The sequence below is a fragment of the Oryx dammah genome, unplaced genomic scaffold (assembly GCF_014754425.2).
Source record: "Oryx dammah isolate SB20612 unplaced genomic scaffold, SCBI_Odam_1.1 HiC_scaffold_26, whole genome shotgun sequence".
NCBI classification, from domain to species: Eukaryota; Metazoa; Chordata; class Mammalia; order Artiodactyla; family Bovidae; genus Oryx; species Oryx dammah.
Genome location: NW_024070210.1, coordinates 44,501,522 through 44,572,720, shown reverse-complemented (window position 1 = coordinate 44,572,720; position 71,199 = coordinate 44,501,522). Strand labels below are relative to the sequence as shown.

At 43.6% G+C, this 71,199-nt stretch overlaps 2 protein-coding genes and 1 non-coding gene across 4 annotated transcripts in view; all 3 read left to right on the top strand.

Moving 5' to 3' along the window:
- The window catches only part of MYO5C (myosin VC), a 100,742-nt gene extending 75,436 nt beyond the window's left edge, over positions 1 to 25,306 (top strand). The window contains exons 34-41 of the mRNA XM_040227605.1: positions 1,144 to 1,242; positions 2,523 to 2,677; positions 5,235 to 5,324; positions 7,917 to 8,067; positions 9,111 to 9,393; positions 21,968 to 22,142; positions 22,654 to 22,734; positions 23,934 to 25,306. Coding sequence (XP_040083539.1) covers positions 1,144 to 1,242; positions 2,523 to 2,677; positions 5,235 to 5,324; positions 7,917 to 8,067; positions 9,111 to 9,393; positions 21,968 to 22,142; positions 22,654 to 22,734; positions 23,934 to 24,086 — 1,187 coding nt within the window. The 3' untranslated portion in view covers positions 24,087 to 25,306. The remainder of the gene's footprint in view (positions 1 to 1,143; positions 1,243 to 2,522; positions 2,678 to 5,234; positions 5,325 to 7,916; positions 8,068 to 9,110; positions 9,394 to 21,967; positions 22,143 to 22,653; positions 22,735 to 23,933) is intronic.
- Positions 14,912 to 14,983, top strand: TRNAY-AUA. Its single transcript has one exon. It is a non-coding gene; the product is annotated as a tRNA-Tyr (tRNA).
- An 11,371-nt stretch (positions 25,307 to 36,677) lies between the features above and the next one.
- On the top strand, positions 36,678 to 70,606 carry GNB5 (G protein subunit beta 5). 2 transcript variants are annotated; one of them, XM_040226538.1, is made up of 11 exons: positions 36,678 to 36,917; positions 48,297 to 48,433; positions 52,293 to 52,334; positions 54,311 to 54,387; positions 58,012 to 58,144; positions 61,388 to 61,531; positions 63,330 to 63,421; positions 65,736 to 65,784; positions 67,430 to 67,526; positions 68,418 to 68,584; positions 69,778 to 70,606. In XM_040226538.1, the coding sequence occupies exons 1-11, from the start codon at positions 36,806 to 36,808 to the stop codon at positions 69,787 to 69,789; spliced, it is 1,062 nt and encodes a 353-aa protein (XP_040082472.1). In that variant the 5' UTR covers positions 36,678 to 36,805; the 3' UTR covers positions 69,790 to 70,606. The 2 variants fall into 2 exon arrangements, with proteins under 2 accessions (XP_040082472.1, XP_040082473.1); XM_040226539.1 differs by lacking the exons at positions 67,430 to 67,526; positions 68,418 to 68,584; positions 69,778 to 70,606 and adding an exon at positions 67,216 to 67,423 and having other exon boundaries at positions 36,690 to 36,917.
- The last annotated feature ends 593 nt before the right edge of the window (positions 70,607 to 71,199 follow it).

Genomic DNA, 71,199 nt, shown 5'->3' with positions numbered 1-71,199 from the left:
AGAGGGCAGACTGTGGCCCACCCAAAGATGTCCAGATCCCAATCCCCAGAACCTATGAGTATGTGACTCTACATGGCAGAGGGGTTTTGTATATGCGAGTATGTGAAAGACCTTTTTTTTAAAAAAGAAAAAAATTATTTGCTTGGCTGCCTCAGGTCTTAACTGTGGCAAGCAGGATCTCACTGCATCATCTTTGTTGTGGTGCACTGACCCTCTAGTTGTGGACACAGGCTCCAGAGCACATGGGCTCAGTAGCTGTGGTACACAGGCTTAGTTACTCCATGGTATGTGGAATCTTAGTACCCCAACCAGGAATTGAACCCATGTCCCCTGCATTGAAGGTGGATTCTTAACCACTGGACTACCAAGGGGAGTCCCTACGTGAAGGATCTTGAGATGAGGAGAGTATCCTGGATCATCCAGTTACATCCAACATAATCACAAGAGACTTGGTAAGAGAGAGACAGGAATGACAGAGTGAGGGAAGGTGACGTAGCAGGGGAAGCAGAGAGAGAGAAAGAAGTTATGATAGAAGCAGAGGTCAGAGTGATGTGGCCGGAGCCAAAGACTGTGGTCAGCTGCTAGAAACGGGAAGAGGCAAGAAATGGATTCTCCACTAGAGCCTCCAGAAGAAAAGCAGCCCTGCTGACACTTTGATTTTTGTACTGTAAGATCTGTTTTAGTCTATGAACTCCAGAACTGTAAGATTTTTTAAAGTGTAGTTTAAAAAATTTTTGTTTTATGCCACTGTTACAGTGGCATAAAATAGGAAACTAGTCCAGCCACCTTGGGATCATGCGGTTTGGTGATTGCACACTACATGTTTTGTGAATCTCATTTTTTTAAACTGTAATAAGGCAGGAGCAACATCCTAGATTGCTTTCGTATCCCTACTGTACTCATTATATACCAGGTGACAATGAGAATATACATTGGCAGCTATACTCATGGATATACTCACAGATAAGAATTGCTACCAGAAGAAATTCTTCAGGATTCAATAAAGTTTGCATTTATTGGAAAGCCAGAGAATTTCATGAGCAAATCAGCCAGAATGGGATGGAAAGAGGTGGAGTAGTCTCATTATAATGCTGGTGGAAGTTGTTATTGTGTATTTAGCTGATTATTTGCCTCTGCCTACAGCCAATGACGTGCACCTGTCCTCAGGACCCAAGGAGTACCTTGGAATGCTGGAATACAAGATAGAAGATGAGGCCAAGCTCATTCAAAACCTCATTCTTGGTAGTGAAACCTGGAACTGAATTTTTGCTTGATTTTTGAGAACATGAGCGTTAGTCATTGCCACGGTCTTGGGCAGGGATGATGGTTCCTCTTTTTCCTCCACTGCTTCTTCCCCTAGCACAGAGCTTCTCAGCCTCACCATTTTTGACCATGTGATTCTTTGTTTCGGGTGACTAGGGGCTTTGTATTGTAGGATATTGAGCAGTATCATTGACTTCGATTCTCTAGAAGCCAGTGGCAACCCCTAATCATGACAATAAAAAAAAAAATGCCTCCAGACATTGCCACATACCCTCTGGCATCTGCTACCTTGCCTTCAGCTGAGATGCACTACCCTAACCTCTTCCCAAGTCTCATCACGTGGTCAGGGTAGAAGGCATATCTCCTCATCATTGTGTCTTAGCACAGGAGCCATGGAGAAGTAACTGTGGCTCCCTTGTTCCATTTGCCTTCTGCTGAGAAATTTGTTTGCAGGTAATATGGCAGGGCCTTCTCAGTCATGGCTATTACAGGAATCTCCCGATGGGCATGCTCTGTGGTTGGCAGTCTTAGAAACAGTCCTCCTAGCCTGCCTGTCTTCACCATGGAAACCACATAGTCTTCTAGGGAGAAGGAGAAAAACTGCCTCCCTATCAGCTGGTCCCAAGATCTCAAAACAGAAAGCCCATGTATAGCCTTACTCCTCTTCTCCTAAGTGATCCTGCTCAGAGCACAGGAGCCGCCTACCCATTTTTTCCACCCCGCACTGGTACACAGCTGAGGGGCCTCTTTGTTCCCCTGTCCTAATGCAGACATGGGGAGGTCTTTGTTTGCTTTTCTTAACTTGTTCTAGAAAGTTTCTCTCTACATCCCTACTCTGACTTCCAGCCATTCTCTTCTCCTCAAGGCGAACTGATCCTGCTCTGCAGGACTGTTGTATACCTGTTTTCTCTATTCATGGCAGATGCATGTGATTGCTGAGATCATTCCATCCTCATCATAGAGGCTGAAGTGGGGGTGCATGGACTGGGGTTCCTCCCTTACCTTAGAGATAGGAAATTCTGTCTTTTATTCAACCTTGGAAAAGAGAAAGTACTTTGCAAATGAGAAGTAAGAGAAGCAGGTGGCACCTGCATGTATATTTTTGCTAAGAAAAAACGCCAGCTTTAATTCCTCAAAGGGAAAAAACATCTCTCGGTATTCAGGCACTGCATCAAGTGCAGAAAAGCAGACGTCCCCACCCATCATCATAGGTTTCTTATCAGGAGCGCTGTAATCCTCACTGACTCTCTCTGCTCCAGACCTGAAGCCCCGCGGTGTGGTGGTGAACATGATCCCCGGGCTGCCAGCTCACATCCTGTTCATGTGTGTGCGCTACGCAGACTCTCTAAATGACGCGGACATGCTCAAGTCCCTCATGAACAGCACCATTAGTGGCATCAAGCAGGTGGTTAAGGTAGGAGCTACTTTTTTGACATTGGACCTTGGTATTATGGCTACTTTAGGAACATTTGTGGAAATGACCAGATGCCCAGACTTTTCCCATCCTACATCTCCAGTGTTTGGTCACCCACATGCTTCTTCAGACCAGTCAGGGGCCCAGTCAGTGAAAGACGCCAAGCTATTAGGAAAAGACAACTTAGGTCAGACAGCCCTAAGGGTGGGACACTGCCAGTCACACCTCAAGTCCTTACCTGTAAGACTACAACCTGATGGCCACCACCCCATCACGTCTGTCCCCTCAGGTGTGAGATTCTTGACTGTAGGGAGTATGTGTCTATCCACGTAACCAGTTTGAATGCCAGGGAATAGGAATAGCCGCAAAATTACTCATCTCTTCCCTTGGCACTTATATAATTCTCCCTTATAAAACCACAGTATATACTTCTATTCTTAGCCCAGACATGAAGATAAGGTATATGTAAGGGACCAGTAAAATATAGATCCATTATCCTTTATTCCCCTTCCAAATAAGAAGTAAGGTTTGATTATGAGATATATTTAAAATGTTTAGTTGGGAAAGTCCTATCTCACTTTTAGTAAAATATGTGTTCTAGAAAAGTCATGAGCACTCAAACCCTATCTTAAATACGCTTGGGAAAAAGAAGAAATAAAAACAGTGAGTGCATCAAGAAATGGGTAATTATTCCACCATCCAGCCTGCCCAATTTTATACTAAGAATTCAGTATTCATCAAGAGTTAGGAGTAGAAAACTAACATTGATTTGGTGCTTTACAGTCAGTCTTCATGGGAGCCACCGATGTGTTCTTAGAAGAGACTGCCATAAATTCATGTTTTTCCTCTTCCTATTTTCATAAATTGGGTTTTCTCCAGACACACTTGCTTTATGTTCCAGGCAAATGCTGTGTGTTGTAGGCACACAGCATTTGCCCCTTCTTGCTACTCTGGAATGTTTAAATACTTTGAAAGTAAAAGAACATAAGGAGTATAAATCCTTTCTTGTGAGCATCTTCTATCTCAGCTTCTTCAGCAGCTCCATGCTCCTCCCACTCCAGTGCACAGCACATTAAAGCAACCCTCACTTGTTCCACACACCCCCTTGACCACTGGGCCTTTTTCTCACACACCCACTCCTGGCTGTCAAAGCACTTAAAATAGTTGTCTCCACCAATTATTTTTCACTCCTTGCAGTTTGGCTTCTACCCACATTACTCCACAGAAAGATCACCAGTAATTCCTCTTGCTAAATCCAATGGTATTTTATTAACTTATTCTCTTTAAGTAGATTAAACAGTAGCAGCACCTCTTTGAAACTCTCTGACATTGTTTTTTAAAACCCAGGGCTCTCCCAGTTTCCTTCTTATCTCTCTGGTCTTCATTACCTCTGACTCCTTTGCTCATTCCTCTCCTTCCTGTCCCATAAGTTGGAATGTTCTTGCCAGCAGAGTCTTTGATCCTGAGCTCTTGTCTGACCACCCTTTTCCTTCAAGGAGGATATCCTTCTGCCTCTCTCCTGTGGTTTTCTCAGCTGCCCTGGTTCCCCATCATTTCTGCGTCCTCTGAGTTTTTGCAGCACAGCCTATGCCTGTCATGTAAGCTGTCAGCCACCTATTTCACTGTGTCCTATATATGTCATGTCTGTCTTCCCAGTCAGAATGTGACATTTGGAGGCCAAGGACTGAGACATTTCTCAGGCATTCCTACAGTGCCTGCTTCAAGTGTCATAACAGATGATATAACCTGTACAGAAGTACTTTGCAAACCATAACCTGCTAAATAAATATGACTTTATTTTCATGTTGTTGTTGTTCAGTTGCTCAGTCATGTCTCTTTGCAACCCCATGAACTGCAGCACGCCAGGCTTCCCTGTCCTTCACTATCTCCCAGAGCTTGCTCAAACTCATGTCCGTTGAGTCGGTGATGCCATCCAACCATCTCAGCCTCTGTTGTCCCCTTCTCCTCCTGCCTTCAATCTTTCCCAGCACCAGGAGGTCTTTTCCAATGAATTTCTCTTCATATCAGGTGCCCAAGTATTAGAGCTTCAGCTTCAGCATCAGTCCTTCCAATGAATATTCAGGGTTGATTTCCTTTAGGATTGACTGATTTGATCTCCTTGCAGTCCAAGGGACTCTCAAGAGTCTTCTCTAGCACTGCAGTTCAAAAGCTTTGGCACTCAGCCTGTTTTATTGTCCAGCTCTCACATCCATACATGACTAGTGGAAAAACCATAGTTTTGACTATATGGACCTTTGTAGGCAAAGTATTGTCTCTGCTTTTTAATATGCTGTCTAGATTTGTCATTGGTTTTTTTTCCAAGGAGCAAGTGTCTGTATTTTAATTTCATGGCTACAGTTACCATCCTCAGTGATTTTGAAGCCCAGGAAAATAAAATTCTTTTTATAGTATAAATTTAATAAAGTCTTTAATGAATAAAAGAAGAATTATTTTGGTCAAAAGCCACCAGCTAGAAAAACAAGTAAGATATGTCTGTTCTTGGCTCAGAACAATAACAAAATCCATCTTTGTCTTTTTTTTTTTTTTTTTTTTTAAGGAACATTTAGAAGACTTTGAGATGCTGTCCTTTTGGCTTTCCAATACCTGTCATTTCCTCAATTGCCTGAAGCAGTACAGTGGAGAAGAGGTAGGGATGCCTGCCTGCTCTGTGTTCTGTACTGCCCACCAGTCTGCAACCCCCTCGTGGGCCTGAGTTCACTGGAGGAATTAGGAATCAGATTGCCCAGCCCAGGGACATGCTCTGCTCCAACTGGTCTCCTGGCTTCCTTCTTACCCAGGAGACCAGCTTCACGTCACCAGCTGAATGGAGGTCACAGGCAAACTTCCAGAAGGAGGTTTAGACCTCGGGCATGATACTAAGCCTCAGTGTCCTTGACTTCCAAATTACATGAGGTGGATTCTTCCCTGGTGGTCCACTGGTTGAGACTTCATCTTTCAAGGAGAGGGCATGGGTTCAATCCCTGGTTGGGGAGCTGAGATCCCACATGTCTTGCAGTCAAAAAATAACAAAACATAAAACAGAAGTAATGTTCTAACCAGTTCAATAAAGACTTTTTAAATGGTTCACATCAAAAAATCTTTTTAAAAAATTCATGAGATAGATTCAGTGATTTTTTATTTTCCTTCTGGCTATACAATTCTGAAGTTGTTAATGTTATCACTCCAAAACACAGCCTTTAGTTCAAGCTGCCTACTTTTTCATAGCTGTTATCACTACAAGATTTTGGTTATTCCTCCATCATCTGTAAATCCTTTGCCATTCTGACTCTGCTTTCAAGGGGCTGACATTATAATGAAGTTCTTCACCATCAAGTACTCACAGAGCGTTATTTCATTGACCTAAAAGAACAAAAATGACTGGGATTTTCAATGCCTATCAGTAGTATATAGAGTTCTGGTATCTCATACCTTTACAAACACTACGTATTGACAGATATTTTATTATTTATCAGTCTCATGGGTATAAGATGATACTCTGTTGACTTAAATTGTAATTGCTTGATCACTAGCAAGGTCAAGCATCATTTCATATGCTTACTCATCAGTTGGATTGTTTTTTAAATTGCCTAGTCACATCCATTTTCCGTTTTTCTTAGGGGTGATTCTTTTTTCTTATTGATTTGTAGGAGGTCTTTACATAGATTGTGGCCTATCACTGACTTTTGTTTATGGAGTCGTTTGTCATCCACAAGTTTTGAATTTTGATGTACTTAAATCTATCTGTCCTGTTCTTTTATGATACATGGTTCAATGTCCTGTTCAAGAACTTCTTCCCTACCCTGAGATCATGAAGTTCTTTTTTCTTCTAAACTTATAATTCAAATTTAGAGCTCATAATTATGCTTTTATCCATATTGGTGTGATTATTTATCCCAAATTGACATGTGAAGTAATGATCATATATCTTCTTTCAGGAGAGAAAATAAAATATGAGTAATCCTACTAGTGTTATAGAACAAAAGGAGAAATAAGTAAAGAAAATCCAACTTCTAACCAAAAGGAACACTGGGGCAGAGAGGGGCACAGACCAGTCCTTTAAAGATAAGCTGGCATCTGTGTGGCTTTAACGGGAGGCATATCATCACCATTTTTAAAAATTTATTTATTTTTTAATTGCATCACCATTTTTAAAATCCTTTCTTTACGCACTTTAACCATGTGTACAATGTTTTTTCCTTGTCTGAAGATTCTTTAATTACTATATTTTTATTTCTAAAATTCCAATGATTCTTTTTTACCTCTGCCTTTTACAATGTCCTATTCTTATCTTAAAATTTTTTTAAAATGTTACTTCTTTGAACATTGTAAATGTATTACCATGTTCAGGCTGGGATGCTATAACAGAATACCACAGACTAGGTGGCCTAAACAACAGAAGTTTATTTTCTCACAGCTCTGGTGAATGGAAATCTGAGATCAGGGTGCAGGCATAACTGGTGAAAGTTCACTTCTTGAATTGAAGATAGCCCCCTTCTCCCTATGTACTCACATGGCCTTTCCTCAGTGCATGGGATAGAAAGAGAGATTGATCTCTCTAGTGTCTCCTTTTATAAGAACACTAATCCTATCAGATCAGGACTCCCACCCTTGTGACCTTGTTTAACGTTAATAACATGGAGACAGAGACCCCATCTCCAAATCTAGCCACAATGGAGGTTATGGCTTCAAGATATAAATTTGAGGGGGAAACAAATACTCAGTACATAACACTCATTAAAGCATTTCAGATTGGCCTATACTCTGTAACTGTAAAGTTATGAATCTCATTTATTATATCTATCAACCTCTTACAGCAGTTTATTTCCTTGGATGCTTCGCTGTTTTTCCTATGAGCTTCCATGGGGGTTGTTTTCCAGTGTAGCCTAATTCTGGAGGCACATATTTGTTGAAAAGTTAAACAGAACAGTAGTATTTACAGATTCTTAGATTCAATCAACTGTAGATCATGGAGTACTATATAATACATAACTTAGTGGAAAAGGTCCACATGTAAGCAGACCTATGTAGTTCAAACACATAGCATTTAAGGGTCAAGTGTAGTTAGTTATAGAAAATAAATGCTATCCTAAACATTAAGAATTCATCTGATACAGATCAGACATTAAATGTAGGAGTTATAGTAGAAACTTATTGTAATATCATTAGATACAGAGAGAGTATTTTAATTTCCTATGTGTCTACATTATTCTAATATTTATATGTTCAAAATTACTTTCAGGAATTCATGAAGCATAATAGTCCACATCAGAATAAGAATTGCTTGAACAATTTTGACCTTTCAGAATACAGACAGATTCTCAGTGATGTGGCTATACGAATATATCATCAGTTCATTATTGTAATGGAAAATAACATTCAACCAATAATAGGTAAGAAAAGAACCGATGACTAAGAAATATTTATGATATTGAGACCTTAAAAAAATGAATCTGCGTGGAATGTGTAATTGAAAAGCACATAATTTTTTTAAGCCAATAGTAAAATAATTTATTGGTTTAGTCTTATCCTTTTCTGTCCCATCCTTCCCCCAAAGAAAGCAACTAAGTCATGTTGACATAGGTGGTATTCGTCAGTAGGGTGATACTTAGTACTCATAGTAGCAGAAAAGGCCAGTGTGGTGTTGACAATCCAAATTGTGATTTGGTCATGTTTCCCGTGGTATAAGCAAATGTTCACACAAAAACGTCTACATCTCCCGAAAACAAGCATTAATTTTCAGAGGTGGTACAGCCATGATACTCAGAAGGAAAAGAACCATTTTTTCCTCAAGTAATAGTATTTTTAGAGATTTTTCCTAACCACAATGCAAATAAGAGATTCACAATATCACCTACATAAGTATGCTTCTCTACTGTAGCTTCAAAGAACATAATTTTAAAAGAAGAAACTTTATAAATGCCCACTATTTAATTCTCTGATTGCCTAAAGTGATTACATATATAAAAGTACATGGGTCATAGTTTCCTTTCTATAAGCGGGATCCATCCTGTAGGGAAAGGTTTGGGAAAACTGCTGCTAGTTATGTGGCTAATCCTGATTCTGAGCCAAGTATTTTTGAAATCCTAGAGCTCCACTCAAATTCTTGTATACTTTCTTTAGTTTTCTGAAGTTTAAATACTGTTGGCTTTAAGTAGTTCCAGACCGTGAGTTGTCACGCTAACCAGCTCTCTCTCCTGTCAAGCTGAAAGAAGAGGAACTGTTCCCCTGCTGTAGATGGTGGTTCATTCCCATCCACCGCTTACACCCCTGTGTTCCCCAGCCCTCCGTCCGTCCGCTGTCTCTGCTGCAGCCGTATCCACACTAACTCCTGTGAACGTTGTCCTACTCCTGAAACAGACGCATGAGCGCAGGGGAAATAGCTTCTGGGTGCCCCCACTGCGTGCGCAAGAAAAGCTTCCATTTTTCTCTGCAGTGCCAGGCATGCTGGAGTACGAGAGTCTGCAGGGCATTTCTGGCCTGAAACCCACAGGCTTCCGGAAGCGGTCCTCCAGCGTAGATGACACGGATGCCTACACGATGACCTCCGTCCTGCAGCAACTGAGCTACTTCTACAGCACCATGTGCCAGAATGGCCTGGACCCTGAGATCGTGAGGCAGGCAGTGAAGCAGCTCTTCTTCCTGATTGGGGCGGTCACCCTGAACAGCCTCTTCCTGCGCAAGGACATGTGCTCCTGTAGAAAAGGGATGCAGATAAGGTAAGACCCATGGGCCAGCACTAACCCTGGAGAGCCTGGCTGGAAAGGATGCTCCTAAAGTCCGAGACTGCACACTCTGCCCGCCCGCCCTCCTCAAGAGCGGCACTGCTGGAGGGTGTGCAAAATGACTCTTAGAGCCATGGAGATGTCAGCCATCTGATCCCAGACCCTCCTCCCATCACTCTACCTATGCTAACTTGACACTCTAGCAGAGTGGCTTCAACTAAGAACTAATAACTGTGTATTTTAAATTCTGGCCCTCTGTGGTTATCATATATGCAGCCAGTATTTGTTGACCGCCACCTCTGTGACTAGCACTGCTGGTGGGGGACACAGGAAATAAAGGAAATGGTGATTTGATCCCTGCCGTTGAGAAGCTAAATGATGATCCAAGACCACTATAATGAAGTCATAAATAAGTGGTACAGGAAGTGCTTCAGAGAGGAGAGATGATCATGGCCAGAAAAGTTAAAGAAGCCTGAAGACTGTCTGTGAGTGATCAAAAATGGAAGAACATTCCAGGCAAGGGAATGAGTGGGCAAAGCCATAGTGGTAGGACTGAGTGAGGACCCCTCCTCAGGCAGCAGTAAATATTAATAGCTCTATCTAGATTAAGAGCAGAGAAGGAAATGGCAACCCACTCCAGTACTCTTGCCTGGAAACTCCCATGGACAGAGGAGCCTGGTAGGCTGCAGTCCATGGAGTCGCTAAGGGTCGGACACAACTAAGCAACTTCACTTTTACTTTTCACTTTCATGCATTGGAGAAGGAAATGGCAACCCACCCCAGCGTTCTTGCCTGGAGAATCCCAGGGACGGGGGAGCCTGGTGGGCTGCCGTCTATGGGGTCACACAGAGTCGGACATGACTGAAGTGACTTAGCAGCAGCAGCAGCAACAGCTAAATTAAGTGAAGGCTTATGTCAGGATCTATAGCACTGCAGTAGAGTGGTAAGCTGGACCTAGATTGGGAGGGCGTAAAATGCCAAGCCAAGCATTGAGAGTTCATCCTGCAGACATGGTTATCCAGTTTGTTTTTTTAAATTTCTTTTTGTGTATTTATTTATTTTTGGCTGTGCTGAGTCTCTGTTGCTTTTTGAGGGCTTTCTCTAGTTGCCTTTTATGGGGCTATCCTTCTTTCCAGTGTGAAAGCCTCTCATTACAGTGGCTTCTCTAGTTCCAGAGCATGGGCTCTAGAGCTCAGGCTAAGTAGTTGTGGCATGTGGGATTAGTTGTCTGGTGTTGTGCGGGATCTTCCCGGACCAGAGGCTGAACCTGTGTCCCCTGCTTTGGCAGGCAGATTCTTATCCATTGTGCCACCTGGAAGTCTAGTCATCCAGTTTTGAAGTGTGTCAGCTTCTCTGTCTCTAAACCAAGAAAACACAGATCATTAGCTATTGTTTGAATTAACACGGTCACATGATTAGAAAGCAAATAATATGGGGTAGATATCTAAGATTTTGTAATATGCACATGGATTTGATACCTGTAGGTGACGGGAGGATGTAGGGTGGTGATGATGGCAGTGACACAATGAAAAGTGACCTAAAAAGTTTACTAAGCCAAGTAGTACACAAGAGGCATCCATTACATCTTAGTGTTGGCGAAACTTGGACATCTCTACAAAGCAGTGTGTGAAATTCCCATGATCCCAAGTTGTGGTTTTCAGATACAAAGGAGTATTCAGGAGGGCTGGGCTCTCTGGGTCTCTTCTTCTTCACTGAGAGGAAAGGCTTCTGTTTATTTCCCAGGCTCTGAACAGATGCCCTGAAGTCCTCTGGGGCAGCCCTCAGGCTTATTTAAAGTCAAGTTGTAAACCTACACATGTCACCAAAGTCTTTGCTAAACAATTCTTATTCCACCAGTAGGTCCCCAAGCTGAGTGAACATTTGTCCCCATAGGTGCCCAGCACTCCTTCCTCTTACCAATTGGAAGTGCTGTTAGGGAAGTACTGCCTTTCCGGTGTGTTGCTCTGAGTGAACACCGCATGCATCTTAGAGACATTTGTTCATTCAGACATTGATTCAGCTTCTGCCATAAACAAGGTACTTCAGGACTGGCAATGATTTTACCATGACAACACAAGCACTGCAATAGCAAAACATGAACACAAGTGGAAAATCAAACTCCAAGAAAAGAAAAATAAACAGTGGACAGAGTAGCTTGAAAACAGGCACTGGGCTTTCTGACTGCCAGGAGAAAAAAGCAAAACACCAGTAGCTCTCTGGTCTCATCTGGCATGGAGAAGCAGACCAGTTCCTGGGAAAATGTAAAAGTTTTCCTAGTACATAGTTCTTTTTTTGTTCCTTGTGGGCTGCCGTCTATGGGGTCTCACAGAGTCGGACACAACTGAAGCGACTTAGCAGCAGCAGCAGCAGTCATAAATTTATAAAAAATATTATCTCATGTGGAACTTTATCTCACTATCTCCACAGTAGCATTTTTATTGCAAGTTCCATTGTGGTTATTTTGCCCAGGCATCATACATATATTTGGCTCTGCTGGATCTTCATTGCTGTGCAAATCTCTAATTGCAGCAAGTGGGGGCTACTCTAGTTGCAATGTGCAGGCTTCACATTGCATCAGCTTCTCTTGCTGCCGAGCATGGGCTCTAGGTGCAGGGCCTTCCGTAATTGTGGCTCATGGTTTCAGTAGGTGTGGCTTCCAGGCTCTAGAGCACAGTCTTGACAGCTGTGGTGTATGGGCTTAGTTTTTCCACGGCAAGTGGGATCTTCTCGGATCAGAGATTGAACCCGTGTCTCCTGAATTGGCAGGTGGATTCTTTACCACTGAGCCTTCAAGGAAGCCCACCCAGGGTTCTTTGATAAGAACCTAGGTAGGGCCTGTGGAGATAGTTCTGTTAGGAACCGGAATGATGTGGCCCAAGTACAGACATTGCTTGTTGTCCTGAGGGAATCTGGGGAGAATACAAAAGGCATTGACTTGGGTCTTGGAGGACAAGAAGGATTTCAGCCCAAGAACTAGAGAAATGAGCACAGGCCTCAGTGAAGAAATGCTTAGGGCAGGGTATGAATAGCCCTCCTTGAAAGGAGAACCAGAGTGATGGGTGGATCTAGAAAGATGACTTACAGAGACAGAGCAGAGTGCCAGCATGAGAAATGCATGCTTTAGTCCCTCAGGAATGGCAGCAACCTCAGAGTTTTTTGTTTTTCAGAAGGCTTTAAACTATGGATTCTTTTTCTTTTTTAAGTAGTTGTGGGATTATTTGGGTCATAGATTTCATCTTAGGTGAGTCTGGTAGTTTTGGGTTTTCAAAGAATTAGTCTGCTTCATCACAGTTGAGGTAATGTGTGTATCACTGTTCAGAATATTCCTTTATTATTCTTTTAATTTCTGCGGAATTTGTAGCAACGGCCCCTCTTCCACTCCTCTGTGGGTAATTTGTCTTCTCTTTTCCTTGGTCAGTCTTGCTACAAGTATACCAATTTTATGATCTTTTCAAAGAACCAGGTTTTGATTTCATTGATTTTGTCTTATTTTTTAAATTTAATGGATTTCTGTTACTGTCTTTTTTCATTCCTTCTGCCTACTTTGCATTTAGTTTTCTTTGCTTCTAGGTTCCTAAAGTAGAAGCCTGGATTATTAGCTCTGAGACTTTTCTTTTCTAACATAAGCATTTAATGCTATACATGTCTCTCCAAGCACTGCTTTAGCTCTATCCCCCAACACACAGTTTTGATATATGTTGTTCAGTTCCTTTCTGTTCAATTCAAAATATTTTTTAATTTCCCTCAAGTCTTACTCTTTGACTCTTGGATGGTATAGAAGTGTGTGTTGTTTAATTTCCAAGTGTTTAGAGACTTTCTTGTTACCTTTCTGTTATTGATTTTAGTTTAATTTTGTTGTGCTTAAAGAATATACTTTGTCAGTCAGACTCTTAGAAACAAAAGGTAGAATGGTGGTTGCCTGGAGCTGATGAGAAAGAGAGAAAAAGGGAGTTGTTGTTCAGTGGATGTACAGTTTCAGTTTTACAAAATGTTCTGGGAGCTTAGTTTCACAACATGGTGCATATAGTTAAGACTGCTATGCTATACACTTACAATGGTTAACATGGTAATTTTATGTTACGTATTTTCTACCACAATTTTTAAAAAGATCTCTGGATGCACACAGGTTAACATACACTGTAGATTATGATGCTAGAGTTCCCAACCATCCCACTTTGTCTTAGACTTTCCCAGATTTATTTTTAAAACACAAACATATAAATACTTTTACATTGAAAAAAACAAACTTTATATTTGTTGTTGGTGGTCAGTCATTAAGTCATGGCTCTTTGCATCCCCGTGAATTGCAGCACACCAGGCTTCCCTGTCCTTCACCATCTCCCAGAGCTTGCTCAAACTCAGGACCGTTGAGTCAGTGATGCCATCCAATCATCTCATCCTCTGTTGTCCCCTTCTCCTGCCTTCAGTCTTTCCCAGCATCAGGGTCTTTTCCAGTGAGTTGGCTCTTTGCATCAGGTGGCCAAGTATTGGAGCTTCAGCTTCAGCATCAGTTCTTCCAATGAATATTCAAGGTTGATTTCCTTCAGGATTGACTGGTTTGATCTCCTTGCAGTCCAAGGGACTCTCAAGAGTCTTCTCCATCAATTCTTTGGCATTCAGCTTTCTTTATGGTCCAAATCTCACATCCGTACATGACTACTGGAGAAACCATAGCTTTGATTAGACGGACCTTGGTCAGCAAAGTAATGTCTCTGCTTTTTAATATGCTGTCTAGGTTGGTCATAGCTTTTCTTCCAAAGAGCAAGTGTCTTTTAATTTCATGGGTGCAGTCACCATCTGCAGTGATTTTGGAGCCCAAGAAAATAAAGTCTGTCACTGTTTCCACTGTTTCCCCATCTATTTGCCATGAAGTGATGAGAAAATTTATATGATTTCAGTTATTTTTAAATTGGTTAATACTTGCTTTTATGACCCAGAATACAGTCTACTTTTGTGAATATTCCAAATGCAGTTGAAAAGAATGTACCTTCTGTTGTAGGGTAGAATATTCTATAAATGTCAATCAGACCCAATTTGTCAATGGTATTTTGGGGGCTTCCCTGGTGACTCAGACAGTAAATAATCTGCCTGCCATGCAGGAGACCTGGGTTCGATCCCTGGGTCAGGAAGATCCCCTGGAGAAGGGAATGGCAATCCACTCCAGTATTCTTGCCTGGAGAATTCCATGGACAGAGGAGTGACTAAGACTTTGACTTTCACTTTCATTTTTCATTGTTCTGTATCCTTGCTGATTTTCTGTCTACTAATTCTATTGACTACTGAGAGGTGTATTGAAGTCTTCAACTGTAATTATGAATGTGTCTGTTCTTTCAATCTGTCAGTTTTGCTTTGTATATTCTGAAGCTCTGTTTTTCTTACACTCTGAGTAAGGTGCATACACATTAAACATTGTTAGGTCATCTTGGTGAGCTGACCCTCCTATCATTATGTGGGGGTCTCTCTTTATCCCACCCTGTTAATTTTCTCTGCTTTAACATCTACTTTATGGACTTCCCTGGTGGCTCAGATGGTAAAGCATCTGTCTATAATGCAGGAGACCCAGGTTCAATCCCTGGGTTGGGAAAATCCCCTGGAGAAGGAAATGGCAATCCACTCCAGTACTCTTGCCTGGAAAATCCCATGGACAGAGGAGCCTGGTAGGCTACAGTCCATAGGGTCGCAAAGAGTCGGACACGACTGAGCGACGTGAGTCAGTCATACCTTGTCTGAAAGTCTACTTTTTAATTGGATCAGTGTTTCCGTAGCATACCTTTTCCCGTCCTTTTGTTGTAAACTTATTTGTGTAATATTTGAAGTGTCAGTTTAGCTCAGTTCAGTCTCCCAGTCGTGTCCGACTCTCTGCGACCCCATGAATCGCAGCACGCCAGGCCTCCCTGTCCGTCACCAACTCCCGGAGTTCACCCAGACTCACATCCATCGAGTCAGTGATGCCATCCAGCCATCTCATCCTCTGTTGTCCCCTTCTCCTCCTGCCCCCAATCCCTCCCAGCATCAGAGTCTTTTCCAATGAGTCAACTCTTCGCATGAGGTGGCCAAAGTACTGGAGTTTCAGCTTTAGCATCAGTCCTTCCAAAAAACACCCAGGGCTGATCTCCTTTAGAATGAACTGGTTAGATCTCCTTGCAGTCCAAGGAACTCTCAAGAGTCTTCTCCAACACCACAGTTCAAAACCAGCAATTCTTCAGCGCTCAGCTTTCTTCATAGTCCAACTCTCACATCCATACATGACCACTGGAAAAACCGTAGCCTTGACTAGACGGACCTTTGTTGGCAAAGTAATGTCTCTGCTTTTGAATATACTATCTAGGTTGGTCATAACTTTTCTTCCAAGGAGTAAGCGTCTTTTAATTTCATGGCTGCAGTCACCATCTGCAGTGATTTTGGAGCCCCCCAAAATAAAGTCTGCCACTGTTTCCACTGTTTCCCCATCTATTTCCCATGAAGTGATAGGCAGCATATATTTGAGTCCTTTTTTTTTTTTTCATCCAGTCTGACAATCTCTGTTTCTTTATTAGTATATTTAGACCATTTTACGGAGAAGGCAGTGGCACCCCACTCCAGTACTTTAGCCTGGAGAATCCCATGGACGGAGGAGCCTGGTGGGCTGCAGTCCATGGGGTCGCAAAGAGTCGGACACGACTGAGTGACTTCACTTTCACTTTTCACTTTCATGCATTGGAGAAGGAAATGGCAGCCCACTCCAGTGTTCTTGCCTGGAGAATCCCAGGGACGGGGAAGCCTGGTGGGCTGCCATCTATGGGGTCGCAGAGTCAGACACGACTGAAGCGATTTAGCAGCAGCAGCAGCAGCAGCAGCAGACCATTTTAATTTAATGCATTTATTGATATATGTTATATTTAGATATAAATCTACCATTTTGTTATTTTCTATTTGTTCCGTCTGGTTTTTATTTCTTTGATTTCCTGTTTCTGTCTTATTTGGGGTTCTTTGAACATTTTTGGCATCCTTTTTAAATTTCCTTATTGTGTTTTCTCTATATCTCACTGTATCTTTTTTAATAGTTGCTCTAGAACTTATAGTATCATACTTACCTTTTTCAATCTATTTGGAATCAATGTCTTTTATTTTTAAATTGGGTTTTTAAAAAGCTGTTTATTTGGATTTTTTGGTCATGCTGCATGGCATGCATGATACTGGTGCCCCAGCGCAGGACTGAACCCAGGCCCCTTCACCAAAAGTCTGGAGCCCCAGCCACTTATCACATTAAGCGATACCATCACATAGGCCCCTTTCCTCTCTTCAGTTTATTTTGTAGTTGTCTTATGCTGTGCTTCTACATACATCAAAACCTCTACCAGACAATGTTACAATTTTTTGTTTCAGTTCACCTAGGATATTTTCAAGGGCTCAAAAGGAGAGGAATAGTCTTTTATATTATCCAGATATTTACCATTTCTGTAATTTCTTCATTTCTATTGTTTCAAGTCTCACTTGTTCCCCCCAGATCTCATTTTCCTTTTGCCTGAGAAAATTATTTCAGTAATCCTTAAGAGAAGATTCACTGGCAATAAATTTCCTTTGCTTTCTTTAATCGAAAAATATCTTTATTTCACCTTCTATACTTCACCTATACTTCCTGAAGTATATTTTTGTAGGCTGCCAATGTCTGGGCTGACAGTCCATTTTTTCATCAGTTTTAAAATGTTTCACTTTTTTCTGGTCTCCATGGTTTCTGATGAGAAATGCACAGTCATTGAATTATTATTTTCCTACAAATAATGCATAGTTTTTCTCTTATTGATTTCCAGATTTTTTCTTTGTGTTTAGTTTACCACAGTTTGATTATAATGTGACTAAGTATGGATTTATTTGAGTTTAGCTTCTTTGAGATTCTCTGGACTTCTTGAATCTGCAGGTTTGTGGATCTCACCAAATTTGGAACATTTTTAGCCATTTCTTCAAATGTTTTGTCTGCATCATGCTTTTTCCTTTCCTTCTGGAATTTCAGTGACACAAATACTAGAGATTTCATTGTTTTGTTACCCCTAAAGTTCTGTTCTTCAGATTTCTCCTTTGGACTTTCAGATTGCATAGTCTTTGTTTGGTCCCTTGAAGTTCTCTGACTCTATTCTGCTGTTGAGCCCATTCAGTGAGTTCTTTTGTTTCTGTTGCTGTATTTTTCAGCTCTACAATTTTTCAGTTATTTTTTAACATCTTGTGTCTTTTCGGAGATTTTCTGTCTTTGCATGTATTTCAAGATAGTTTGTCTTTACTTTTTGGAGCATTTTGTGATAGCTTCCTTTGTCAGATGATTCCAACATCTGTGTCCTCTCAAAGTTGATTATCTATTAATTGCATTGTACAATCTGATGAGATTTTCCTGTTTCATATGCCTAGTAATTTTGAATTGTATTCTGGACACGTTAGTATTATGAGACACTGAGTCTTTAAATCCTGTGGAGAATGTTGATCAAATAACAAATAACCAAATATCAAATAACCCACTGGGGTTCAGGTTCTGGGAATAATATTGATTCCTTGGTCAGCTCAGTTTTCAAAGCCTTTGTAATGCTGTTTGCTTCTGTCTTATGTGTGACACACAGTGGCCAGTCTGAAACTTGGGTGGTGCTCAATCCATAGTTTAGTCCTCAAAAGTTTTAAGTGTGCAGATTCATGCATGGACTCAGGGGAGTGCCCAGGAGTTCATAAGCAAATTTAAGGGTCACCTTCCCGAGCTTTTTCCTCTCCATAATACTCCTGGTACTTTCCAGATCTCTGAGGACCCTTTCCTTTGTCCTCCAGACAGAAATCTTGGGCTTTACTTAACTCACTGTGCTACACTCCCAGCACATGTCCCCAGGTGTTCACCCCCATCCTCTTGAGCTACAGTTCCTCCAGCTGAAGGAAGTTCCTCTCTGTTTTAGTTTGCTGCTGGAGCCTGTTGCCACCACCATAGGACTGTTTGGGGCTTGCACATAACAGAGTGAAGAAAAAGAAAGAAAAGGAGAAATAAGAAAAACAGAATTTCTACCCTCTCTCAGAGTATTAGGACACCCCTTTTCAGCATCTCAAACCAGAACTGGAGGGTTCCTCCTAGAGCTCTTAGTTGACATCAGTGTCCACTGCTGAATTTCATGCTGCTTCGAGTTCAAACCAGTGACTAGCCAAGGGGAAGGTACTGGTAAACTCAGTATTAATTGAGAGATACTTCAAATTCTGGTCTTCTTCCCCACACCACCTGCTACTGTTTACTTTTCAAACTCCTCAAATAGTTGTTCCAGGCATTCCATCCAGGTTTGATAACTGCATTCCGTGGGAGACACAAAATGGAGTGCTTTTTCCAGCTTACCAAGAACTATAACTCCCAATACAGATTTTTGAGTAGGAGGATTAAGGTGCTCAGAATTCAGATTTAGAAAAACTGTGGCAGAATTGAATAGGATGGATTGGAAGGGATGAGATGGGGGGCCCGTGAGGAATCTACTATAATGAGAACTTAAACGAGTGGGACGAAAGTGACAGTGACAGTGTTGGGGGGGTGGGGGTGCTCACCAGAGCAAGAGGGGTCATTTCACACTTATCACCTCCTTATGGAATACATCAACTCAGCATCATTGTCCCAGCGATATAACCCATGGGGAGCTGCTAATCTGGAAGGTCAGAGCTAGAGCAGACCTTAGAGATCACCTAGTTTGCTCAATTTCTTAAACAGCTTCATTGATATATAATCTCCATGCCATACAGTTCACTTGTTTAAAGTGTAGAGTTCAGTGAAGTTTGGTATATTTACTGAATTATGTAACCATCACCATAATGTAATTTTAGAAAAGCTTCATCACTCCAAAAAGAAACCTTAAACCCAGTATCAGCCACTCTTATCCGCTACCCACATCCCACTGAGGAGTCCCCTCCTCCTTACTTCAGTTCAGTTCAGTTCAGTCGCTCAGTCATGTCCAACTCTTTGTGACCCCATAGACGCCAGGCCTCCCTGTCCATTACCAACTCCCGGAGTTTACTAAAATTCATGTCCATTGAGTCGGTGAGGCCATCCAACCATCTCATCCTCTGTCATCCCCTTCTCCTCCTGCCTTCAATCTTTCCCAGCATCAGTGTCTTTTCCAGTGAGTCAGTTCTTTGCATCAGGTGGCCTTAATATGGGAGCTTCAGCTTCAGCATCAGTCCTTCCAATGAATATTCAGGACTGATTTCTTTTAGGATGGACTGGTTAGATCTCCTTGCAGTCCAAGGGACTCTTAAGAGTCTTCTCCAAAATCACAGTTCAAAAGCATCAATTCTTCAGTGCTCAGCTTTCTTTATGGTCCAACTCTCACATCCATACATGACTATTGGAGAAACCATAGCTTTGACTACACAGACCTTTGCTGACAAAGTAATGTCTCTGCTTTTTAATATGGTGTCTAGGTTGGTTATAGCTTCTTTTCCAAGGAACAAGTGTCTTTTAATTTCATGGCAGCCATCACCATCTGCAGTGATTTTGGAGCCCAAGAGAATAAGTCTGTCACTCTTTCCATCATTTCCCCATCTATTTGCCATGAAGTGATGGGACCGGATGCCTTGATCTTATTTTTGAATGTTGAATTTTAAGCCAGCTTTTTTACTGTCCTCTTTCACTTTCATCAAGAGACTCTTTAGTTCCTCTTTGCTTTCTGCCATAAGGGTGGTGTTACCTGCATATCTAAGGTTATTGATGTTTCTCCCGGCAATCTTGGTTCCAGCTTGTGCTTCATCCAGCCTAGCATTTCACATGATGTACTGCATATAAGTTAAATAAGCAGGGTGATGATATACAACCTTGATGTACTCCTTTCCCAATTTTGAACCAGGCCATTGTTCCATATCCGGTTCTGTTGCTTCTTGACCTTTATACAGATTTCTCAGGAGGCAGGTAAGGTGATCTGGTATTCCCATTTCTTTAAAAATTTTCCACAGTTTGTTGTCATCCACACAGTCAAAGACTTTAGTGTAGTCAATGAAGCAGCAGTAGATGTTTTTCTGGAATTCTCTTGCTTTTTCTTTGATCCAATGGCAACATCAAATATGTTTTCTTTCTCTACAGATTTGCTTATACTGGACATTTTTAAATAAATGAAATCATAAAATATGTTGTCTTTTGTGAATAGCTTCATCACTTAGTGTAATGTTTTCATATTTCACCCATGTAGTAGCATGTGTCAGTATCTCACTCCTTTTTACTGTTGAATAACATCTTATTGTATAGATAGACCACAATTTATTTATCTGTCCACCAATTGGTGAACATTAGGGTTCTTTTCATTTTTTGACTATAATGATTAATGCTCCTATGAACATTTGTATATGATTTTTTGTGTGGACCTTTCAATTCAGAGTTGCTGGGTCAGATGGTAATTCTGTGTTTAACATTTTGAGGAAATGCTTGTTTTCCTTAGCAACTGTACTATTTACATTCTCACTAGCAATGTCAGAGTGTTCTTAACACCCTGATTTACCAAGAGAGGTAGAGTAACTTTCCAGGCTCACAAAACAGATTGGTGAGTTTAAAACCCATGCCTCTTAACTCATAAACCTATGATAGTAAGTGACAGAAACCCCAGTGAACTTAGAAAACCTTCTACCAGTTGAAAATTTTCTGCTACTTTAGGAAAAGAGTTCAAACAATTTTTATACCAGTGTAAGTGCCCTCTTGGAAGGAAAGTTATGACCAACCTAGATAGCATATTCAAAAGCAGAGACATTACTTTGCCAACAAAGGTCCGTCTAGTCAAGGCTATGGTTTTTCCAGTGGTCATGTATGGATGTGAGAGTTGGACTGTGAAGAAAGCTGAGCACTGAAGAATTGCTGCTTTTGAACTGTGGTGTTGGAGAAGACTCTTGAGAGTCCCTTGGACTGCAAGGAGATCTAACCAGTCCATCCTAAAGGAGATCAGTCCTGGGTGTTCATTGGAAGGACTGATGCTGAAGCTGAAACTCCAATACTTCGGACACCTCATGTGAAGAGTTGATTCATTGGAAAAGACCCTGATGCTGGGAGGGATTGGGGGCAGGAGGAGAAGGGGACAAGAGAGGATGAGATGGCTGGATGGCATCACTGACTCGATGGACGTGAATCTGAGTAAACTCCAGGAGTTGATGAGTGGACGGGGAGGCCTGGCATGCTGTGATTCATGGGGTCGCAAAGAGTCGGACACGACTGAGCAACTGAATTGAACTGAACTGAAGTCCCCTCTTCAAATATCATTATGAGTTTTTCCTTTAAGATATTTGCAAATCTATTATTAAAGGTACATTAATAGATTTTTTTATAAATTATTGTAGTCACTGCTCTTTGCTCAGATTTTCTCCAAAGTTTATTGCTATTATGGCCACTTACCCTATACCATCATGATCCTTGGAATCATGGATTATGAGAGCTGATCACCTGGCCCAACCCCCTCTTGTTACAAATGAAGAAACTGCTGGACATGGTCCTAAGGATCTTAGTGAACACTTGTACCATGTTAGGACATGCTTGGGGACTCTACACCTTCCCCTAAAGTGTTCTAAATGGATCACCCACTGTTCTCTGCTCCTCTGGCTTTTACTCCAGGTGCAACATCAGTTACTTAGAAGAATGGCTTAAAGATAAGAATTTACAAAACAACTTGGCCAAGGAAACTTTGGAGCCTCTCTCACAGGCAGCATGGTTGCTTCAGGTCAAGAAGACCACCGACAGTGATGCCAAGGAGATCTATGAACGCTGTACCTCCCTGTCTGCTGTGCAGGTAATCAGGTTTGTTCAGTGTCTTCCCGATCCTCACCAGCAGATCATGTGACTGGCATCCCCATTCCTGGCTTAGCTGGCATGGGGTGCATCTGCATCTCTGTGTGCTCTTTGGGGAACATACATATCTCCATGGCCCACCCACTTATCTAACAAGCATTTATTAAATACTAACTCTAGACCTTGAAAACCTAAAAGCTCGTATGGCACATTCCCTGCCCATAAAACCACAGATGTATGTTGGGGGGAGAGGATGTAGGAGTAGAGAAGGCTGGAAATGGGGAATTGTCTCACAGTCATCTAGTTACATGATGTCCTTGCTCCCATCTATGCTCTTCTCAGCTTGTTTTCTCTTTTCTTGGGGAAAAAAATAACACATGGTTCCTAGAGCCAAATTACAATATTAAAGAACCACTTGTGGTTCCCAGCTGTTCCCAGACCACTGGAACCATCATTTCATGGACAAAGTTATCCTTTTCATGGCCTTATACTATCTTATGCATTGTTTGCAGATCATAAAGATTCTTAATTCATACACACCTATAGATGACTTTGAAAAAAGAGTGACTCCATCCTTCGTTCGCAAAGTGCAGGTGAGATGCTTAAGATGTGCCTTTTAATTTTTAGTATGAGAAAGCGATATTTAATGACCACTATAGAAGTTCAGAATTAAAGTGCATGTACCAAAGATACAAAGGAAAGGCACACAGGGAAAATGGCAGAAATCTTCCCTGTCAAATTCCCCCTGTTTTCAGAACCCATTTTAGCCCTGGTGGGAAGGGACTGCAAACACCAAAACCATGACTCACAGTCTACATACCTTCAGCGTGTCGTTTCTCATCAGCTTTGAGCATAGACAAGGGAACAGAGGCTGAATGGAAACAGAGAACCTACGTACTCATTTTTTCTTATTTTAATCCCTAAAGTTTCTTTCCCAATGCCTTAGGGCAGCAGTTCTCAGAGTTTCATTCACGAGTCTTTGGTGAGGTGAGAAGGAGTGGATCCTTGAGATAATTTCAGAGTCTGCAAAGTCTTCCTTTTTCCAAATATATACCTGTGTGAGGCAGACTTTTCTTCACACACTGCAACCAGAATAGCAAAGCACTACAGGTGAATGCAGAAGCAGATACAAGATTCCGCCTGTCATATTAAGCCAGTCATTAACATTTACAAAATTCTAAAAAACAATACTACTTCTCAGTAGTTTTTTAAATTTTCTTTCAAATTTGAGTTATTTTTCAATAAAAATATGTTAACACATCTTGGGCTTTTCTTGTTATTTTAATGAATTAATAAGTATTTTAAGTTATTGTTTTATTACTAATATGATAAATATCCATAGCTCTAACCACATGCACGAAAGCTGTTTGGGGTCCTCAGTAATTTAAGATTTTAAAGGGGTCCTGAGACCAAAAAGTTTGCAAACCACTGAACTAAAAATAATTGTGAATGCAATAAAAATGTAATACTGAGCTCCACTCATAAGCTGAGAATTATGCCATGAGAATAGGTAAGAATAGAAATTAGATCGATTTACAGTCAGCCCATCCTGGGGGAAATTAACTTCTGAAGTGAAAAAGAGCAAGTAAGTCTTCACGAGAGCTGGCCTGGAAGACCCAAATAGACCATTTCACCTTGTGCTGTGCTGTTGAAAAGCCCTTTTGTGTATTATCTCACATGATTTTGAAAGGAGTTTTTCACTGTTGTGTTTTCCTTACTCTTGACTTCCAGACAGCAACACAGCAGAGTGCACTGGTTCCCTTATTCATTTTCCCCCTGGTTCTCGTTTCAGGCTCTCCTCGCCGGCCGAGAGGATTCCTCACACCTGATGTTGGACACCAAATACCTCTTTCAAGTCACGTTTCCTTTCACTCCCTCTCCACATGCTCTGGAAATGATCCAAATCCCCATCAGTTTTAAGCTTGGCTTTCTCAACAGATTATAGCAGGAGAAAAGAGCATAAGTGCACTTTTCTTTCAAAAGCTCAGTGAAGCTCAAATAAGAGGGAGGTGGCTTGCACCTGATTGGAACTGGAAATGCTTTGGAATGTGATTTAATGAAGAAAACAAGAATTCTCCCAAATGGGCCACATCTCCTCTTGCTCATGGTGATGGTGCTACCGCTGTCATCTTGTAAGAATTAACACACACCAGTTGAGGTTGGAATGGCCACATCTACCTTTGGAATCTCAGCCAAATTTTACTAGAATTCCTTCAATACTCATATTTTCTGCCTGGTGCCTCTATCTTGTGACAAGGGTCCACTCAGTGGGAGTGAGACTCTCGGGACACAGCTTATCCTGTTTTCTAAGGTTCATGTGAAGCCCAGATATTTATGAAGCCACAGATGGGTTCCAGGATTGTCTTTCAAATAATCCCATTTGACCACAACCCATCAGAAATTCTCTCACCCACATGCTTGCTTGATGAGGGTGAGGGTGCTTCACCAACTCTTTTTACTAAAGATACTTCTGCATTAAAAAATATTTATTTCAGGCCCCTCTAATTTTTAAGAGAATATTCAATCTGAAATAAATCATGAAGTATTTTTATGTAAATATTCATTTAAAACTAATATATCATTCAAGTCTAACTCCCATATCATTTATCATCTCCTCCAAAAGAACACGTCATTAAATTTTCTCTGCCAACATATTTGCCATAACTTTTCATTGTTTAATATCTTTCATACAATGACTTAAAAAATAGTTTGAAAAGGCAACCTAAATGATTTTTTCTGTCTTATCAGCATTCAAATATGTTTTAAGATTTCCTCATAAAAATAACTGAAAGATTATGTCAGTTCCTTCTTTTGAGAAATCTCCCAAGTTTTGTGGGAACTGACTATTCCTTGTTCCTCCAGGTTTCCTTATTTCTTCCTTTCAGAGCAGAAAACGTGACTTGATAAGCACTCCTAGCCTGTGGACTCAATGCTCTTCCATACCTCTCCAAAGTCACAGGCCATGGCTGACTCTGTAATATGGGCATATACCTTAGGAGTAGAAATAATCCATGATGATGAATCAATGTCACCCTTCCAATACGTAATAATGTCTTTTCATATCATAAATGATCTAATTTAGTTCACTCAGATATATTGTATATGAAGAAATGAGAAGTAGAACTTTGTAATACTTTAATCAATAAAATTACCACATGATCTGGGTCAAATTCTTTTATTTGCCAGGAGATTACCTGTTTCCTAAGTGCACAAGGTTTATGCTTTTCTTTAAGGGTCATACTTAAAGATGCTGGAAATGTTACAGATTCATAACACCTCATAAAACATATATAAAATTTTTTAGCGAGGAGGTAAATATTCCCTCTTTGGTTGTATCTCCATGTAGCTCCCAGACTGTGCCAGCATTAGGGGCTACTTGGCAGAGAGTTGGCTGGGTTTTGATTCACATGGATTTTGCCTTCTTCCTGCCCCCTTCCAAGTCTCCCCTACACCACAAAGAGCCCATCACTCTTCCTTTTTGGCTCCCATAGCCCAAGCTTCCTGTCTGTTTTATAGCACCCATCATGGGCTATAGGACAGTAACACTGGCTGTTCCCTCCGATACCCGGTGAGCTCCTGGAGAAAAGGTCATCTCAATGCTAGCAAGTGGAACTTCAGGAGCAGAGTCCTACTGGAGGCGGCAGGGTTTGTAGGGGGTCAGTCTTGGGAAGGAGTAGATCTTGTTTGAAGACAAGGGGACCTGCAGAGCCTGAAAAGCGTACGCATGGAGAAAGGGGCAGGGGAGCGCTCACCGCACTGTCTTGATCCGTTCTACAAAGCCAAAGGTGGCAAGGGTGGCTAAAACCTTGAGGTACTGATGGGGTGAGGACTGTGAAAAGGCAGGAGCTGCTGCTAACCTTCAGTAACAGGTAAATGTCGGGGTCACTCAGTGAAGCAGGGTGTGAATTCACGGGGGTCAAACCTGCCAAACTCTGCTTCCTGCAAGAGCAGAGAACTAAGCTCTAAAAACTGGTCCACGGGGTTTCTGAGGGAACCTGGTGGTATGGAGGGTCAGAAGGCCTAAGGGGTGAGTGAGTGATGTAACCTGCAGTGAGTGCCCCAGCTGTGAACACAGAGCTGGAGGTGGGAAGGAAGAGAGCCACTGAGCTGTAAAGTCCAGATAAGGAGATTAGTTAGACGGATGCAGTTGCCTTAGCACCTTGAAGCTGCAGCTCTAACTTCTCCACATTCTGCTGATCGGTTCCAAGTGTTGACTCTCTGGAAGGTATGTATGTGTTAACATTAGAGTACTCAGGCTTCCTTAAATGCTCAGAAAAGTGTTCAGATGTGTGCATACCAAGTTGTTGACAGGGGGCTTTCTGGGCAGTGAGAGTATAGGTAAAGGACGTTATGGTAGTTAATCTGTATGTTCTAATTTTTCCACATTTCACATGTATTTCTTCTGAGATAGGTGCTTTGTTTTAAGAATATATTTAGTATTGACATCAGGGGCAAATTAAGCATCTTTACAATTTAATCAGTTTTAAAAACTGACCCACATAACACTTCACATGTTAACGTAAATCTTGGAGCGCAGCATATAGAACAGAAAGAGGTTTCTAACACTAAACATTACACAGTTTTAATGCCTGTGAGACTCATCCGTTCATTGCCATGTGTATCAGCAGTTTATTTTTTATTAGATGAACATATCACAATTTATGTATCTATCTAAATTGACGAATATTTGGATTTTTCCAGCCTGGGGCTATTATAAATAAAACTATTATGACATTCATGGGTTTTTTTTTTTTTTGAGGATGTAAGTATTCATTTCTGTTGAGTATATATCAAGGAGTAAAATGATATGTTTGCGTAGCTTTAGTTGATCCTATCAGTTGGTTTTCCAGTGTGGTTGCACCAGTTTATTCTCTCACCAGCTGAAGTGGTCCACTTCTCTGCATTCTCACCCGCACTTCACGCCATCAGTCTTTTTACTCTTAGCTGTTCTGGTGGGTAAGTAGTAGATTCACAGTGTGTTTTAACTTGCATTTCATTGACGCCTAATGATGCTGAGCACCTCTTTATCTGTTTATCGATCATATGCATATCTGCATTTGTTAAGTGTCCAAGTTTTTGCCCACTTAAAAATAGTCTGTACTGAGATACAACTGTACACAACATAAAACTCACTATTTTATAGCATACATTCAGTGGTTTTTAGTAAATTCACAAGCAAAGTACATTATCTAATTCTAGAAAATTTCCATCACCCCAGAAAGAAACCCCATACTCGTTAAGCAGTCACTCCAACCCCCTGCCTCCCACCTGTTGGCAACCGCTAATCTCCTTTCTGTCTCTCTGCATTTGCCTATCTTGGATGTATTGTATAAATGGAATCATCATCTGTGGCCTTTTGCATCTGACTTAGCGTAAAGTTTTCTAGGTTCACCCATGTTGTAGCACATCAGAACTTGATCCTTTTTTTAATTGCCAAATAAGAGTCTACTGGATGAACAGACCACATTTTCTTTATTCATTCCTCAGCTGATGGACAGGTTAGTTGTTTCCACTTCTTTGGCTTAAATGCTGCTACAGATATTCATGTGTAAATTTTTATGTGCACATATGTATTTGATGGTCTTGGAATATGCCCAGAAGTAAATCTGCTTGGTCATTTGGTAGCAACCATGTTTAACTTCTTGAGTAACTGCCAAGCTGTTTTCCACAGAGGCAGCAACATTTTACATTCCCACGGGCAAAGTATGAGGGTAATTTTGCCCATTTTTAATTGGGTCAATGAAGCACAATTTTAAAAGTGAAAACTGGGGGTATCCTATATATCCTGCAGTAGGATGTTGGCTTATTAAATTGTGATACTCCATCACTCCATTGTATAAAATAATAATAAAGCTATACCAAAAAAACAGATAGCTCTGTAAGCAGTAACAGAATAAGTTAGGTAAAAAAGCAAGTGGCTAACAGTTCCATTTACGTAACTAACAAAGCTTTATCTATGGCATCAGAAAACTCTGGAAGAATAGCCTCCAAACTCAGGGAGCCGAGTGTAGGGCAGGTAATGGGAACTTTCACTTTTGACTTTCTATCCTTGGCACTGACTTTTAAAAAAAATAAACATGGGGTAGTAGGTGATTTGGTAAATTTTTTTTTTTTGGAACTGTATATTTCAGTAAAACATTTCAAAGAAATTTTGTGCTTGGCTTAGGGTTAGGTAACTCCTACTGCAGTGCAATCTCATGTCAGAATTTCTTAAAAATGGGGTATTTTTTTTTTCTTGTCAAAGTGCCCACTGAAGCTTTTGCTCTAGCTGTGAAAAGTTCCCTCATCATAAAAATGATTATTTTCAATAAGTACAATAGACTGTACTAAAATTAAATTTAGCCCATGTTATAAAAACTAAATGGAAAATTCCAGGATGTAAAGAGTGCACACGAAGAGTATGACTCCTGGTCCTAAAAATCTATTCCTGCATAGCTAAAATGTGAAATGGAGTCTCTCTGGGCGATGGGATTATGGGTGATTGTTTTCTTCCTTATACCTTTCTGATTTTTTCAAATTTTCTACAATGAGCATGTATAACGTTTATAGTTTTAAAATGCTATAATCTTCCAAGTTTACTTAGTCACTTGCTCATGTTCAACCAACCAGATCTAAAATGCTGGCTATACAATATAATTTATGGTTGATATGACTCAAGACTTGTGGTCTCCATTTAAAAATTGGTGTTTTCCAAGAATATGCAATGACATGCGAAGATGAAAACACTATTAAGCAAAAAACTAAAGTTCAAAATTGCATATGGCTGGTAATTCCAATTTTTTTAATGTATACTCTTAGATACCTATGGAGATACTAGAATAAAACAAAATGCTAACAGAGGTCAGTTACTTGTTAGGACAAGGCATGTAGATGACAGATTTTCCTTCTTCATGTCCTTCTATTTCCAATTATGTATAATGGACATGTACATCTCTTATAATGTGAAAAAATATAAAATTCAGTATGGGAAAAGTCTTTATCCAGATTTGGAATATTGGCAATTTTTAAAAATTTTTATTGGAGTATAGCTAATTTATAATTTTGTGTTTCAAGTGTACAGCAAAGCGAATCAGTTATACAAATACATATATCCACTCTTCTTTTATTCTTTCCCCTATAAATCATTACAGAGTACTGAATTCCCTGTGCTATATAATAGGTACTTATTCATTATCTATTTTATATATGGTAGTGTGTATATATCAATCCCAATCTCTCAATGTATCCTTCCTCCCCATCCCCCAGTAACCATAAGTTTGTTTTCTACATCCGTGACTCTGCTTCTGTTTTATAAATAAGTTTGTTTGTTCCTTTGGAAAAAAAAAAGATTCCACATATAAGTGATATCATATATTTGTCTTTCTGTGTGGCAGTTTTTTTACTTGGTGGGAGTCAATCTCCCATAATTCCTAGTCATCCTTCTATTCCTTCTGCACTTAGTTCCTGGGGTTCCTCTCACCTTCCATTCCTGCAGCTACTACTCTGTCCAGAGCTTATTTCCTCTTCTCCAGTACTTGATAAAAGTCTCTTAACCTAATTGATTTTCCTGTTGTACACTCTCTGTCTGACCTACTTGCAGAAGGGCAAATGCTGGAATAATCCACTTGAATGACGTCACTCCCTGCTGAAAACCCATGGCTCACCTTCCTAATGCTATTACTTGGAGTCCTGAGCACGACCTTGTGACTGGCCACTTTGGCAAGTTTGGGCAGTGGCGGGGGATGGGGGAGGTGAGGCAGCATTACCAGGCCCCCACCCCAGGCCAGTCCCTGGTGGGCAGGCCCTTTCCCCTTCTTTAACTCTCTTTTTGTGACAAAGCAGAACAGCTTGATGTGCTGGCTCTGTGGTAAGGGTCGTGGACTTCCTCTGCATACAGATTCAGGCTCCATCACTGGCCTTGCCCTTGTTAATCCCTCAGGTCTCCCTTGTGGTAACACAGATGTCCTGCTTCCCTCCCTGGGTGGCTGGGAGAGGTCAGGTCAGCACTCCGCGGTGGTCAGTAGCTGATTGCCTTCAGATCCCTCGTCCTTAGGGGACCGTCTTCTACTCCTTTGTTTCTTAGAGACCTCAAGAACTCTGCAGCCACCTCTTGGCTGTGGGAGTCCACTTCAACTCATGAGTTCCCTGGTCTCCCCAGCCCCATGGGGACCCCTGCATGGTAGACATCCCCCCCAGGGGTGTCCCCACTGCCACCTGCCCCACAAATACATCCCTCTCAATTTGGACTCTGTTCAAACATTCAGGCTAGTGCCCCCAAAGCCCTTTATACTCAAGGGATTTCTTCTTTGAACCTTGACATGGCCCACCCTCTGGCACATGTATTAAACTGGGGTGGCTACGATGGCTGTCCCCTCCCACCTTCACTCCCGGGTCCTCATTCTCCAGCAGTGGTGCCCCGACCCCTCAGCCTTCCAACAGAAACCTAAGAGACATCCTAGACATCTCCCTCCCCTCTTCCCCAAACATCACCAAGTCCAGTTCCCTCTCCTTTGGAAGCACCGTCCAAATCCATTCCACAGCATTGCCTTAATACAGGATTTCATCTCGTCTAAACTGTGGCATAGACTCCTCTCTGCCTTTTCCTCACCTCCAGCCTCATCCCCACTCCCCTCCTTTTCCCTGCTGCCACAGCTTCTCCTCTTGTAGGCACTCACAGGGCAGCATAACATCCATGGAGCACTCACTGTATTCCAGCCTTGAGCTAAATACTTCATATGCTATCTCTCATAATTCCCCTGACACCCCCATGATGGCAGATGCTAAGATTCCCATTTGACAGATGAGCAAAGATGCAGAGAGGTAAAGTCACTTGCCCAAGTAGTGGAGCCAGGACTGGGTCAGCCAGAACCCCACCTTTTAGCACAAATGCTTGTTTCCTCAAGGTTGCCCTCCCTTCGGTGACCTGGGCCTGTCTGTTGACTTCTGGGTGGACAGGCAGTGACCCCTGGATCTGTGACTGGCAAATGTTTCATAAATGAGGTGTGTTCCTTACAGGGAACCAACACCACATTTACTTGGCTGGGGTCAGGCTCCAGGTTTTCTGACTCTTAATCTTACTCCAAAAGTTCATCTGGAGAGGAGGAATTTTTTTAAGTTTTTAATTACAGAATCCACTCCAAAGGGTTTCCCTGGTGACTCAGTGGTAAATAATCCACCTGTCAATGCAGGAAATGTGGGTTCAATCCCTGGGTCGGGAAGATCCCCTGGAGAAATGAATGGCACCCCACTCCAGTATTCTTGCCTGGGAAATCCCATGGCAGAGGAGCCTGGCGGGCTACAGTCCATGGGGTCACAAAAGAGTTGACACGACCTACAGACTAAACAACAACAACATTGTAAGGCCCCACAGGAGTAAAATACTGTACTGCAAAGATCGATTGTGTCCATGTCTGTTTAGAAAATCTATTGTCTGACACTTTCTTACTGATTAAATAAATGAGCTGGTGTTGACCCAGCATGTTGTAATAAATTGAAGGTTACAAATTAACTGCATAGACTTTATTTGCATGTACAGGTCTGAGCAACTACCATGATAACAGGAAGATGAGTTGATTTTTTTTTTGCCACACCTATGGTATGCAGGATCCAAGTTCCCCGACTAGGAATCGAACCCAAGTCCCCTGCAGTGGAAGAGCAGAGCTTCAACCACTGGACCGCCAAGGAAGACCCAAGATGAGGTTTTAAAAAGCTGTTTCCATTGGCTTTTCTCATACATACACACTCATCCCTTTCCCCCTTTTCTTTTCTGTCTCTTTTTCTTTCTTTTTTTTAAAAAAAAGTCAATGAAAACATGTATTGTGGAATTCCCTTGTGGTCCAGTGGTTAAGACTATGTGGTTCCAATGTAGGGGGTGAGGGTTTGATCCCTAGTTGGGGTATTAAGATCCCACATGCCACATGTATGGCCAAGAAAACAAGAAAGAAAGGAGGAAAAAAGGAAAGAAAGAAAATAGAAGCTGCATGGGAGGGTGATGCATGCTTTGTCTAACAAGTCACTTTATCTAACTCTCCACTCTTTGCTCTCTGTTCTGCTTTCAGCTCAAGAAGTTGATTTTACATCTATGCTAACTACCATGTTAATACAAAGTTTATTAAAGTCTAATACAAAGTTTCTTTTATGAACAAACTGTAGAAAGTAAAAATTTGCAGGCCATTATAAAATATTTAAGACTGTTTCATAATACTTTCAGTTGCTATGAAATGCCCAAGAAATCAGAGAAATAAGACTAAAGAGCTTGTTAAAGGTTGTTTCTTAATTTGTGAAACTTTTCTCATACACACACCTCCCTTTTTTTCTCTCCCTCTTTTCCAGCATCAGCTGGGGTAAAATATGGATCAGACCTTTTTAGTTAACGTATTTGGCTCCTGTGACAGATGCTTCAAACAGCGGGCTCTGAGACCAGTTTTCAAGAAATCTGAACAGCTCAGCTACTGTTCACTATGTGCAGAAATTGTAAGTGCCACTTTTTAAAAAAACATTTAAGTCATTACCTGTCTTTAAATAATGTCTAATGTGAAGGTCCTGTGACTGGTGGGTTGCCATGGAATCAGTATACACACACGAACATTTGCATCACACCCAGGCCGAGTGAGACAGTGCAGTGTGAGGGTTTAGGACGTGAGCTTTGGTGTCTGATGGCCTGGCTTCAACTCCCAGCTATGTTCCTCGGAAGCCCTGTGCCAGTGGACCTCAGCTCTGCCAGGAGATCTGTTTTCCCATCAGAAAACAACAATAGTGGCATCTATCTCAGGGTTTGAGGAGGAAGAAGAATGAGTTTATTTTATAAAGTGTTTAAAATTATACTCAGCAGAGAAAGTGCTCAATAAATGTTTCAGCTTATTATTTTTTAGAGCTAATGCTTTTTCCTTCTGTCTTCTCCTAGTCAGCTTGGCAAACAAGCAAGCTAAAAGGGACTCTGGTAAATAAACAGCCAGGTAGCACCTTCCCAGAGGCTTTGTGCCAGCTGTCCCTAGGAACAGCTCTGTTGAAGACTGAAGCACATAGGGCCTCAGTTATGAGCAAAATCAAGCTCAAGGAAAACTGTTCCTTGGACCTAAGCCTTCAGCCAGAGTAGGAACTGAACAAAAAAACCTGGCACTTTTCAGAGTATACAAGTCAATTTTCACCAGAGATGGCTTTGCACAGGCTTCAAATCCTATAGCAGCAAGGTCCACAGTCTGGCTGAGGCTCTAGGAATGAGTCCTGTCTCAAAGGATTTGCAAAGCTGTGCTCAGCAGTGCAGCTCAGTGGAGCCCCCACCTGGTCACAAGTGGGGTCACTTCCCCACAGGCTCAGTAGGAAATCTCCATCGTGGACACAATGAGAAAACAAAAACCAAGGCACTTAGCTAAGTGGGGAAAGATAACTTTCACATTTTATCCAACTGAAGGGAAAACTGTATTCATCCTTTTGGTCCCATTATAACTCCTAACAGAACACATTTTAAAAAATTATTCCTGTAAAGCAAATGACAAATAAGCAGCCTAAAGGGGCATACAGGGTTTGGCACAGTATATAGTAATCCTGATGTCACAGGATTCAGGTTCATTGTTATGGGCTTCTACCTGCAGCACATTTTGTTCTAAACTTGGATCTGCACACTGCAAGCTGAGGACACTCAGTTCTTAAACCTGCTTTCTGATGGCCCTACCATCCTGGAGCAGTACTGTGTTCATCTTTCTCTACTTGAAACAACATTCCCTGTGGACAGAAGGAGCCCAGAATCCCAGATGTCAGGCCCTCTGTAGCACCACAGATTCTTTCCAGGTCAGAGCCCTGCCTGGAGATGTTCTACAGAGGATTGCCATCTGCTCCACCATGAGCACTTGGAAGGTTCCCAAATATTCAGTCAGATTCTTTTGACTGTGGAGACCTCCAAATGACTAACAGCTAACTTTTTAATCCAGGTGTTTGGGATTGTGTAGACACAGCCCCCAGTGGGTACTTTTCAGGCATGGGGCAACCCTCTAACTCCACCACTGCTGAAATGCAGCAGATAACTTTTCTGACTTACACTTTAAAAAAACAGTGCACAGCAAAGTAAAGGAAGGCACTTGGCAAACTTTGAAAGTGAAAGTCACATCCAACTCTTTGCAACCCCATGGACTATGCGGTCCCATGAGTTCTCCAGGCCAGAATACTGGAGTGGGTAGCCTTTCCCTTCTCTAGGGGATCCCGATCCAGGAATCCAACTGAAGTCTGCATTGCAGGCGGATTTTTTTACCAACTGAGCTATGAGGGAAGCCCTTGCAAACCTTGCCAGACATTAAAGCATTCCCTGGCTTCCTCTCCAGATGGTAAACTCCCTAGATTGGAGGATGTTTGGGAGTTATTTTACAAAGAACCTTCAGAAGAGGGCATACTCCAGTATGAAGCTCCACTCACCCCAGATCTTCACGAACACGCAGACCCTGAGTTAGGCACACGTATCCCACAGTGGGTCATGAGGTCCTGAAGAGGTGATACAAGGATGCTGCTTTCCCAGGCCTTCTGAGATGGCCTTGTGAGAGGTGTCCCCATGACCCAGTGTCTCATACTTCCTGTTAATTGCTCATGTGGACCAGGTAGCCCTCATAATAACAAGGAGCACGTAACTGTGTGCCGTGCTTTGCTCTGAGTGCTCTATGCAGTCACTCCTTATGAGGATTCTATGAGGAAGGTGTGCTCCCCATTTACAGATGAAGAGCCTGAGACACAGAGAAACTGAGTAAGCCACTCAAGGCCGAACAGCGCAACCAGGATTCACCCCCAGGCAGTGGAATGTGGACAGAGCCTAAGAACTCTGAAATTGTTTCTGGGAGATGAACCAAGCAAATCATCTCACGTTTCTGTGCCTCATTTGTAAAACGAGGGTGACAACAGTCCCCATTCAGGTTGACTGTTGTGAGTTACTAATGTAAAGCACTGGAACAGTGCCTGGCACGAAAGGGACTGGAAAGCACAGATGCTTGAGTCTGCCACAAAATCACTAATTTGCTTCTATGAGGGAACTGCAGCAGCCCTTCATTCTAAGGTGGAGTGACCCTTAATAAGTGACCAGCCTGAGATCACTGATTAGGGGCTCAGAAGCCCTGAGTCTGGGTCCTTGTGGGTCCCTGACCCCATCATCACTTCCTTTGACTGCCCCCCAGGACAGGGACTTGATTCTCTAGTGAATAAGAGAAGAGCAAAACCAAGAACGGGCAACGACTCTGGAGCTTTTCAGAAGCCAGAAATAGCTTTATTATTATTTTTTTTTATCAGTTCAGTTCAGTTCAATCGCTCAGTCGTGTCCAACTCTTTGTGACCCCATGGACTGCAGCCAGGCCTCCCTGTCCATCACCAACTCCCGGAGTTTACTCAAACCCATGTCCATCGAGTCGGTGATGCCATCCAACCATCTCATTCTCTGTCATCCCTTTCTCCTCCTGCCTTCAATCTTTCCCAGCATCAGGGTCTTTTCAAATGTGTCGGTTCTTCATATCAAGTGGCCAAAGTATTGGAATTTCAGCTTCAGTATCAGTCTTTCCAAAGAATATTCAGGACTGATTTCCTTTAGGATGGACTGGTTGGATCTCCTTGCAGTCCAAGGGACTCTCAAGAGTCTTCTCTGACACCACAGTTCAAACACATCAATTCTTCAGTGCTCAGCTTTCTTTATAGTCCAACTTTCACATCCATACATGACCACTGGAAAAACCATAGCCTTGATTAGACGGAGCTTTGTTGGCAAAGTAATATGTCTCTGCTTTTGAATATGCTCTCTAGGTTGGTCATAACTTTTCTTTCAAGAAGTAAGTGTCTTTTAATTTCATGGCTGGAGTCACCATCTGCAGTGATTTTGGAGCCCCAAAATATAAAGTCAGCCACTGTTTCCACTGTTTCCCCATCTATTTGCCATGAAGTGATGGGACCAGATGCCATGATCTTCGTTTTCTGAATGTTGAGCTTTAAGCTAACTTTTTCACTCTTCTCTTTCACTTTCATCAAGAGGCGCTTAAGTTCCTCTTCACTTTCTGCCATAAGGGTGGTGTCATCTGCGTATCTGAGGTTATTGATATTTCTCCCGGCAATCTTGATTCCAGCTTGTGCTTCTTCCAGCCCAGCGTTTCTCATGATGTACTCTGCATATAAGTTAAACAAGCAGGGTGACAATATACAGCCTTGACTACTCCTTTTCCTATTTTACCCTCAGGCATACCTAAACATTACGTCCCAAACAAGGGAAGTGGGAGGAAGGGGCGTTGGAAGGGCTCTACCATTGGCACTTCGCCAAACTCCCAGGAGCAGGAGCAGTCCTGGGTTGGAATCCCAGCCTGGCCTTCAGTAAGTGCGCATCCCTCAGCAAGTTGCGTATCACTTCGGAGCCTTGGTTTTTCCACCGGCAAAATGGGCACAACGTTCCTATGTGCCCGCAGAATGTGCGCTAACATTAGCCTCGCCCGGGGCACTGCGCCGGGGCGCGAGGGCGCGGAGGTGGCGCTGTGCCTGCGGCCCGCGGAGACGGAGGAGGACCGGCCTCCGCAGCCGGGCTCTCAGCGGCGGCGTCAGCGCCGGAGGGCGGGGCGCGCTCGGGGAGGCGACTGGAGCTGCGCCGGTGGCGGCTGGGCGCCCGCTAGCCGGCCCGGCCTCCGCCGCCCGCTAACTCGCATCCCCGCTTCCCTCCCACCGCGTCCCTGCGCGAAGATGGCAGCCGACGGGCTGCATGAGAACGAGACGCTGGCGTCGCTCAAGAGCGAGGCCGAGAGCCTCAAGGGCAAACTGGAGGAGGAGCGGGCCAAGCTGCACGACGTGGAGTGTGAGTGCGGGCCGCGGCGGGGGCTGCGCGCCGGGAGGCGGGCGGTGGGAAGGAGACCGGCGGGGCGGGTCCGGGGGCAGGGGGGCAGGATGGAGGAGTCAGGCCCGCGCCGCCGCCCTGGCTGAGGGCCCGGCGCCCCGGCGCTGCTTGAGACGCAGCCCGATCCCCCGGGTGCGCTTGTCGGGGGCCCGAGCCGGACCCTCGCGGGCTCCCAGCACCTCTTAGAGCCCCCCGCCCACTGGCGGAGGCCAGCCCGCCTCTGGGCGGAGCAGCTCCTGGCCGCTGTCCTCCTGACGAGGGATCGTGGGACCAGTTACCGTCATCACCTGCCTGGGCGTAGCAAACTGATCTCATTCTTGCGATTCCCAAGCCGAGCGGGGTGTAGGGGGTTGTCAGGGGAGGCAAGCGCCCCGAACTCTTGTGGACACGGCCTAGGGGAAACTCCTGGTTTGGGGTTTGGTTTGAGGTTTTTTTCGATTATCATTTTACTCTCTCCATCACTGTTGTTTTTTCTCAGTTTTGCTTTTGTAAGGAACCAGACTCTGATTTAAAATCTCACTTTTCCAATCTGAGGATGGAAATAGGGAAAGGAAGCAGCGAGGCTTACCAAACGCAAACATTTCGTTCATCTGAGGCTGTTTAAGATGCTTTTGTTTGGATGCGGTGTGGTTGGCATAAAAGAGGAGCAGCAGTCTTAAATAAATTTACATTATTACGACCATAATGCAGAACCAGCTCTGTGATTTTTATGAGTGAGCAATTAAATAACCCAGTGACATGACTCCTGGCGGCATCAGCTTCCCTTTACTCTATCGGATGGTTTATCCCTAGCAGAGCTTGGGCTAAGGCCAGGCTTGGGGAAGTGGCTTTATCTGCTTCTTGTTCAGCCCTGAGGGTGGCGGCTCCTCTTTGCTGATCCAGACCTTCCCAAGGTACCCTCAGGCACACCGGAGCATTGTGCTCCTGCCATTTTGGTACCACCCTGTCTGCATCCTCTTTGGAAAAAAAGAGTGAGGTTAGTGCTAGAGGCTTTAGCACCTGATTCCTTCCTTTGACAAACCTCTTGATAGAAGCAGATGACCTGAATCTCAAATATGTTATGCCTTTGTAGGAGTCTCCTTTAAATAGGTAAGCTGAGCCCCTATATCTTTCAGAAATATATTCAGTTACAATTAGCTATAATCCCCAAAGTAATTAAATAAATTGGGAGTTATTTTTCTTAACAAGAATCAGGGTAGGCAATCACCTGCTTTGGTTCAAGTGCCCAGTGTGTCATCAGGAACCCATGCTTCTTTTCTTTCTACTACTTAAGGCACTCGTGTTTGCGCTGTGATTATGATCTAACTGCTACAGCGTCAGATATCACCTTTGTATCCAGGGCTGGAAGAAGGGGGAATGTGGGCACCAGCCTCTGTTTCTCCTTCTTTTCAGGAAGGCAAAAGTTTTTTTCGAAAACCTCCTTTCTCCCCAACATATTTCTCTTTGTACGTCATTGGCCAGAACTAGGTCACATGGCTACAGCAAGGGAGGCTGAGAAAGGAAGTAAGCTGGGCAGGCTGCCATCCCCAAACAAAGTTGGCTTTTGTTATCAGAGTAGTAGGGAATGGCTGATGGGTCTGTCCCATTTCCCTTTGCAAATTCCTATGCTCCACAGACAATAATGATGATGCTCTGAATATGGTGTTAGTGCCTCTGGGTCACCTGATATCTCCATTTTACAGATGAGGAAACTGAGGCATAGAGAGGTGAAAGGATTTACCAAATGATCCCAGCTACTAAGTAGAGGACCCAGGACTCCAGCCCAGCCTCACTTCAGTTTGTTTTATTGTTGTTGTTTGTTTGTTTTACCAAATACCTTAGTGCTCAGTGCAGAGGGCATTCTCTAGAAACTCTTTTACTCAACAGTACAGGCTGCCCACTGGGATATTTTGCAGCCTTTTCTGTGAATCTGGTAAATTGCCTGAGCCAGAGAGATGGTTACAATGCAGCTTTTCAACAGGGAACCCCTGTCCTGCCCCAAATGCAGGGCTCTCAGAAACCGGGGTCAAATCATGAACCCACAGCAGAAGGATTTATCCCCACCTGTATATGGCAGAATTTTTGAGTAGAAAAGATCAGAGGTCACGTGGCCAGGGTCCCGTTTATTCCCTCTGCAGCTTCTGGACCACTTCTCTTCACTCTCGTGTTAAACCCTTGCTCCATTGAGGCTCTGAGCGTTCAGCTGACCTCCGTCTTCCCCTCACCTCTGTTCTACTGTCTCCCAACCTCCCAGCCAGGCTCCCTCCTTTCTTGAGGACTTCAGCATATGGCTCAAGTCCTTCTTTTGACGCTAAGCCCTGTCCCATCCCTGGCGTCTTCAGGATCCACAAGGGTGACCCTCATCAGAAACTGGCCCCTCACGCCACCACAGCCCCCTGGAATCACAGCACAGCTCCTCTGACCGCAGCCTCTCCCTTAGAGATCTCCTTGACCTTGGGTCGCTGGGCTCGTCCCACTTCCATTCTCTCAGCCTCTTCCTGAGTGTGTGTGTGTGTTTGTGTTTTGATGTTGTTATAGCTGACCCTGTAGCCCCTGTCCTGGTCTGGGAAGGGTCTTTAAGCCATAAGCCAAGGTGACCAAGTCATCTTTGTGCGCCTGGGACTCTCAATTTTATAAAATGGAAAGCCTTGCATTCTGGGAAGACTTTCAGTTCAGTTCAATTCAGTCGCTCAGTCGTGTCCGACTCTGCGACCCCATGAATCGCAGCACTCCAGGCCTCCCTGTCCATCACCAACTCCCGGAGTTCACCCAAACTCATGTCTGTCGAGTCGGTGATCCCATCCAGCCATCTCATCCTCTGTAGTCTCCTTCTCCTGCCTCCAGTCCCTCCCAGCATCAGAGTCTTTTCCAGCGAGTCAACTCTTCACATGAGGTGGCCAAAGTATTGGAGTTTCAGCTTTAGCATCAGTCCTTCCAATGAACACCCAGGACTGATCTCCTTTAGGATGGACTGATTGGATCTCCTTGCAGTCCAAGGGACTCTAAAGAGTCTTCTCCAACACCACAGTTCAAAAGCATCAATTCTTCAGTGCTCAGCTTTCTTTATAGTCCAACTTTCACATCCATACATGACCACTGGAAAAACCATAGCCTTGACTAGACGGACCTTTGTTGGCAAAGTAATGTCTCTGCTTTTCAATATGCTATCTAGGTTGGTCATAACTTTTCTTCCAAGGAATGAGCATCTTTTAATTTCATGGCTGCAATCACCATCTGCAGTGATTTTGGAGCCCAAAAAAATAAAGTCTGACACTGTTTCCACTGTTTCCCCATCTATTTCCCATGAAGTGATGGGACCGGATGCCATGATCTTCGTTTTCTGAATGCTGAGCTTTAAGGCAACTTTTTCGCTCTCCTCTTTCACTTGCATCAAGAGGCTTTTGAGTTCCTCTTCACTTTCTGCCATAAGGGTGGTGTCATCTGCATATCTGAGGTTATTGAGATTTCTCCGGCAATCTTGATTCCAGCTTGTGCTTCTTTCAGCCCAGTGTTTCTCATGATGTACTCTGCATATAAGTTAAATAAGCAGGGTGACAATATACAGCCTTGACGTACTCCTTTTCCTATTTGGAACCAGTCTGTTGTTCCATGTCCAGTTCTAACTGCTGCTTCCTGACCTGCATATAGATTTCTCAAGAGGCAGGTCAGGTGGTCTGGTATTCCCATCTCTTTCAGAATTTTCCACAGTTTATTGTGATCCACACAGTCAAAGGCTTTGGCATAGTCAATAAAGCAGAAATAGATATTTCTCTGGAACTCTCTTGCTTTTTCCATGATCCAGTGGATGTTGGCAATTTGATCTCTGGTTCTTCTGCCTTTTCTAAAACCAGCTTGAACATCTGGAAGTTCATGGTTCATGTATTGCTGAAGCCTGGCTTGGAGAATTTTGAGCATTACTTTACTAGCGTGTGAGATGAGTGCAATTGTGCGGTAGTTTGAGCATTCTTTGGCATTGCCTTTCTTTGGGATTGGAATGAAAACTGCCCTTTTCCAGTCCTGTGGCCACTGCTGAGTTTTCCAAATTTGCTGGCATATTGAGTGCAGCACTTTCACAGCATCATCCTCCAGGATTTGAAATAGCTCAATCGGAATTCTGTCACCTCCACTACCTTTGTTCGTAGTGATGGTTCCTAAGGCCCACTTGACTCTCAGTCCTGGGCAAACTGCAACAATTGGTCACCCTTCTGTTTGCTCTGCCTTGCCCAAATTCTTGCCTTAAAAAAGTCAACACGACAAAACTAGAACATAAACTTGGAGGAAAGTGGACTTAATTCCAGATTCAGTTCTTCAGCTCCCTTCCCTTTGACCCTCAGACCAGCATCCATACTGTTGGACCCTCATCCCCAGGTCAAACCCTGGGCCAACTCTTAACTACAGGAAGTGGTTCATATGGGTGACCTAAGGGGAAGGCAGCCTACATCAAACTCCACAGCGCCAGGCCCTGTGCCACTGCCCTGCCTTTCCCCTCACTCCGCCAGCCCCTCCTGCTTCTCCCCATCATCACCTTCATCACCTTCTCATGACCTTCTGATTACCTTCCCCCCCTGAGTAGGTGCTTCCTCACTTGATTCTCAGGTATTTTAGAACCATGAGGTGACAGCTTGTGTTAGTTTCATGTTGCTTTTGTCCAAATTTCCATAAACACAGTGGCTTAAGACAACATAAATTTATTCTCTTACCAGTTCTGGAGGTGAGAAGTCTAAATGCGGTCAGAAGGGCTGCATTCCTTCTGAGGCTTTGTGGCAGAGTCCATTCCTTGTCTTTCCAGCTTCTACAGGTTGCCTGCATGCCTTGGCTTGTAGCTCCACATAACTCCAACTCCACTTGTGTCATCACATCTCTTTCTTGACTTTGACCCCTTGTCTCCCTCTTGGAGAAGGCAATGGCAACCCACTCCAGTACTCTTGCCTGGAGAATCCCATGGGCAGAGGAGCCTGGTGGGCTGCAATCCATGGGGTCGCTGGGAGTCGGACACGACTGAGTGCCTTCACTTTCACTTTTCACTTTCATACATTGGAGAAGGAAATGGCACCCCACTCCAGTGTTCTTGCCTGGAGAATCCCAGGGACGGAGGAGCCTGGTGGGCTGCCATCTATGGGGTCACACAGAGTCGGACACGACTGAAGCGACCTAGCAGCAGCAGCAGCAGCAGCTCCCTCTTATAAGAACCCTTGTAATTAATTACATTGGACCCGCCTGTATGGTCCAGGATACTCTTCCCATTTCAAGATCCCTAACTTCATCACATCGTCAAAATCGCCTTTGCCACAGAAGCCAGCATATTCACAGGTTTTGGGAATTAGGATGTGAACATCTTTGGGGGGTGCGGCTATCATACAACTCTTACAACTACAGGGGTCACCTGCTTCAACCTCAGTCTTCAAGCACAAAAAGTTTTCTTCCCCTGTCAACACCCCTCTCCCCTTTCCTTGTGAATGAAGAAGCAGCCGAAGGCCTAGGGCTTTCCCAGATGTTATCCAGCTACTCTCAGAGCATATGCAGAGTAGACACCAGGCTCTTAGTAGCTCTCCTTCTCACCATGCTAGGCCATCTCTCAGAAAGCTGACATTCACATTAAAAAGGGGAAAAGAAACTAAGTCTGTGTGTATATTGAAAATTGTCAATATGAAGTAAGTAAACCAAAGTGCCCAACAGTGTATATAACATGATCTTATTAGCTTAAACAAGAGATGCTTGTATATGCATTAAATGTGTGGCAGGATACATGGGAGATGTTACCTCCAGAGAGGGGAGTAGAGGGGGATGTAGAGGTACTCTTAACTTTATACCCATTGGTGTATTTACTGCTTTTGTAATCAAAAGTGAATACTGGAATGAAAGTTAAGATCAAGGGGAAAAAAAGGAGAGAGTTCACTCTAAAGAGTTCTTAATTTGAAATTAAAGTGACAAATGATCTGGAAGACAGGCTGAAAGCAGACAGCCGGAGGGAGGCTGTGTTCGTTTCAGCCTACATGTGTGAAGGTCTCGTGGGCCTGTGTGGGGGTTCCATGCAGGTTCCCAGCCCCTTAAGGGAAGATTCTATTTTTGTCTAGGAACAGAGTAACTCAAAAAAAGAGACTTATGTAACATCTCTAGGTACAAATCCAGGCAAAATATGGGAAACCACAGGCTTTATCACCCAATGCTATTCCCTTTTCTATCTGTTCTAAATATAACATTGTGAAAGGTTTTATCTCAAAAGCTCTATGGCTGGAGCCTTGGACTATTCTGATGTTCCAGTGTTAGGAAAACCATATTTCTGGATTAGTCTGAAGCAAATTTATTGATTGACTTTTTCCATGTTCTAAGGAAATATGCTATGTGTCAGCTCAGTTCAGTTCAGTTGCTCAGTCGTGTCCGACTCTTTGCAACCCTATGAATCGCAGCACGCCAGGCCTCCCTGTCCATCACCAACTCCCGGAGTTCACTCAGACTCGCTTCCATCGAGTCTGTGATGCCATCCAGCCATCTCATCCTCTGTCGTCCCCTTCTCCTCCTGCCCCCAATCCCTCCCAGCATCAAAGTCTTTTCCAATGAGTCAATTCTTCGTATGAGGTGGCCAAAGTATTCGAGTTTCAGCTTCAGCATCACTCCCTCCAGAGAAATCCCAGGGCTGATCTCCCTTAGAATGAACTGGTTGGATCTCCTTGCAGTCCAAGGGACTCTCAAGAGTCTTCCCCAACACCACAGTTCAAAAGCATCAATTCTTCGGTGCTCAGCCTTCTTCACAGTCCAACTCTCACATACATACGTGACTACTGGAAAAACCATGTACTGAGTCTTAAAAAAGTGAGTTTCCCAGCAGAGTAATCTGCTTCTGGCTCTTGTGTGTGTGGCCTATTAGGTCAGAAGGAGCAGAAAGCAAACCTGCCTTTCATTTCCTCACCCCTTCCTCTTGCTAGAATACTGTCATAATAAGCTCATGCCACTGTAGCAGATTCAGAAATAGAGAAAAACACATCATCCATAAGCCCCCCACCCAGAGGCAATCACGTTAGGTATCTTGTGTTTTATAGCTTATGGTTTCACTTTTGTGTATGTATTTATAAGCATGCTTGTAATTGTACCAGGTACAGTTTGAGTTGGTTTTTTGTTTGAGCCTAGTTTTAATTTAACCCAGTTAATTGACTAGCCCCTTGTATCATTTTTATAGTTCTTTTTAATGTCAGTGTTTAAAAGTATGATTTAAAATCACATATTAGTCCATCATAAAGGCTCTACCATAATTTAACCCTTCCAACTTTTAATTCGGGATTTCAGAGTAGGTTTTTTGTCTGTGGCTAATATATGGTTTTCATTGTTGTTTAGTCACTAAGTCGTATCTGACTCTCTTGCAACACCATGAACCGTATGTAGCCCACCAGGCTTCTATGTCCATGGGATTTCCCAGGCAACAGTACTGGAGTGGGTTACCATTTCCTTCATCAGGGGATCTTCCTGACCAAGGGATCGAACCCGTGTCTCCTGCGTTGCAGGCAGACTCTTTACTGTGTGAGCCACCAGGGAAGCGCAATTCATAGTTTGGGGGCAATTAAAAAATCTCTTACAAACATAAGTGAGGTAAATAATTGTAAATGTTTTCCTTCCATCCAGGTGTTTGAGGGTTTTGTGTACATCCCACCCCATTTTGCCTTGGGGTAGAGACAGAATGAGTTTTTACAAATTTGCTTTGGTTAAGTTTTCTTGCTTGATTCCTTTTATCTTCTACCAAACTGTGGCCATCACAGAAACTGTATATTGGTGCACAATTTAGGAAGTTAATCAAGATCATTTAAAAAATAATTCTGTTTTCCTGTTTAAGACCCCTCACTCATCTTTAAACTTATGTTCTATATTTATAATTGATTTCACAGTGTTCATTTTCAAGGATATAAGTGTGCTTCCTTTGTGCCGGACTGGAATAGTCTTGCCAACAACCCCATGAGGAAGATGAGGTTGCAGGAGGGTGAGCCTCTCTTCATGGATGTGGAGCAGCGGCACGGGGCTGTGACCCAGAGCCCAGGCTCCTGACGGCTCTGCTCCAGTGCATGCTCCAGGGAGATCCGAGCAGAAAGCACCCCATCCTCCTGCCACTTACCTTCTAGAGGAATTTCTTCACAGGTTATCATTATAGTCTAGAAATTCTTCTTATAGAAACCAGCTGGTTGTCTTCATCATTTCTTTTCTTTTTTGTTTTTCAAGAAAAAGTTAAATCCTGAAGGGATAGTTCATCAGAAGGCAAAGGAGAAACCCCATCTGCCCTGAACCAAGCTCCTACAAATGATTTACAGGACATATTCAGCTCATTTCCGGGTTTTTGTTTTTAATTTCATTAGAAAAAAAAATTTTTAACTCGAATTTAGTGAATGTGAGATTTGGCAAATAGAAGCAGGATAGAGTGGGTTGGGAGTGAATCTCTGTATAGGAAGAGAAAATGTCACGAGAAAAAATAATTAATAAGTTGGAGTGTGTTCAAATTCATGTTATGCAGGGAGACCCCATTTTGGTTGGTGAGTCTTTTTTTGGTAAGAGGGACATTAAATGGCTAGGATTGCCCTAATGCTGAACTGAGGGAAGCAGCGCTAGTACAGATATGACGTTTCAAAGTTAAATACTAACTAGGATATGCTCACAGCTCTGGTGCAAGCTTGTGTAAAAGGCTTGTAAAAAATTAGAAAACTTCAGTCTGTTCATTGCATTCAGTATGTTTTTGTGAAGAACATTGCCATAAAACACTAATGTGCTGTTCGTGGCAATAAAAAATGCGCTGTTTTAGCAGAAGCAGTGGTGTTTTAATTGCCCATTCATGTAGCATTTTATAGTTTAGCAAGCACTTTTAACAACTTGAGTTTTCACAAAGACTTTTAACCTGCATACTCTTTTCTTTCATCATAAAAAATGGGACAACTAAAAGAAACCAAGACTTCTTGGAGAAGTGGCTGCTTCCGGGGCCAGAGCATGGGGGGGACATGACCCTGCCAGAAGACGCTGTCAGAGGATGATGAGGCTGTGTGGGAAGGTCTCCGGAGCCTGCTTGATGGGGCTCCCACTGAGCAAATCAGGGCCCAGCTGGGCATCAAAATAAATAGTAGCAAAGGATTATAACCTCTTGAATTAAGTGAGAATCCATGAGTTCGCTAATGTAAATAAATGAATAAATACACTGGGGAAGAGGGAACCTTCCTCTGTATACTAGAAGGCCAACTGAAAACTGCAGAAGGAATGATTTAGGAAAGTCACCACTTGCCAGCCGTCGTAATAATCAGGTTCAGGCAAGAATCATTAATGGATATTAAAAGTGGGGTATTCAAGTTTGAGGGGTAACATGATATGTATGTGCTCTCAGAGTACATCCCCACAAAGTACTTTTTCATGACAAAAGGCACAATGATAACTGTACATGGAGAACCATGGCAGATGCCACCTTGACCAGATCAGAGTAAACACTGCTGGGGATGGACTAGCAGACAGCAGATGGCTCCTGGTGGGACAGATGCATGGGGAGGACCTTATCGCTGGTCCACAGCATTCCTGCCAGTGTCCTTTACCCAAAGCTCATTTGGAAGAAGCATCAGACAAGCCCAGCTGGGGAACAAATCACTGGAGACAAAAGAAAATGACCACTGAAGGCAACATGTGATCTTAGGTTTTCTTTTGCTATAGAGATATCATTGGGTGAACGTCTCAGTAAGGTCTATAGATTAGACATAGGGTTCTAATGACTGTTCTCTGACTGATCATTATACAGTAGTTATGTAAGAAAGTTCCTTGTTTTGGGGAAATATACACGGAAGTGTTTAGAGAGAAGGAAGGGAAGAGGGGAGGGAAGAAGGAAAGGTTTCCCAAGAAGGGGCACTGTTGTCACAAGGCTTACTGCAGAGTCAGCCCCTCGGTCTGGGCTTCCCGCGAGGGAGGTGGGCGCCTCCCCAGAGAGGAAGGAAGGGGCCAGTGCCTTGTCTCTCTCCACCCCTGATGCTTTGTCTGTACCAAGACCCTACATCTTTCCTGGGGCTGACCTCTGGCTTAGAATGCCCCCTTCTCTCCTCCCCACCTGCCTGTAAAAAGGCTCAACTGAGAGGTGTGGAGGAAAGAGCGACAGAGATGAGGTGAGGAGCCCGGGCACAGCCTCTAACCTGGAAGGGGGAGGCAAGCGCAGCAAGGGGCAGATGCCGTGTGACTCCCCCACCCCCTCGATGACTGGATGGACTGGATGGCTTCTGGGGCCCTTTCTGCTGTTTCATGTCAACTTGTCTCCTTCTAAGACTCGTCAGTTGACTACATTTCTAAAAGCCCCTCAAAAGCTCTCCCTAAGCCTCACAAAAAAGGCTGTGGTCCCAGCCCTTGAAGGATTGATTTTTGGAGCATCTTTCTGATGTACATACCTCCTGCACCTCGTGTTCAGACCCGTAGAATGTTGCCTTGATCTCTGCCAGCTCTGTAAGTTTTCAGTAAATCCATGGGGTACTGTATGCTGAGTTGGTCAATTAGTTCTTTCCAGCAGCACGTGGAGGGGACACCAGCCACGTCCCAGGCCTGAGCCAGGCATGGGGGACCAGAGAGGACACACAGGGCCTGCTGTTGAGCAGGTGGATGCACATCCCGGCACCCAATGGGGCAGTTTCTGTAAAGTCATTTGTCCTTGTGACTGGAAAGGAGTAGGTGAGAGAGCCAGAAGCCCCTTCTTCACTCCCAGTTAGTTGTATGAACTGGTATTAGCCAGATAACCTCTGTGAGCCTCAGTCTCCTCGCCCGTCAGTGGGAATAGCGACCTCACTCCACTGCCTCCCCTCGCATCGCAGAGCTGTGGCCTTTCAGTGGGAGGATTCTGTGTCAAGCTTTGCAGATAGCAGGCAGTTCTTCCTCAGTCCCTCAATATGCATATATGGATGCAAGCGCTTTGAAAAACATAGGGTTTTTTTTCATGAATGCGTAGTTGATATATGATATTATGTAAGTTGTAAACATAGTCTGAAACCCACAGAAAATGGCAACATGTCTCTACCTTCTGTGTTTTGTGTGTGTGTAGTTGCTCAGTTGTGTCCAACTCTTTGTGACCGTTGGGACTGTAGCCTACCAGGCGCCTTTGTCCATGGGATTCTCCAGTGAAGAATACTGGAGTGGGTTGCCGTTTCCTCCTCCAGGGAATCTTCCCGACCCAGGGATGGAACCTGCATCTGCCGTGTCTCCTGAAATGCGGCACATTCTTCACCCACTGAGCTATGGGGGCTGAGCCTGAAAGAGAGAGCATTTCGGGTCATGAGGGTAAAGTGCAGGAGGAAGAGCCCTGACAGCCTCCCTGCTCCCGTGTGTGGCTCAGACGTGGTCCTTGGTCATGGGATTGAGCGCCCCTTGTCCTTGCAGTGCACCAGGTGGCCGAGCGCGTGGAGGCCCTGGGGCAGTTTGTCATGAAGACCAGAAGGACCCTCAAAGGCCATGGGAACAAGGTTCTGTGCATGGACTGGTGCAAGGATAAGAGGAGGCTCGTGAGCTCCTCTCAGGTACGTCACACCTGCTGGGCGATGGTGGGCATGCTTCTCATTGTAAAGCTGAAGGGAAGGAGCCGTCCTTTTCAAAAACCCTCTCAGGACGTTCTGACTCTGCCTGTTTGCCAAAGGGTACAAGTTACCTCGTTAAGAATTCTCTGGCATGCTTAAGAACTTAACTAATTTGGGTAGCTTTGCAATTGGCAGTAACTAAAATATTATAAACTCTGTTGACAAACCATTCAAAAGTTTTTCTTCCTGAGCATATTTCATGGTCGTATTTGTAAGGGAAACCATTTTTAAATTAATATGTTTTTCTCCCCCAAGTTGAGGGCATAGGTGAGGTGCCACCGTGGCTACTTTCAGCTTAAGAGTTTAGCAGTTTTTACACCTTAAGTAACACATTTAAACTATGTATTTTGTGAAATATAATTTTTGTCGTTCAGCTTATATAGGTCACATCATTGATTTTGCATCCTATGTACTACTTATTAAAATGCTGCATGACAAATTTCCCCCAAGTTTAGCAACTTAATCAGTGGATATTTGGTATCTTACATGGTTTCTGAGAGTGAGGAATCCGGCAGCTCAGCGGGATGGTTCTGGCTCAGGGTGTCTCACAAGGTTCCAGTCAATACATTGGCTGGGGATGCAGTCATTTGACAGCTCAGCTAAGGCAGAAGTTCATTTCCAAGATGGCTCGCTCACTTGGCTCTCGGCTGGAGGCCTTAGCTCCTCACTGTGTGGACCTCTCCATTGGTCTGCTCATGACGCGGTAGCTGGCCTCCCACAGCAACAGGAGACAGAAGCAGAAGCCAGGCTGTGTTTGATGACCTGGGCTCAGCAGTGACATCCCCTCCCTTCTGCTGTATACCGCTGGTCCCACAGACCAACCCTGCTGTAACGAGGGAGGGGCCTGGACAAGGACATGTCTCTCAGGAGGCTGACTACACTGCTTAGTGCTTTTTACGTCTATGTCGGTGTTACATGCATTGAACCACACGCCTAGGTCATATATTTTTTGGCTGGTTTAGCCCCTGGCTCCTGCCGCTTCCTTCAGTCCAGCTTTTTCAAAGGAAAACTTGATTTTTGTTTATAGCCCTTATAAATATTAAAACTGTGGGGGGGGGTAGTGAAAGTGTTAGTCAGTCAGTCATTGTCTGACTCTTTGCTACCCTATGGACTATAGCCCATCAGGCTCCTCTGTACAGGCAAGAATACTGGAGTGGGTAGCCATTCCCTTCTCCAGGGGATCTTTCCAACCCAGGGATCTAACCTGGGTCTCCTGCACTGCAGGCAGGTTTTTTACCATCTGAACCACCAGGGAGATACCTATTCTAAATAACCCATGAGCTCTAATATCCATGCCGGTACAGTATAGGACAGGTGTTATTAATCTCCTGTATTACCTACAAATCTAGTATATCACATTGGATGTGCTTTTTAATTTATTGGTTATGTATTTTACTGGAAATGAGAGCAAAGAGTTTTTACTCCTACCACCCTGTCATAGTCGGTATTATTTTAGAGCATTTCTTTCTAGGCTTATGCTTCCCAAATGCTCCATTTTACAAAGGGGTTGTTCAGATGTCTGTGTTGCTGCCTAGCCTTTTAGACTTTTTTTAATTCTTAAAAGAACACCATATGTTGGGTTTCTGTCACTCTGTACCGCTCTTACTAGAGAGGGAGGGAGGGGAGGAGGGCTGCGTCGGCACTGCTGACTCACGCCATCCATCCACCCGGACTGCCAGAGGGCGTCTGGAGGTGGGTGGAGGTGGGAGGAAGGTGGGGAGCAGCAGAAGGGCCCTGGAACAGACTCTGAGTGACGCAGAGCAGCCTTTCTCCCCTAAAAGGCACGAGATTAATCCACCTGACTGTGTGGGTGGGGTTGGGTAGGCTCAGTCTCTCCAGGTACATAGGCCCCTGGTGTATACATCTGTGCTCATGGAGGCACCGCATTTAGTTCTGAGACTGATTTTAGCCTCATGGGTGCCTCTGTCTCTCCAGAGCACACAGTGGGTGGGTGGTGGGGCCAGGCAGGCCACCTGTGCGCTGGAGGAAGCCTCTGAAGGGAGTGCTGACTTGGGCAATGCACTGAGTCTCTACCCCCACCCCAGCAAGCAGGAGCTCCAGACCCCACCTCACCCTCAGCTCTCTTCTCTGCTCTGTTATCTAATCCACCCAAACTTTGCATTTGGGCCTTTAGTTGGAGAAATTAGACTAGAAGAACCAATGTGCTTAGGCGTCTCCGAGCTGCCAGCTTTGACCTTGACCATGACTCCTCAGGCCCACGCAGCGTGATCTCAGCATCAGATGAAGTGAAGCAAGCCGCTGTGTCACTTTAGTTCAGTAGACCTTGCTGGTGTCCCTAAGTGGCATCCGCCTCACTCACCAGATTTGGCTCCAGATGGCTTGAGTGATTAATGAAAAATCCAGCCCACCATAGAGGCTGCAGATTCTCCATTCCTGAGGATTGCACATCCTCCACCCATGTGCTGGAAGAAATCTACTTGGCCATTCTCTTCCACTGCTGGCCGGAGCCTGGGGGCCCGGACCACGCGCACACCACGTTCTGGGCAGATGACTGTGCTATAGGGACTGGGGCTCATGTGGGTTTATCTCTGGCGAGTTTGTATTATATGGAGGAGATCATAGCCCCTCCCCACACCCCCAGTGAGGGCTGCAGCAGTGGCTGCAGGGAACGTGGCCACATTGTCCATGGCATTGCCAGCCCAGAGCTCTGTGGGAGCGCTCTGCGTTTCCTGAACAGCTGCCCACAGGGGTCCCCACTATCACAGGTGTGAGTCCCATGTTTGCAGCATAGGTGTGGTAGGTGTGAAACGTCAGGGTAGGGGATGTTCCTGAGCACCTGGAGAAGTCAGACTGATCTCGGAACTGCTCCACAGCTTCCACACGGGGTGGGGAGGCCAGGAGTCGGGTGAGGCTCTTAGACAGTCCTACAGGGAATGTGGACTCCAAGGTGAGCGGTAGAGAGGAGATACTGGTGGGGAGGGTGAGGAGACAGAGACTGTTAGTGGCTGTTAGGCATCTGAAGGTCATTTCAGGATTACCTCATCCCGGTGTAACTCACTGACATTCGGGGTATGGTGGCGATGAGAGTTTACCTGCAATTTGTGCTTGGTTTATAAATGGTAGAAAAAAAGTGCCTGAGCATTGCTTTCCGTCATTGTATCTGTGCAAGGGATGCAGGGTTTAGGCCTGAGCCTTGCACCAGGCCGGGAAGTGTAGGCCCATCTACTCCTGTTTCTTCAAGGGTGCATTGTAGGGTCTTGATTGTCCAGATGCTTGCTCTGGTTTTCCAAGCGGTTCTGAGCAGTTCACCTGTTAAGTCTTGTTGACGATTCTTAAACTGTTCACTCTTTTTTGTTTTTGTCTTGTTTCTCTTGAAGTGTAGTTGATATGCAATATTATATGTGATGTACAATTTTTAAAGGTTGTATGCTCCATTTATAGTTACTACAAATATTGGCTATATTCTGTGTGTTGTACAATATATCATACGTAACAGTTTGTGCCTCTTTTTTAAATGTTGTTTATTGTGGTAAAAGTCACATAATATAAAAGATACTGTTTTAACCAGATTTAACTGTATAGTGCAGTGGCACTAAGCACCCTCACACGGTTGTGCCACTCTCAGCCTCATCCATCTCCCAAATTTTTCACTTTCCTAAACTGAAACTTTTCCTGTTAAACACTTAACTCCCCACTCCCCAGCCCAGCCCACCCCCAGCCCCTGGCATCTAGCAGTGTAACAGTTGGTACCTCCCCCTCCCCGCCCCTATGCTGCCCCTCCCCCCGCCATCTCCCCAGTGGTGATCACTAGTTTGTTGAACTCTTTACTCTTTTCCTCCAGGATGGGAAAGTGATCGTGTGGGATTCCTTCACCACTAACAAGGTAAGGCATTGTCTCCGGCGGATTGAGGCACTCCAGAATCCCAGTCCTGTCCTCATCCTCTCCAAGCATCGCCCTAGTGGTTGCCCTGCCCCTCAGGAGCCTACTTGGGGGTGTAAACTCCACGAAAGCCCATCTGTGTTCAGATGGCTCAGCAGCCCACTGTAGCATTCATTCTTCTCAAATCCAGCCCTTGGCCCCAGAGAAGAGCATGAGGAGGCTGACATGGAAACAGGAAAGAGTGTGGCCCAGAAACTTGTCACATTCACACTTGCTACTGCATTGATGATTTTTATTCTGATTGATGAGAAGAGATACCAAATCCCCAGTCTTCTCTTCCATCTCTGTCTCCCACTAGACCGCATGGTGGGTGGGGAGCTGAGACTTCAGTGGAGTTAAACTGCACTTCATGGAGGTGCCATGGAGTCTGAGCCCTTTGCAAGTCTGGCATAGACATGTACTGCTCTGAATGAGACCTAAGTTTAAACTATTAACTAAATGGAAAGGGCAGAATCTATGTGTAGGTGAGCTTGAGTGCCTGCATTGTGTTGGCATTTACAGTAACAAGTACTGTATATTAAATATGGACTCCAACATTTACTTAGAAAGACAGTGTCCCTTTCACTGTATAAAAAAGAAAACCCATATCTGTCTCAACAGCATCCTTATTGTGCACTATTGAACATGTTCACTAAATGTCATAATAGGCAGTTGGTCTGGTCAAGAACCACCTTGTAGAGCAAAGTCCTAAATGCTCACGCCCCTGGGGAATGACAAGCATGACAATATAGCAGTTTGCAAAAGCAGAGGGCTTCCCTCCATGTCACCCTGCCTCTCCCAGCCCTCCTCAGCATCTTCAGGAGTAGGGGAGTGGGGATCCTTCCACTGAAGCCTTAGCATGGCGGAAAGCACATGCTGCCTGGTTTCTGGGGAGCTGTGGTGTTGCCACTGGAGGCCCCCAGCAGGGCACGTAGTCACTGCTGGTCAGCAGAAGGGCGGGAGGCCCTGTGCTGAGAGGGGCCACCTCACCTCCTTGGTGACACCTTGAGGCTATTCGTGGTGTCCAAAGGGCTGCTAGACTGGGAGTGACAGCAGAATCTTGACAGGAGTATCAGGGCCAATGTCTCCCCACAGAAACACAGAGGATCATAACAGGAAAGAAGACCAGTGCTTGAATGTGCTTTGGAAACCATCTAGTCCCATCTTCTCCCCCGCCAGGCGGAGAGGGAGACTGAGGTAGATCAGATGGCCAGCCTGTGTGAGGCTGCACATATCCTTGGTGTCGGGACTGGGACCAGGGCCCAGGGTTCCCAGGGAAGTAAGGCCACAGACTCCGAAGATTTTGAGTGTGCCTTGGTTGCTTATCTGTGTTTGCAGGAGAATATGGGTGACTCAGACCCCAGGCAGAATCCAAGGACTTTGATGTCCTCTTAATGCTTCCATTTTACTGGTTCCCTTTTCTCCCTCCACGCCCCCTCCCCACCCTCACCCATGTTCCTGCCTGGAATGATTTAGGACCCACAGGGGACAGAGGCGATCATATACTCACTCACAAGTAAACAAACCTACACATATAAAAAGTCAAGAGTATGTTTTCAAGAGTATGTTTTAAAAATAGCATCTGAGTAAATAAGATGAAGTGTGTGTATACATACATATACATATATATCTGAAATGAAATTTGGATAGTCTTTTCAAAGAAAACGAGTCCCAGTATTCATTCAGAACAACAGGGGGAGTATAGCGGTAAGAAAGAAGATGTTAAGAATATCTTTTTGCTAGGTGAGATTTTTTAACTCGTAGAATATATGATATAAGGTTTGGATGATTATTGGAGAGCTGAGTCTCCTCACCAGTCTCAACCCCTTTGAAACTGGAATGTAATTTGGTAGATGCCTCAACGATTTTACTTGTTAAAAGCTGACATTTGTGTAGAAGCGCCCTCATTTATTCTAAGCATGGTGTGTGCTGTGTTTCAGGAGCATGCAGTCACAATGCCCTGCACGTGGGTGATGGCGTGTGCATACGCCCCATCGGGATGTGCCATTGCATGTGGGTAAGTAGGGGAGACAGCAGCCTTTCATATGTCCTGTTAGCCATAAAACACTTTTCTATAAACAAAACATACAGATAAGAACTTGTAATTTTTGTTGATTACTTAAGCATTGTGTAATCCTCCTTAAATTTTATCAAGGGAAAAAAACCCTGCAGAATGTCTTTCATAGTTTATTTTCATTACAGATTGACATTAGTATAAGTTTAAAATCTATTCTCTCTGCTCTCAGATGCTGTTGGCAGAGACCACAAATTTGTGCAGAAACTTTGGAAAGCATGTTGGTAATATGTATTCAAAGCCTTGAAAAATTTATGACCATTGATCTAGTGATTCCACATCTAAGAACTTGTTTGAAAGAAAGAAATATAGAAACAAAACATATATGCAATAACATTTATTGTATTGTTATTTAAAATAAAGCAAAAATGGGGAAACAATATGCCCACCAAAGGAAATTAAGTGAATGGTGGTCCATGAATTGGATGGAATATTATGCAGCTGTTAAAAAGGAAAATCTTAATGACAGTAAGTGAAAAGAGCATCAAGAGTAATAGGAATTGTGCATTAATTTGTTTTTCTTGTGCTCAGTTTAACAGAGTTGGGAGTGAGAATTGCAAGCACTATAATTCCATGTCCTTTTGTTAATTCTGGACCATTCAAAGTATTTCTATAGTAGGAGCTCAGCCATATTTAGAGAAGAAGCGTCAGCATAAAGGCTGTAATGAACTACACCAAAATGCAATTATAGTTCTCCTGGATGTTGAGACTATGGGTGTTTTTCTCTTTGTCACAATTTTGTCTATTTTCAGTTTTTTTTTAAGCATATGTTATTTTTATAATCAAGAGAAAAGGGTTTTATTTCAAATATGAAAATGCTGGACCTCCAAGCAAAAACTTTGGAGCCTTCTCCAACCAGGGTCACCCCAGCCATCACTCCCCACATCTTCTCTGTCTAGACTGTTGTCTTAGGGCAACTTCCCACTCTCTCCACTTGTTGAGATCCCTCTGGAGACCCTGCTTACATACATGCATTTCATATTTTCCCATTTTTTAAATAACTCAAAAGTAGATTGTATCATTTTATAACTGGATGGCGATATTTATGTAAACTGTATACCCATGTACTTCCTAAAAGGATATGAAGGGACCACAATAAAAGATATAGGTATAAATATAGATGTGAGCACACATACATGTTTAACACATTTATGTACATATGACACAGTTATAAGGTAAGTGTGAAGGAGTTCGGACAGCTCAGCAGTTCCACGGCGTAACCCCCACTAAACTCTCCTCAACTTCACGTAGGCACAGGGTCATGCCCAAAAATTACCATCAGGCTCAGTAATTAACTAGAACTCAGGAAAGCGCTATACTTAACGCTCACAGTTTCATCACAGTGAAAGGATGCGAATGAGAACCAGCCAAAGGAGGAGATGCACAGAGCACAGCCCAGGAGGGGTCCAAACGTGGAGCGTCCAGTCATCCCCTCCCTGTGAAGTCACAGGGCCTTCCTTCTTCTTGCATCACACTGCAGAGCTTTTCTGCTTCGCGTAGCATTACAACTAATCCTAAGTGTGAGTATCCCAACAGAGCTACAGCAATGACCCTGAAGCTTCAGAACAGGAGAACATATTTCACCTCGAGGGTTAGGGAAGCCCGGTCTGGAGCATGCTTGTCTGTTGTTGCAGCCAAGTGCCAGTCGTTCTCACCCACATGGTCTATAAACAAGCTGCAGAGGCCAGTCACTGGTCATAAACTAGCCAGGCCTACACCTGTACCTCCAAGCAATTAGAAACGCACAGGGCCTCAGAAGAGAGAACCCCTCCCAAATGTCATTCCCCACTAAATAGAAGCAGGGCTCCTTGGAGTCATTCTGGGCAGGAAGAGAATAAAGCAAGCTGAAGGTGTTTCCTTGTTCCGGAAGCAAGGGAGCATTCAGTCATATCAGTGGAGTCATATCAAATGTAAAATATGACCCACTTGAAGGGGCCCCCAGTGTCCAAATTTGGGGTAATTTCAGCATCACATGAAATGATGATAGTAATGATCTTAACACTTTTGACATGCCTTCCTCACTAAGTTTGATCATTTCTGGCCTTTGATTTAGTGAGAGACTTGCAATGCTTCCTTTCACTTAAACACTTGGAGGCCATTGTAGGGTTAATAATTGGCCTAATTTCATTATTGTTGTGTCTCAGAAAATAGGGAGGCCTGAGGGCAGGAAGAGAGATGGAGGAACAGCTGAGCGGTGGGGCAGTCAGAACACATGCAGCATTTATCGATTAAGTTCACCATTGTAAATGGGCACAGTTTGTGGCATTCCTAAACCATTACAGTAGTAACATCAGAGATCACTGATCACTATAAAACATGTAATAACAATGAAAACGTTTGTAATATTGTGAGAATTACCAAAACATGACACAGAGACATGAAGTGAGCAAATCGCTGTTGGAAAACTTACACTGATAGACTTGCTTGAGGCAGGGTCACCACAAACCTTCGATTTATAAAAAATGCAATAAAGCAAAATGCAGTAAAACAAGGTATGCTTGTAATCACCAGCAAGTCACCCTTACTGTGGAAAGATCTTGTGGTCCCCACTTTGACCAAGTAATCAAAGTTGGCATCACCAATCTTGGGATGAGAGGCATGGCAAGCCTCCTAAAGTGAAGCAGTAAGAAAGAAATACACAGTATCACCTTTATATAGCACATTTATATTATTGCTAAAAATGTTATCCTTAAATGTAACATTAATAAAAGTGAAAGTGTTAGTGGCTCTGTCGTGTCCAGCGCTTTGTGACTCCATGGACTGTAGCGCACCAGCCTCCTCTGTCCATGGAATTCTCCAGGCAAGAATACTGGAGTGGGTAGCCATTCCCAACACGACAAATCCGGACTGTGTGACATTCTGTAAGACAACTGACCTAATGAAGTCTCTCATTATAAACAGTCAAAAGCTGTGTCTGTCCTCCATTAAAAGATCTTGCTGTTGTTGAGTCATTTAGTCGTGTCCAACTCTTTGCGACCCCATGGACTACAGCCCCCCGGGCTCCTCCGTCCCTGGGATTCTCCAGGCAAGATGACTGGAGTGGGTTGCCATTTCCTTCTCCATTAAAAGATCTTAAAAAGATATAAAAACAGAATGTAATGTGTAGACCTGTTTGGGCTCTGGATCCTTGAGACAGTTGGGAAATTGAATATGGATGGCTTACTACATGGTGTTATGGAATTTTTGTTAGTTTTCTCAGATGTGATAATGAGTTAGTGATTATAAAGGAATGGTCTTATTTTTAGGAAATGTAATTTGCAGATTGAAGTATTTAGATGTAGTAAGTCATATCTGCAACTTGCATTCAAATGGTTCAGAATTTGCTCCCACAAATGCAACAAAATGTTAAGTTAGCGAATCCATGTGAAGGGATCTGGGAGTTCGTTGTACTATTTTTCTTTCAGTTTTACTATCCATTTTTAAATATTCAAAGTAAAAGTTTAGGGATAGGTTACAACATATAATACTGCCAAAGGAAAACATTTTGAAAGTATGTGTGAATGAGAAAGTATACACATGTTCTATTGCCCTGTATTAACATTTGACACTTCTTTCTTTCCCTGCTAGTGGTTTGGATAATAAATGTTCTGTGTATCCACTGACATTTGACAAAAATGAAAACATGGCTGCCAAAAAGAAGTCTGTTGCTATGCACACCAACTACCTGTCGGCCTGCAGCTTCACCAACTCTGACATGCAGGTAAATCAGGGGCCTGGGTGATGATGCGCCGGCCTGCAGGGGGAGCAAGTTCGGTCACAGAGAACTAAAGAGAGGGTGCAGATGAGGAAACTGTTCCAGTATCCCTCTTTGCAGGAGAATGTGTATGCTCCAGAAGTTGGCCCTAAGAGGAAGCTCCTGTTGCTTCTCACTGGTTTTATATGTACTATAATTTATTTATATATATATATAATTTTATACAGAAGGCTAAGTCACTTTAGTTGACTCTTTGCAACCCTGTGATCATATCCCACCAGGCTCCTCTGTCCATGGGAATCTCTAGGCAAGAATGCTAGAGTGGGTTGCCCTGCCCTCCTCCAGGGGATCTTCAAACCCAGGGATCAAACCCACGTCTCTTATGTCTACTGCATTGGTAGGCGAGTTCGTTACCATTAGTGCCACCTAGGAAGCCCAAATATAATATATATATATGTATATATATTATAATTTTGGCCACACCACATGGCTTGCCGAATCTCAGTTCCCCAACCAGGGACTGAACCCAGGCCACAATGATGAAAATGTGGAATCCAAACCACTAGCCCACCAGGGAACTCTAGTTACATTACTGTTTTTAATAAAATCAGAAATGGGTAAAGTCGAGGCTGTTGATTGTTGGTACAGTTGAAATGAATTCCCTGCCATATTAGACCTCCTCCTCTAATTGAGCTGGTGGGGGTGGGAGTGGATCAGGGAACCTTCTGGGGTGGTGGAAATTCCCGTCTCGGGTTGGAGAAGTGGTCCCAAGGTCCTTTTGTGTATAGAATTTCACTGAGCGCTGACTTTCAGGGTTGTGTACTTGGCACACCTCATTGTGCCTATATTAGACTTCCATTTGAACAAATGGGAAAAAAGAAGGCTTCATATGGAAAATCTGTACCCTGCTTTGAATCAGCCATAAAGTGGAGGTAATACGTAGGCTGCGTTTTCTTTCAGAATCCTAAACATCCTGCACTGCCTTTGTCGCGTCTCTCCAGCAAACCCTCATAGATGCCACCACCCACATGGCCAGCTACCAGTGGTGGCTGCACAGCGGGGAGGCTGGGAGCCTGGAGCAGGAGTGGGGGCTCATAAACATGCCTTGAGAGGCTGCCTTGGCGGACAGTGTGTTGCCAGTGAGGTGTGAGGGGAGCACTGTGGGAGGCAGGCAGCCTGAGAGGTAGGAGGGCTAGGTTACATGCCCTGCATGGTGGAGCGGACCCTACAGACGGTAGGCGGCCACTGCGGGGGCTGGGGCAGGTTGGGTTTATTTGAAGGAGGAGATTGTCTGAGTCAGACTAAAGCCCGTTCTGGGTTCAGCTGACTGATGTCAGGAGGCGGGCCAGCAAGGGTAGTGGTAGGGAGACCTGGTGATGGGAAATTGTTTGGTTGCTGTCTGGGGGCAGTGTTCTGATTGGGAGGGCAGTGTTTACCCCTGTTGCTTGCCACCAGGAGTCTCGCGGGTCTGTGCAGGAGGGGGCACAGTGGCCCTGGCTGCTGCCGTGGCCGTTCCTCATGTCTTTGGGTGTGAGGAGCAGCCAAAGCAACAGAAGATGTTTAGTCTGATGTTCTAGCTGGTCAATTCTAAATAAGGTTTTATTATCCTCTGTGTTTCGTTTTTCTCACCTACAAGTGGGGATGGTAGTGTATTCCTCCCTTGTGAGGTTTTCTGAGGGTTAAATGAGATGATTCATGTAAAGTACTTAGTGTTGTTGCTTAGTAGCTAAATTGTGTCTGACTCTTTTGGAACCCCATGAACTGTAGTCCACCAGGCTCCTCTGTCCATAGGATTTCCCAGGCAAGACTACTGCAGTGGGTTGCCATTTCCTTCTCCAGAAGTACTTGGTATAAACCTTGGTAAATATCAATAAATGCTAGCTCTTATTATTTTATTATTAACACAAAGCTTCACAGGTGATTCAGATGTATGGCCTTTTTTGGGTACCACTGAACTCATGAACTAAGCCTCCTTCCAGCCCTGGGATCTAAGATGAAAAATGGAAACCTCAAAAGGCTGGTGTAAGACCTGCAAGTTCTCTGCATTCCAAAATAAATGAGTGACAATGGAGTTAGAGGATCTGTTTAGTGCATTTATCATAATGAATGTTTGATTTTTAAATTTTATTTTTACTTACATCATAATGAAGATCACAAATATTTAAAATAGTTTAAAGATTAAGAATTTACTGTTAACTTTTAAAAACTATTCATTTCTTTGATCAAAGAGTATGCCAGGAAAAATTTCCATTAAAGAGCTAGACTGAGGACTTCCCTGGTGGCTCAGACGATAAGATAAAGAATCTGCCTGCAATGAAGGAGACCTAGGCTCAATCCCTGGGTCCAGAAGATTCCCTGGAGAAGGGAATGGCAACCCACTCTAGTATTCTTGCCTGGAGAAACCCATGGAAAGAGGAGCCTGGTGGGCTATAGTCCATGGAGTCACAAAGAATCAGACATGACTAGAGCGACTTAGCACAGCACACTCTGTTTCATTAATTTTTTACAAAGCTATTAGTCCTGATAAGTAAGTTGTTTAGTTAGTTCAGAGTCTTATCTCACAGGATCAGGTTATTTCCTGGAGCAAGCAGCTAGTTTATTTTTAGCTGGTCTCAGTATTGTCTAATGCAGCACTGGGAAAGGGTGGCTTGCCCTGGAATTGATTAACATGGGGACAGGGAATCAGATGGGTTTCCTGCCAATCCTGTTAACGGAGCTCCAGGAGAGCAGCAACCAAGGCACAGTCTTTCTGCAGCCCTGCCACCTAGTGGACGGCCTGGACATGGTCAGCACACAGCAAAGGCCTTGGCCCTGCACGTGTGTCCACACCACTCAGTGGCCCAGGGAGCCTCTGGGTGTGGGGCGCACGTTAATGTCTGGGAAGCTCAGTGGTAGGCTTGGCTGCCTGTGGGACCCGCTGGGGGTTCTGTTCAGCAGGTGTTCACAGAGTGCTTCCTACGTGTCAGGCAGGCAGGTACTGCAGGAAGGCCTCCAGATTTCATCCTCTACAAGAGGACAGGTATGTAAACAGCTCACGACAGCAAGGGTGTCAAAAATGGGCTGTCTTTCTCAGTACTGGAGAAAGAGTTCTGTGCCAGAGTCCAGATTCAGCAGGGGTGTGTGTGTGTGTGTGTGTGTGTGTGTGTGTGTGTGTGTGTGAGGAGCCTTCTCTTCTCTGTGGAACTGCAAGCGTCTGCTTGGCTTCCCCAGAGGCCCTAATGACACCCTTCCTGTGCTTTCCGGCGGCAGATCCTGACGGCGAGCGGTGATGGCACATGTGCCCTGTGGGATGTGGAGAGCGGGCAGTTGCTGCAGAGCTTCCATGGGCATGGGGCCGACGTGCTCTGCCTGGACCTGGCCCCATCAGAAACCGGGAACACCTTCGTGTCTGGGGTAAAGATCCCAGGAAGATCTCCAGGAGCCCTCTGTCCACCAGGGAGCCTCAGGGTGGCACTTCCTGTCAATCTGTGGGACTAAACGGGACACCCCTGGAGCAGGGCTGAGACTCCTTGGCTGAGTAGCAGAGAGTTGGCATCCGAGAGCAGTAGAGACAGCAGCCAGGGCACCAGGCAGCTCAGGTAGAAACAGCGGTGAGGCATAGCTGTGGTGTGATCAGGGCTTTGGCACTAGTGGGACACTCTCCCACTCCATCCCTCCCAGCCTCCAGCCCCTCCAACTCCCAGGCACAGGGAACAGTATGTCTGAAGGCTGAGTCGGGCAGGCAGGCCACCATGGCAAAGGAGCACCAGAGGAGGAGTTAGGACACCAGGGACCCACCTTTGCTGCCTGACTCCACATTTTATCCTTTGTAAATTGTGCAGAAGGCACAAAAGCATTTGCCCCCCACCTCCCAATATATTCTACTGTATTATGAATAGTAGAGGGAAGAGTTTCCAGTGTGTTATGCAAGTAAGAGAAGCAAGTATTTGTAGAACATCTGGGAATAAGTGTGGAGAACTGAGCTGGTTGACCTGACTCTGGTCCTGTCTCATCTCTGTCAAGAGACAGTGGTGGGAGGGGACAGAGATGCAGACACCATCTAATGATGTTTGCAACTGGAAGACATAAAGGCCCTTTGTTCCAAGCTGCCCACCTCTTAGTTCTGGACCTCAGATGAGGGTTGTGAAGCCTCTAATTGGCAGGGACCCTGATTTTCTTCTTGGATATTTGGCCCCATCTATGTAAGTTTAATTCCCGTGTCTTTGTATAACTGTATTTATCTCCAATTAACTACACTGTTTTTTCAGATTGTTGATATCATTATAGATCATATTCTCTCTTTCAGAGTATTAAACTTCATGGTTTAGGGTCCTCCAAAGATTTGAAGACACTCTAATTTCTTTGTTCACATTCTCAGTAAAGATGTTGGAGAGCTGAATCCCCATTGCAGGTCTTTCTGAAACATCAGTATGGTACCTCACCCACCCCTTCCTCTGAGTTGAAACCAACAATCTAATTTTAACCCATTTTTCCTTCTGTTTGTCCTTTGAGAGTCTAATTATACTGCTCATGCTTGATCACAGACTGTTCTGCAGAAATTTATCAGAATGCTCCTAGAAGCAGGATAGTATGCATAAACTTGGTGTTTTTGATTCTCTGGATCATGTTAGCTACCCAGAGAGGGTTCATTTTATAGGTGTTGAGGCGGAAACCCAGGGAAGTGACTTGCCTGAGCCACCCAGCTGACTATGGGCAGCCCCCTGACTAGGCTGCTGGGCTGCAGCTGGCCAGAAGCACCTGGCTGTCCACCTGTGCTCAGGCTGCCCCACACACCTGAGGCAAGCCTGGGAGGTCCCACCATACCCACTGTCCACTTGCCCTCCCCTCTGGCCTTCTAGAAGCAGAGATAGAGAGGAGGGGGAAACATGAAGAGAAATGCTTAGGAGGAAGGGGAGAAGGAGGCCCTGGACAACTTGCAGCCATTTAGAAAGATGGCAGAGAAGAAAACATGCTATAAAAAGGGTGTCTGGGTACTTTCTTTTGCTCCCCCTACCCCAGGACCTAGCTCTGACCTCCTGAGGTCAGAAGGAAGTGGCCTTAAATAAAGCTTGTCTCAGGAAAAAAAAAAAGCACGTTGTCAGAGCCATTTACTAATGGGAACTGAACGATCTCTGTGACATAATGAGAACTTATACCTGTCTGTGGGCAGTCCTTGCAGTAGTCATAACTCTGGGCAACTTTGTGTTTGCAGGGATGTGACAAGAAAGCCATGGTGTGGGACATGCGCTCTGGACAGTGCGTGCAGGCCTTTGAAACACACGAATCTGACATCAATAGTGTCCGGTCCGTGAGTAGAATGTTCACATTGCTTCTCTATTTTCCACTGTCTCCCAGCCTGGGCTAATGCTTAGCCTCCAGCCTCAATTTACTTTGCTGAGAGAGGCTTTTCCAGCAATAACAGCTGATGTGTGGTGAGACTGAACTGTACTCCAGACTTCTTGGAGAATTTCAATGTAATTGCACTAGAGGCAATGGCTATTTCCTGTCTAAATGAAGTCAGTGTTTTTTGTTCATTCATTCAACCAATATTTATTAAGTACTTATCTGCTGAACATTATTCCAGGAACTGGGAATACTGTTTTAAACAAGATAAAAATTTCTACTTTCCTATAGGAGACAAACAAGACAAAGCACAGATAAATGTACTTTATCTGTGGCGTGGGACGGCCTTCCCAGAGGCTTTGTACAGTGTACAAAGATACTGATAAGTTCCATTGAAAAATAAAACAGGAAACTGTGATGGAGATAGGTTATTTCTTTGACTGGTCAAGCATCTCTGAGAAATTGATGTTTAAATTGATACCAGGATAGTGGAGGAGCCAGGCTTTCAAAGAGCTGGGAGGAGGATCAGGGAGATGAGATGCTCAGGGACCTAACAAAAGGCCAGGTGACCACTTGAGGTAGCTACCATGATGCATGTTTTGTCTTTAAAAGATCACTCTGGCTGCTGTATGGAGAATGCATTGTAGGGGAATGAGAATGGAAGTATTATGGCCAGTTAGAAGGCTGTTGTGTGAGTTCCAGATAGAAATGATGGTGGCTGAAACTAAAGAAGACACAGTGAGGATAGAAATGTCTAGAATTGGGAAGGATTTGAGATTTTACCCTAATTGCAGGCCATCAAGTAAGGCTGCCAGAGTTTCATGGGTGCTGGTAAAAGGCACAAGATTCCTGGGTTAGAGATGAAGGGTAGTTGATTACTAATAGTGATGGTAGTAGCTATGCTAGTTATCCAAGCTCCAATATCACAGGGTGACATGAAAAGGGCTAAATGACACCTGCATGTGCAAGGGGTTGCATTTCAGGAGGAGAACCCTGAGCTCAGGGAACCTGAATCTTTTATAAAGGACATAAACACTGATCAGTTTGCTAAAACTGGGAGGGTTGGAAGCACTGCAGGGAGAAGGCAATGGTTGCACATGGATTCTGGAGTTCTGTCTTGGGCTAGCCAAGTTTGAGATGCTATTGTATGACCAAGTGGAGAGGTCAAGTAGGTAGCCAGATCTGTGAACTGGATTCCAAGAGAGAAGTCAGGACTTAATGTACACATTTAGAAGATGGCACCATCAGGACAGCATTTAAAGTATAACCACTGAAGAATTTTCATTATACTTAGAGGAAAGCACTAGACTTTTTCCCCTTAAAAGCTAGAACACAGTAAGAATAATTACTTTATTAGTGGAAATGTTAATAAGAATTTTCTAGCTCACTGACCTTAAAATGTAGGAAGGGGGAAAAAACTATCACTTTTTGCAAATGTGTAGAGAATACCTAGAAAATCCAAGGAAATAATTTGAGAAATTACTACAGTAGGTGAAGTTATTAAGATACAGGGATAGACTATAAAGCTACTAAAATAAATTCCTATATATTCATGAAATAACAGCTTAAAATTGCATATTCTCTCAGCCATGTTGTTCCCTCAACCCAGAACCCTCTTCTAATGTTCATCAGGTCTCAATTTACAGTACCTTCTCTCCAGAAGGCCTGATTATTAAGGAGAGGAGGACTGTAACGATAATAATATCATTCGTTGCATGCATTTTACCTGGCCCCATGCCATGCTTTTTGTGAATACTGTCTTATTCAGTCTTTAGGAAATGTACATTATCTTCCTCACTTTTCAGATGAAGAAACTGAGGCTGGGCCAGTCGAAGTCACTTGCCAAAAGTATCCCCTGTCGTGAGTGGTCAGTGTAGTCCCCTTTCATCCAGTTGCAGTGTCTGTGTTTGTAAGCACTGTCTTATCCCTGAGCTCTGGCCAAGCCTTTGGAATGGGGTGTGTGATCAAGGGAAAGTACGGATATAGGCATCTGCCTGTGTTCAGTGTCAGATATAAACAGACATATTGTCTCATTTATCCTCACCAACACTCTGCAAGGCCGGTGTCACTGTCCCCTGTTTACAGAGAAGAAACTAAGGTAGGCCAGTGGGGCCTTCCGGCTGAGCCTCCATTTCTGGTCTCTGTAATGAGTAGTCCTTGTGTCCCTAGAGTCCGAGGGCCCAGCGTGGGACGGCCTTCCCAGAGGCTTCTGATGGTCACCCAAGATTGGGAATCACTGCTCTAAGTGCCTTCTCCCCGCACTTTCTCTCTGCAGGTACTACCCAAGTGGAGATGCCTTTGCTTCGGGATCAGATGATGCTACGGTATGTTTAAGCCCTCAAGAGCTTTTCCTATTTGAAGGAGAGAGATGCTGACTTAATTTTATTTTTCAAAAATAATTGTTTTCCTGATTACAGAACTGATATGACTTCTATAAAGAAAACTTAGGGGGGAAAAACTAAATTTTGTTAATCATTCTACACAAGAAAAATCACAGTTGAGTAAATTCCTTTCTGTCTTTTTAGTTTTTAAACAAATGCTGTTTTATAGTTTGCTTTTTGTACTTAGCAATAGATTGTGAACATTTTCTCATGCCAAGAAATACTTTCCTACATTATATTTTCTTAATTATTGAATAGTTTTCCATATTATGGATATGTCATCATTTACTAACCAATCTTCAATCTGGGAACATTTAGGTTTTTTTATGGGTTTTTTTCCCTGTTAAAAACTCTGCTATAAGCAAGTATTTTTGGTACCTCTCTTATTGTTTCCTTAGGATGAATTCTCATACATAAACTTGATGAGTCAAAAACTGGCCTAATTTTAAGGCTTTTGATACTAGTTGAAAAATAATGTTGACCTGTTTTTCAGTAGGCACAACCTTATTGTGCTCTCAAAATAGCAAATATCTTATTAAATAATGAATTTCACCTTAGTTTGCTATTGTGAAAGAAATTACAAGTAATAGATTGAGAGTTTGATAATAATGAAAATTTAAAACTTCTGTATGCCAAAGAACATTTAACAAAATATAAGGGTATACATTTGGAGAATTTTAAAAGCTTTCCTTATCCTTTGTAATTTCTTGGAAACAATTCTAAGGATTCCATTCCTTAGCTATTCTGAGAAAATATTAAAGATGCATATAAAGATTTTGATAGCGGGATGATCATGGCTTCCTCATAATTTTATTTGTAAAAGAGAAAAATTAGACACAATCAAGACACTTAGCAGAGTATGGCTAAGTAGATTCTGATACATCCACATGAGGAATATAACAACCACATTAATCCTATTTTTTGAAGATTATTAATGTTATTAGAAAATGTTCATAACATTGTGCTAATTGGAGCAATAATGAAACATTCACCCTATTTAAATCCACACATAAAATAGATTAAGACTGGGACTTCCCGGATGGTCCAGTAGCTAAGACTCTGAGCTCCCAATGCAGGGGTCGTGGGTTTGATCCCTGATAAGGGAACTAGATCTCACATGTTGCAATTGAAGATTCTATATGCCACAATAAAGACTGAAGACCCTGTGTGTGCCACAACTAAGACCTGTTGCAGCCAAATAAGTAATTATTTTTTTAAAAAGTAGAATAAGACTGAAGGAAATAGCCAGGTGTTAGTAAATATCTCTAGGATTTCCTTCTTCATGCATTTCTGAAATTTTCTGAATTTTCTACAATGAACACATATCCCTTATCAGAAAAAAAGAAGGCTTACATTTTGTTTTCTGTACTAAAGAAATCTGCATTTGCTGTTTCTTCGAATCTCCAGTGCTTCATGGGGGTATAATAAGAATTGGGATTGAGGAAGAAAATACTGAGAGAAAACGAAAGGTTTTCCCCTTGACCCTCAAACCACACAAGCTACCGGCACCTGCCTGTAGCTCTGTGATCACTGATGCACCAAACAGGACCCAGAAACAAGTGCCTCTCTGTCCTCTTTGTCACCCCAGTGTCGCCTCTATGACCTCCGGGCAGACAGGGAGGTCGCCATCTATTCCAAAGAGAGCATCATCTTTGGAGCTTCCAGCGTGGACTTCTCCCTCAGTGGTAAGGTTTTCCTGGGACTGTGAAACGGGACCTCAGAGAATCCGGCAAGCTTCCCCTCAGCTGAACTTCCTAGGCTCCACCTGCCAAGAGTCTGCACCTGCTTGGTTTTCCTCCGATGCATTTTTGACACCACATTTTGCCCAGCCTGAGGCAGCTTCCCCAGCTCATAAATGAAGGCTGGGCCCATCTAACACTCTTCTTCAGAACAATGATATATCAGAACTCCATCTGCTATGCCTTTAGGCATTTCCTCTCCAGCCTTCCATTTTCCCTTTCACACTTGAAAAGGGACTTTTTTCAGAGGCGGAGGGAGTGAAGCAAGAGTCCCCTTCTTGATGCCCTGAAGCTCACGTCACCTCTGCCTTCACAGCTGGAGAGGGTACCAGGGAAACTTAGGACAGTGCTGGCATATTGTGTCAGTAGACCATTCAGTTCTCCCAGACACCTTCTAGCCATGCAGCTGTGCCTTTGTGCTGCTGCTGCTGCTGCTGCCTGGAACATCATTTTCCCTTCCTTCTCTGCATGGCAAACTCCTATTCAACCCTCAAAGGCCAACACAAATAGTGCTTCTCCCATAGTATCCTCTTTGATCCCCTTTCCTCTATGATCACATAGCACTTTACACATAGCTGAGCACTTCCATTACAGCCCCTTCCACATGGTGCTGCAATGATACAGGAGTCAGCCTGCCCACCATCACCCTCCACAGGGGCCAGCAACTGTGCTTTCTCCTCTTTGAATCCCCAGGGCAAACCACAATGCCTGGCACATACTGGGCTCTAAAGCACTGTTTATTGAATGAGTGAATGAACGAGCACATGAATCAGAGTCATGAAAAGAAAAAAAAAAGGAAGGAACTGCTTGAGTAACCATCTTACCTCTTGCCTTAAGGTCGCCTGCTGTTTGCTGGATACAATGATTATACCATCAACGTCTGGGATGTCCTCAAGGGGTCTCGAGTCTCCATCTTGTTTGGACATGAAAACCGTGTTAGTACTCTACGAGTTTCCCCTGATGGGACTGCCTTTTGCTCAGGATCATGGGATCATACCCTCAGAGTAAGAGAGAGGCTTTTCTACTTTACTGTGTGTGTGAGAGCAGGAGTGATTGGTCTTCTTGAAAGTAGAGAGGTCAGAGTAAGCTAGGATGGGCCTGGGCAGCCAAAAGAGAGCTCTAATTTCAAGTCTATGGCCACAGAGGAATGATTTGCTTTGGGAGGTAGTGAGTTTCCCATCAATGCAGGTATTCCAGCACAGATACCCTAAAAGTCTGATTCCAGCCTGTGACAAATCCAATTGCCAATCTCACCTCCCAGGAGCACCAGGGTCCTTTTCCCAGTCACAGACCCCTGTGAAGTCCACACAGAGGCTTCAGGAGACCTATGAAGTCCGTGCAGTTACATGCTAAACTGTGTATATGTGTGCATTTTTCCAGGAATAGTGTCCTCATGGCTTTATTAGATTCTCAAAGAGCTCCATCACTGTGTCAGGTGTGTGCTCCCTAGAAATGCCACCAAAATAACTGTTCAGCAAGCAAAACTCACTTCACTATGGAAGATCACCAACGCGACAGTCTTATTAGCATTTCAGAAGGAGAGAGCAAAGGCAGATATTATCTGCCAAAGGTTTTAGGGGTCTGATTGAAGGTAAATCTTTTGATGGAGGGACTTAAGTAGGATTGAACAAATTTGGGGCATAGCTTAAGATTGTTTGCCGGACACAGGGTCAGGGGAGGGAGAGAATTTCAAAGACTGTCTAGAAAAGTAGCTGGTCATTTGATGCTGCATATTATCCTAAGAAGTGTGTGTCATTTCTAAAATGAGTAATTGAATAGTCCAGTCCTAGGATAAATGGGTTTTTTTCAAAATTCATGAAATAAACAGTGAAGTTATTTGTGATTCCACCATCCTGGGCAAGAGTTTGCTAAATTAATAAAGCCATGTCAGTATACCCAGAGAGCTGGATGTGTACAGAGAATTCCGGTTGTCAGTCTAAGAATTACCATTCTTTAGCAGGGGGGGCCACAGATGCCCTTCAGACAGTTAACTAAGGGAGAGGGAAAGCGAGGGCCAAAGAAGTACCTTTGAGTTGCTAGGAATGAAGTATTATCCTTCTAAGACATGTGAGTGCTCCGTTTTGGATGCAGTGTGTATGTTTGTGTATTAAAGACTTTGATTTTCTCTCTTTAAACTCAGATTTTACAAATGTCAACTGAAAAACAGACTGAAGATTATCTGTTTGTGTCTTTGCAGGTCTGGGCTTAATCACAGTGCACATAGGCACCTGAGAATAGAATCTGAAATCATCACATGTAAATAGATCTTACTCCTAGAGGGTCTGAGAGTTTCTTGCAACTTAGCTTCAAGTGAGCAGCTCTGTGACTGAAAGTTCACCAAATGTCTCCAACATTACTATTAAAACCATCACCCTGGAAAGATCCCAGTGTGAACCCCCAACACTATGAAAACACCTTCCAGTACAGTGTTTATCATTTTGAACATTTTTGAAAATATATCTGTTTTTAAGATTATTATAAATTATACTAGTCCCAACTCATTCTCTATTCCTGGTAGAATTCTACTATTCCCAGTAGAATTGACAATTTACTATATTCCGTTTTATTTCCTGGAATCAAGTTTTTTTTTTCAGAGCACTTTAAGAGATGATTTTTCTCAGTGTGCATTTTGACATTTGAAACCTTCCCCAGGAACTGCTGATTTTAATGGACTATGTGAGGACCATGTTACTTGGTCTTAGAAGAAAATTACAATTTCAAATGTAATGAGACAAAATCAATTCTTTTACATGTGTTTTTATTGTGAAAGTATCCTTTTCAGCCTTGCCTCCTCTTGTCTTTTTTTTTCAGGTAAAACATTTCCATGTTACAAATGAAGCAGAGATATGGGTAAAATAGACAGGTTTGATCTGTGTATCTTGTGATGGTGGCTTGTATCGGGAGGATGGGACATTTTCTATCATTAGAGGGAAAAGCTGAGTGCTGTTTGGGACACAAACGCTTCTCAGAGGAACCAAAACCTTTCTGTGTGGGAACAGAGGACAGTAAACTTATTTAAAAACCTATTTGTGGTATTAGATGTATTAGGATTAGTAGCATCTACTCAAGCTAAAGTGAATCTTGTCCATATCAATTATACTCGTATTTATTGCATTGCAAGTGTAATTACATACACAGATTGATAGCTCTTGAATGTCTTTGCTTCACTTATATGGAGGGAAAAAACCATAATATCCTGCCTTTATTTAAAATTCAGCAGAGCCTTCTGGAAGATACCAAGTGCTTTAGTTATAGGATCCCTTATTTTCAAGTGTAGAAGCTTATCCTTTGTTTTAGAAAATTCCTCATTCATAAAGACAGGATGCTAAACTTAGGGAAATAAAAGGTCACCTCAAACCAAAAACCATTCCTGGGTGAGGCTTGCCCTCTGAGCGGTCTGGGGTCTGCCAGGCCATGTCCTTGTGGTGTCTGAGGGCTGTGCATGCTGAGTCCCCCATATTCTCGGTCCCCTCTCATGGCCCTGCTGCAGCCTGGCCCTTCTCCTGCCAGCTTTGCAGGCCCAGCCCCAGGCTCTGCTGCTTGCAGAGGCCCTTCCAGACCTGGGGCCATCTGATAGGCCTGTAAACTTCAGCGGGTCCACCAGGCCCACCTACAAAAC

Bases quoted from the DNA above. Each gene is read 5' to 3' on its own strand.
- GNB5 (XM_040226538.1), top strand. From the start codon at position 36,806: ATGGCAGCCGACGGGCTGCATGAGAACGAGACGCTGGCGTCGCTCAAG. The intron at 52,335-54,310 runs GTAAGGCATTGT...GCTGTGTTTCAG, and splicing joins ATTCCTTCACCACTAACAAG to GAGCATGCAGTCACAATGCC. The intron at 63,422-65,735 runs GTCCGTGAGTAG...TTCTCTCTGCAG, and splicing joins TCTGACATCAATAGTGTCCG to GTACTACCCAAGTGGAGATG.